General features: G+C 48.7%; 1 pseudogene; it reads left to right on the forward strand.

The window, feature by feature from the left end:
- Window positions 1-6,892: 6,892 nt before the first annotated feature.
- Window positions 6,893-60,341, forward strand: LOC144675667 (CD209 antigen-like protein 2; annotated as a pseudogene).
- The last annotated feature ends 2,814 nt before the right edge of the window (window positions 60,342-63,155 follow it).

Genomic DNA, 63,155 nt, shown 5'->3' on the forward strand with positions numbered 1-63,155 from the left:
CTGTAACACTCTGATATATCCCACAAACCTCACCTCGAGACGGGCTGTATGGGCCTCCTCCTGATTCTTTGTAACAGGGTTGAGAGGGGCTGAATGGCCCCTTCCTGTTGCTGTGTAACTGGATCAAGAGGGGCTGAACGACCTCCTCCTGTTCCTAATGTTTCGATGTATTTCCCTGAATTAAGTCTTTACAATTTTGCAGTCTCTCTGTCCGAGCGGTTGGAAAGTTCGTAATCATCATTGCTTTGAATTCTTAACAAAGAAAGTTAACTGGGACTCGGCAAACCTACAACGTGAATCCCAAAATTTACACCTCATCATCATAAATACAGAACAGGAACAGGTGAGAATGACAGACGCATCTGTCAGAATGAGATAGAGAGAAAATATCCCTCTGCACCGTCCCCATCAAACGCTCGCAGAACAGGTACAGCACGGGGTTAGATACAGAGTAAAGCTCCCTCTACACCGTCCCCATCAAACACTCCCAGGACAGGTACAGCACGGGGTTAGATACAGAGTAAAGCTCCCTCTACACCGTCCCCATCAAACACTCCCAGGACAGGTACAGCACGGGGTTAGATACAGAGTAAAGCTCCATCCACACCGTCCCCATCACACACTCCCAGGACAGGGAAAGCACGGGGTTAGATACAGAGTAAAGCTCCCTCTATACCGTCCCCATCACACACTCCCAGGACAGGGAAAGCACGGGGTTAGATACAGAGTAAAGCTCCCTCTCCACCGTCCCCATCCAACAATCCCAGGACAGGTACAGCACGGGGTTAAATACAGAGTAAAGCTCCCTCTCCACCGTCCCCATCCAACAATCCCAGGACAGGTACAGCACGGGGATAGATACAGAGTAAAGCTCCCTCTACAGCGTCCCCATCAAACACTCCCAGGACAGGGAAAGCACGGGGTTAGATACAGAGTAAAGCTCCCTCTACACCGTCCCCATCAAACACTCCCAGGACAGGTACAGAACGGGGTTAGATACAGAGTAAAGCTCCCTCTACACCGTCCCGATCAAAGACTCCCAGGACAGGTACAGCACGGGGTTAGACACAGAGTAAAGCTCCCTCTACACTGTCCCCATCAAACACTCCCAGGACAGGTACAGCACGGGGTTAGATACAGATTAAAGCTCCCTCTACACCGTCCCCATCAAACACTCCCAGGACAGGTACAGCACGGGGTTAGATACAGAGTAAAGCTCCCTCTACACTGTCCCCATCAAACACTCCCAGGACAGGTACAGCACGGGGTTAGATACAGAGTAAAGCTCCCTCTACACTACATGAACGAGGGTTCCAGCAGTCGATGAGCTGAGCCCGGGGTGGTTCTGGGTGATGTTACGGAGTTTGGAAGAGGCCGTCATGGTGACGATGTGGATATGAGGTGGGAATCCCATCTCCAGATTAAACATGACACCAGGGCTGTGAACAGTCTGGTTCAGACTCAGGGAGTTCCCAGGAAAGAGTCGGTAACTCGGGAATGGAGTTTGGAACAGAGACGGAAAACAAAGCTTCAGTCTTCCCGATATTTAATCAGAGGGAATGAGGGAGAATTTCCTGAGAAAAGAGTTTGAGGCATTTTGTGTATCAGTTGTGTGTGTCAGTGAGTGTGTGTGTCCCTGTGTGTGTGTGTGAGTGAGTGAGTGTGTCCGTGTGTGTTTGTGTGTGTGTTTTCTGTGTCACTGTGAATTAAGGCAATAAAACTAACTGTTCACACCAGATCATTATATCTGCTGCAGAATTTCATAAATAAATCTGTCGAGAACAATCTTGGGACTTACTGGATCGGACTAACAGATCGAGAGACTGAAGGAAACTGGAAATGGGTGGATGGGACCCCAGTGAGGTGAGTCCCAGCGTCGCATGGAGAGAGAGAGCAGGACAGGGGGATTAGATTGGGATTGATACAGGGCTATGGGGAGAGAGCGGGACAGTGGGATTAGTTTGGGGATTGATACAGGGCTATGGGGAGAGAGTGGGGCAGTGGGATTAATTTGGGGATTGATACAGGGCTATGGGGAGAGAGCAAGGCAGTGGGATTAGTTTGGGATTGATACAGGGCTATGGGGAGAGCAGGACAGTGAGATTAGTTTGGGATTGATACAGGGCTATGGGGAGAGAGTAAGGCAGTGGGATTAGTTTGGGATTGATACAGGGCTATGGGGAGAGAGCGGGACAGTGGGATTAGTTTGGGATTTATACAGGGCTATAGGGAGAGAGCGGGGCAGTGGGATTAGTTTGGGGATTGATACAGGGCTATGGGGAGAGAGTGAGGCAGTGGGATTAGTTTGGGATTGATACAGGGCTATGGGGAGAGAGCGGGACAGTGGGATTAGTTTGGGGATTGATACAGGGCTATGGGGAAAGAGCAGGACAGTGGGGTTAGTTTGGGATTGATACAGGGCTATGGGGAGAGAGCGGGACAGTGGGATTAGTTTGGGATTGATACAGGGCTATCGGGAGAGAGCGGGGCAGTGGGATTAGTTTGGGATTGATACAGGGCAATGGGGAGAGTGCGGGGCAGTGGGATTAGTTTGGGGATTGTTACAGGGCTATGGGGAGAGTGCGGGGCAGTGGGATTTGTTTGGGGATTGATACAGGGCTATGGGGAGAGAGTGGGGCTGTGGGATTAATTTGGGGATTGATACAGGGCTATGGGGAGAGAGTGGGGCTGTGGGATTAATTTGGGGATTGATACAGGGCTATGGGGAGAGAGTGGGGCTGTGGGATTAATTTGGGAATTGATACAGGGCTATGGGGAGAGAGTGGGGCTGTGGGATTAATTTGGGGATTGATACAGGGCTATGGGGAGAGGGTGGGGCTGTGGGATTAATTTGGGGATTGATACAGGGCTATGGGGAGACAGCGAGATAGTGGGATTAGTTTGGGGATTGATACAGGGCAATAGGCAGAGTGCGGGGACAGTGGGATTAGTTTGGGATTTGTACAGGGCTGTTGGAATCTTGTTGATTCTGTGCAGGAATGTGTTGGATTTTTATCGGTATTTTTTATTTCCCCATTTCCCAGTTTTACTCGATGGGATCAGGATGAACCGAATAATTGGAATGGTAATGAAAACTGCGCCATTATCAGAATAAACGGCTGGAATGATGCCAGTTGTACCGATCGCCTCCCTTTCATCTGTGAGAAAAGGGCACTGCCCTGCGTCGAGGCAGCTGATATTGAGAAATATTGTTCCTGAAGAGAGACTGGGACACAGAACGAGAGTGTCAGGATTGTCCAAAGATCCCCAGCCCCTCCTCCCTTCCCCACAATCCCCGGCTGCCCGAGGCCACGTCCGAAAGGTGAAAGTTCATCTGTTCCCCTTCTCCCCCAGGAGGAGCCTCCCGCAGCGCCACCAGTGGTGGGAGGGGGGAATGACAGCGTGAAGGTTGACATTGGAAAACCCCATTATAAATCCAGGCAGGAATCCGGCAAAATGTAACAGGACAGAAGCCCTGCATTTCTCTAGCACCTTTCACTAACTCAGGAGATCCCCAATGTACTTTTGCAGCCAATGAAGCAACTCCTTACAATGTTTTCATAGTTGTCATGTTAGAAATGAGGCATTCAATTTGCGTGCAGTAAGCTCTTTTCTTCTCAGACTCTGGAAATCATGTGAGCTCAATTTCATCTCTGTGGTTCTTGTACTGTTATTGTCCATAGTTGTAAAAGTTTCCTTTGTCTATCCTCCATTACTGTGCCTGTGTGTGAGTGTTTGTGTGTATCCGTGTGTGCGTATGTGTGTCTGTATATGTGTGTGTCTGTGTGTGTGTGTGTTTGCGTGTGTGTGCGTGGGGCAATGTTTTTTTGTGTGTGTCTGTATGTGTATGTATTTTTGTATGTGTATGTTTGTGTGTATATGTCTGTGTTTGTGTGTATGAGTGTTTGCTTGTGTGAGTGTCTGTATGTGTCCGCGTGTGAGTGTGGGTGTTTGTGTATATGTGGTGTGTGAGTTGTGTGTGTGTGTGAGTGTGAGTGTGACATTGTGAACATTCCTGCCCCGGGTTTTAAATGTAAATAAACTAACCCATGTTGATCATAATGTGAGTTTGCTGTGAGTGATTAGTAAAGTGGATCAGACACACTGAGGGTTTGGGAAAACACACCACAACACACTTCACAAAGAATTCAAAACACCTTCTGCGTACGAACAGTTGGTGAGAGAGAGAAGTGCAGTTTGCCTGTCCCTCTCCTGTCCGGAACAGTTCATTCTGAGGAACCTACCAACTCAGACACATGTACAAGATCTCCAACTTTGTAATACTGCTCCGAACTTCTCAATTCCTTCATACACCAGCCTACGCACTTTTGCTGTATCCAATCCCTTAGGTGTGTCCGGTGTCCTGATGTTTATCCAGGAAGTGACCACAATGAGCAGGAAAACACAATTGCTTCTTTTACCGATTAACTGAAATCTGTGTCCCTCTCGTCCTCGCTCCTTCCCCTAATGGGACAGTTTCTCCCTATCTATTCACGTTGCTGCTATCCCTTTCATCCCATGGGCTATAACTTTGCTCACAAGCCTGTTGTGTGGCACTGTATCGAATGCCTTCTGGAGGTCCATGTGCACCACATCTACAGTGATACCCTCATCGACCCTCTCTCTTCCCTCATCAATATAACTCCAGCAAGTTGTTTAAACAGTATTTTCCCTGAACAAATCCGTGCCAGATTTCCTTAATTCTCCTGCGTCTGTCCTTGTGATGATTTAATTTTCTCCTGGTTATTGTTTCCAGAAGCTTCCCCACCGTCGAGGTTAAACTGTCCGGCCTGTAGGTGCTGCGTTTATCTTTTCACCCTGTGTTGAGCAAGGGGGTAACGCTTGCAATTCTCAAGTCCTCTGGAAACACCCCAGAGTAATATTCTTTTAGAATTTGTGCCTATGTGTACATTGAAAAACACCAACAAATTCAACAACAACCTCAACATTGAAAAACACCAACAAATTCAACAACAACCTCAACAAATTCAATAACAACCTCAACACTGAAAAACACCAAATTCAACAACAAACCCAACATTGAGAAGCACCAACAAATTCAACAACAACCTCAACATTGAAAAACACCAACAAATTCAACAACAACCTCAGCATTGAAAAACACCAACAAGTTCAACAACAACCTCAACATTGAAAAACACCAACAAATTCAACAACAACCTCAACATTGAGAAGCACCAACAAATTCAACAACAACCTCAAAATTCAACAACAACCTCAACATTGAAAAACACCAACAAATTCAACAACAACCTCAGCATTGAGAAGCACCAACAAATTCAACAACAACCTCAACATTGAGAAACACCAACAAATTCAACAACAACCCCCACATTGAGAAGCACCAACAAGCTGGACTCGAGCTCTCGGGCGCTGCCCTCCTTGTATCACAGACGGGGTGAGGGGGGGTATTTGGGGGTAGGGAGAAGCCAACCCACAAACTGCAGGGACATACAGAGAGAGAAAGGGAGAGAGAGAGAGAGGGGGGGAGAGAGAGAGAGAGAGGGAGAGAGAGAGAGAGGGAGAGAGAGAGAGAGAGGGAGAGAGAGAGGGGGGGAGAGAGAGAGAGAGAGAGGTGGGGAGACAGGGAGGGAGAGAGAGAGAGAGAGAGGAAGAGAGAGGGAGAGATAGATGGTGGGAGAGATTGAGAGAGAGGGAGAGAGAGGGAGAGATGGTGAGAGAGATTGAGAGAGAGGGAGACAGAGAGAGAGATGGTGAGAGAGATTGAGAGAGAGGGAGACAGAGAGAGAGATGGTGAGAGAGATTGAGAGAGAGGAAGACAGAGAGAGAGATGGTGAGAGAGATTGAGAGAGAGGGAGACAGAGAGAGAGATGGTGAGAGAGAGGGAGACAGAGAGAGAGAGGGTGAGAGAGATTGAGAGAGAGGGAGACAGAGAGAGAGATGGTGAGAGAGATTGAGAGAGAGGGAGACAGAGAGAGAGATGGTGAGAGAGATTGAGAGAGAGGGAGACAGAGAGAGAGATGGTGAGAGAGATTGAGAGAGAGGGACTGCTGCCCCTGGAGTCAGTACAACCAGCCTCTCATTCTGATCTCCGGGGAAGTGTCATTGTGAAATGGAACGAAGAGGCAGAAACAGTTTTGAGGAAGTTTTTGCCCTGACATCGAGTCTGAGGAAAGACTGAGATACATCTGAGAGAGAGAAGGAGAAGCAGACAGGACAGGAACGGAGGAGAGAGACCCCCTCAGACACAAACCATGGAACAGGACACCAACTACATGAATATGAGACACATCAAAAACAACACAACAGCACCCAGTGAACGTAGGTTAAACTGTTCAATAGAGAGAGGGATAGAGAGAGAGGGAGAGCGAGAGGGAGAGAGAGCGAGAGGGAGAGAGTGAAAGAAAGAGGGAGACAGAGAGGGATAGAGAGAGACTGACGGGTCGGGGAACAGATGGAGGGTCAGTAAAAGAGGTCAATAGAGAAAGAGAGCCAGAAAGACAGAAAGAAAATGAAAATTATAGAGAAACTGAGAGACAAAGACAGAATAAAAAGGAATGGAAAAGAGAGACAGACTGTCAGACAGAGAGAGAGAGACAGGGAGAGAGAGAGATGATGAGAGAGATTGAGAGAGAGGGAGACAGAGAGAGAGATGGTGAGAGAGATTGAGAGAGAGGGAGACAGAGAGAGAGAGATGGTGATAGAGATTGAGACAGAGGGAGACAGAGAGAGAGATGGTGAGAGAGATTGAGAGAGAGGAACTGCTGCCCCTGGAGTCAGTACAACCAGCCTCTCATTCTGATCTCCGGGGAAGTGTCATTGTGAAATGGAACCAAGAGGCAGAAACATTTTTAAGGAAGTTTTCACCCTGACATTGAGTCTGAGGAAAGACTGAGACACATCTGAGAGAGATAGAGAAGCAGACAGGACAGGAACGGAGGAGAGAGACCCCTCAGACACAAACCATGGAGCAGGACACCGACTACATGAATGTGAGACACATCAAAAACAACACGACAGCCCCCAGTGAACGTAGGTTAAACTGTTCAATGGAGGGAGAGAGAGAGACGGAGCGGGAGAGAGAGAGGCAGAGATTCAGAAAGAGAGAGGCAGACAAATGGAGAGGTTGAGAGTGAGTGAGACAGAGAGATGGTGACAGAGATTGAGAGTGAGAGTGAGAGGGAGTGAGAGGGGGGAACATAGTGAGATTGAGAGAGAGGGGGAACTTTATGCAGTATCTAGCCCAATGCTGTACCTGTCCTGGGTGTGTTTGATGGGGACGTTGTAGAGGGAGCTTTACTCTGTAGCTAACCCCATGCTGTACCTGTCCTGGGAGTGTTTGATGGGGACAGTGTCGAGGGAGCTTTACTCTGTATCTAACCCCGTGCTATACCTGTCCTGGGAGTGTTTGATGGGGACGGTGTAGAGGGAGCTTTAGCTTTATCTAACCCAGTGCTGTACGTGTCCTGGGGGTGGTTGATGGGGGCAGTGTAGGGGGAGCTTTACTCTGTATCTAACCCTGTGCTGTACCTGTCCTGGGAGTGTTTGATGTGGACGGTGTAGAGGGAGCTTTACTCTGTATCTAACCCTGTGCTGTACCTGTCCTGGGACTGTTTGATGTGGACGGTGTAGAGGGAGCTTTACTCTGTATCTAACCCCGTGCTGTACCTGTCCTGGGAGTGTTTGATGTGGACGGTGTAGAGGGAGCTTTACTCTGTATCTAACCCCGTGCTGTACCTGTCCTGGGATTGTTTGATGGGGACGGTGTAGAGGGAGCTTTACTCTGTATCTAACCCTGTGCTGTACCTGTCCTGGGAGTGTTTGATGGGGACAGTGTAGAGGGAGCTTTACTCTGTATCTAACTCTCATCCATTGTATAGTTTCTGTTTCCGTTTTCCAGACGATCCGGAGATCTTGTATGCGGAGCTGAATCTTCTTCCTGCCTCCGGGACATCTGAGGTCCGTACAACAGGTTAGTTACAGATATCGTATGTCAGTCGTAAGATACTTATTTGTGTCAAACCTGCTGCACTTTAGTCGTTTCTCAATTGTGTTTTACATGATGCATTAGATAGCCCGATTCTTTCAGTTTCATCTTAAGTTACACCTGAGTCAATATCGTACCTGATCCATCTCCTCTCTGCCTGTTACACGTTAGTTACGTATCTGTTTGACCTTAGTTATGGGTCTGCTAATCTCTGTTTGGAAATCGAATACCCTCTGACTGTCACAACTGTGCGACGCCCCTCTTCCCTGTCATTTACATCTCAGTTCCGTTTCCATTGCATCGTAGTAACATCACAGTTAAGCATGAGTCCTGTCCCTGTTGTACTCCTGTAGTGTGTCACTTGCTTCTTAGTTGCATGTGTGTTACGTCTCAATTACACTTCGCTTACACGTCCATCACACATCCGTTGTATCTTAGCTGTTTTTCTGTTAGACCTCAGCCACGTGATGATCACACCGTATCTATGTGCCTGCTGTTCCTCGGTTTCCATGCCTGCTTGTTTTGTGTTACACTTGTTCTATTGGTGAATTAAGTCTTTGCTAAGTCGCATTTACGTGTCAACTGCCTGTAGCTGGTAAAGCAAGAATTCAAGAAGCACCTGGCTACGTTCTGGTTAGGTCTTGGCGTTCTCCAGATCTGAGTGATATGTCGGTGTGCGTGTTGTTGCTCTGTCGTTGTCCTCTGCTTCCCACCTACGTCACACGTACTGACCAAACTGTCCTCACGTACTTCATTGCTTCTCACTCCCTCGCTCCATCTCTCTCGGTTCCTGTTCACCCACGAGAGTCCAAGTTACGCCCAAGTCAACTTCACTCCGTGGAGTCCGCAGCAGAACCACGGCCCAGAGGTGACCCCGGGCAAAGGTCAGTCAACCTGGGAGTATGGGGTCAGAGGTCAAAATGGTTCAGGGTAGTCGAGGGGAGGGACGTGGTGAAGGGTGAAGGGATTCACCTCACCATCTCTGTAACCTCCTCCAGCCACTAAAACCCTCCCTAACTCTGTAACCTCCTCCAGCCCCTACAGCCCTCCCTATCTCTGTAACCTCCTCTAGCCCCTACATCCCTCCCTAGCTCTGTATTGTCCTCCAGCCCCTGCAATGCTCCCTATCTCTGTTACTTCCTCCAGCCCCTACACCCCTCCCTACCTCTGTATCCTCCTCCAGCCCCTACAACTCTCCGTATCTCTGTAACCTCCTCCAGCCCCTATACCCCTCCCTATCACTGTAACCCCCTCCAACCCCGACAACCTTCCCAAACTCTGTAACCTCCTCCATCCCTTTCAAACCACCCTATCTCTGTAACCTTCTCCAGACCCTACACCCATCCCTATCTCTGTAGCCCTCCTCCAGTACCTACAACCCTCCCTATCTCTGTAACCTCCTCCAGCCCCTTCAACCCTACCTATTTCTGTAACATCCTCCATTATCTACAACCCTCCCTATCTCTTTAACCTCCTCCAGACCCTACACCCCTCCCTATCTCTGTAACCTCCTCCAGCGCCTACAACCTACCCTATCTCTGTAACCTCCTCCAGCGCTTATAACGCACCCTATCTCTGTAACCTCCTCCATTACCTACAACCTTCCCTATCTCTGTAAACCCCTCCAGCCACGACACCCCTCCGTATCTCTGTAAACCTCCTCCAGTACCTACAACCCTCCCTATCTCTGCAACCTCCTCCAGACCCTACACCCCACCCTATCTCTGTAACTTGCCCCAGCCCATAAAACCCTCCCCATCTCTGGACCTCCTCCATTACCTACAAACCTCCCTATCTCTGTAACCTCTTGCAGCTCCTACACCCCTTCCTATCTCTGTAACCTCCTCCCGCCCCTACAACCCTCCCTATCTCTGTAACCTCCTCCAGCCACTACACCTCTCCCTATCTCTGTAACCGCCTCCAGCCACTACACCCCTCCCTATCTCTGCAACCACCTACAACCCCCTGAGTTCTTGGTGTTCCTCCAATTCCGGCCTCTCGTGCGTTCCCCGATTACCATCGCTCCGCCATTCGCAGCTGGGATTTCAGCTGCCTGGGGGCCTAAACTCTGAAATTGCTTCCCACAACCTCTCCGCCTCTCCCTCTCTGTCTCGATCACTGTCTCTGTCTCGCTCTCCCATCCTCTCTCTCTCTGCCTCACTCTCTGCTTCTTTCCCTCTCTCTCTCTCTGTCTCTCTGTCTCCTCCTTTAAGATGCTCCTTGTACTGATCTCTGTGTCTGAGCTTTTGGTTTCCTGTCCCTAATATCTCCCTGTGTGACTCGGTGTTCGATTCTCTTTGATAACCCTCCTGTACCCTGTGCTGGGATGTGAAACGAGGGATATAAACGAGTAACGTGGTTGTTGTTTCTCTCGATAAGGGGGGTAGATACGTCACCATTGTCTGTTCCGTGCAGTTACACAGGCTGCTCAACATGGGTCAATCTTTACTTCTCTATTCCAGGTAAAACTGGGCAGGAAACAGCTAGAGGAAAAAGATCAAAAAAATCCAGATGTCCCATCGTGGTCGGACTCATTGACTTAATCTGCAACTTCGCAATTATTACAGGTCTCTCAGTCCACGGTACGGGGAGGAACATCTCACTGTAACACCCTGATACATCCCACACCCCTCACTGTAACACCCTGATACATCCCACACCCCTCACTGTAACACTCTGATATATCCCACACCCCTCACTGTAACACTCCGATGTATCCCACACCCCTCACTGTAACACTCTGATATATCCCGCACCCCTCGCTGTAACACTCTGATGTATCCCGCACCCCTCGCTGTAGCACTCTGATATATCCCACACCCCTCACTGTAACACTCTGATATATCCCGCACCCCTCGCTGTAACACTCTGATGTATCCCGCACCCCTCGCTGTAGCACTCTGATATATCCCACACCCCTCGCTGTAGCACTCTGATATATCCCACACCCCTCACTGTAACACTCTGATATATCCCGCACCCCTCGCTGTAGCACTCTGATATATCCCACACTATCACTCACTCTGCCTCTGTCTCTCAATTCTACAGATGAACAAGGAGTGCGGTGGTGCTGACCCCCTGAACCGGACCTTGGCCATTGCCCTGCAGAACCTGACAAAGCTGGATGGAAAGTTCCAGAAATTGTCCGAGACAGCGCGATCGCTCTGCCCAATGCTCCAAAGCTGTTCAGGTGAGTGGGAGCTGCCGGCCGTACTCCTGCCCCCTCCTCCAACATCCCACGCTCTGCCCCTTTGGGGTTGCCACCACCTCCTGTCTCCCCGCCCCCACCCACTGTCTTCCCACCCCCAGCCCCTGTCTCCCCACCCCCACCCCCTGTCTCCCCATCCCCACCTCTTGTCTCCCCACCCCCACCCCCTGTCTCTCCATCCCCACCTCTTGTCTCCCCACCCCCACCCCCTGTCTCCCCATCCCCTCCTCTTGTCTCCCCACCCCCACCCCCTGTCTCCCCATCCCCTCCTCTTGTCTCCCCACCTCCACCCTCTGTCTCCCCACCCCCAGCCCCGACCTCCTGTCTCCCCACCCCCACCCCCTGTCTCCCCACCCCCACCCCCACCCCGTCTCCCCGCCCCCACCCCCGGACTCCCCGCCCCCGCCCCCACCCCCTGACTCCCCGCCCCCACCCCCTGACTCCCCGCCCCCACCCCCTGACTCCCCACCCCCATCCTCCCCATCCTTCAGTCAAGGCCTCAATCTCCAAGCGGAGGAAGGCCGCACTATCCCGGCCTCTGCCTCCCGGAGTTTGGGACAGGCGAGGGGATGAATCGATCGGGGGGGTGGGGTCTGTCTGACAGATTGAAGGGATTGGATAAGGTGCAGGTGGTCGATCCAAACTTGAAGCCTGAGGCCTACAGGTGAAACCACGGCGACCGGACCCGAGGCGTTGAAAGCAATAAAGAGATTCGATTGGGTCGATGGGGAGAAACTATTTCCTCTGATCCGGTGGGTTGTGGGGGGAGCCGGGGAGGGGGAGTCGAGAACAAGCGGGAAGGAGGTTAAAATTCGAGCCAGGACGTTCAGGGGGGACATCAGGAAACACCTCTTCACAGAAAGGGGAGCGGAAATCAGGAACTCTCCCCCCCAACCCCCGAAATAAACTGTGGGGGCCGGAGGTCAAAGGGAATCGTCAAAACTGAGATTGAGGGATTGTTGTTGGGGATGGAGGGACACGGAACCGAGGGAGTTAAGATACAGAACAGATCCAATAGAATGGTGTAAAATACCCGAGAGGGGCTGAATGGCCTCCTCCTGTTCCTGTGTAACAGGCTCGAGAGGGGCCGAATGGGCTCCTCCTGTTCCTGTGCAACAGGCTCGAGAGGGGCTGAATGGCCTCCTCCTGTTCCTAATGTTACGAGGTATTTCTCTGAATTAAGCCTTTATAATTTTGCAGAGTCTCCCTGTCCGAGCGGTTGGAAATTTCATAATCAACATTGCTATAGATTCTATAGATAAAAACAAAAAACTACTGCGGATGCTGGAAATCGAAAACAAAAACAGAATTACCTGGAAAAACTCAGCAGGTCTGGCAGCATCGGCGCAGAAGAAAAGAGTTGACGTTTCGAGTCCTCACGACCCTTCAAGTTCTGCTGAAGGGTCATGAGGACTCAAAACGTCAACTCTTTTCTTCTCCGCCGATGCTGTCAGACCTGCTGAGTTTTTCCAGGTAATTCTGTTTTTGTTTTGCTATAAATTCTCAACAGATGAAGTAAACTGGGACTCGGCAAAACGACTTTGTGAATCCAAAAATTCACACCTCATCATCATAAATACAGAACAGGAACAGATGAGAATGACAGACGCATCTGTGAGAATGAGATAGAGAGAAAATATCCCTCTGCACCGTCCCAATCAAACACTCCCAGGACAGGGACAGCACGGGGTTAGATACAGAGTAAAGCTCCCTCTACACCGTCCCCATCAAACTCTCCCAGGACAGGGACAGCACGGGGTTAGATACAGAGTAAAGCTCCCTCTACACCGTCCCCATCAAACTCTCCCAGGACAGGCACAGCACGGGGTTCGATACAGAGTAAAGCTCCCTCTACACCGTCCCCATCAAACTCTCCCAGGACAGGTACAGCACGGGGTTAGATACAGAGTAAAGCTCCCTCTACACCGTCCCCATCAAACACTCCCAGGACAGGTACAGCACGGGGTTAGATACAGAGTAAAGCTCCCTCTACACTGTCCCCATCAAACTCTCCCAGGACAGGTACAGCACGGGGTTAGATACAGAGTAAAGCTCCCTCTACACTACATGAACGAGGGTTCCAGCAGTCGATGAGCTGAGCCCGGGGTGGTTCTGGGCGATGTTACGGAGCTGGGAAGAGGCCGTCTTGGTGACGATGTGGATATGAGGTGGGAATCCCATCTCCAGATTAAACACAACTCAGAGAGTTCCCAGGATGGAGTCAGTAACTCGGGGATGGAGTTTGGAACAGAGACGGAAAACAACGGCTTCAGTCTTCCCGATATTTAATCAGAGGGAATGAGGGAGAATTTCCTGAGAAAGGGTTTGGGGCATTTTGTGTATCAGGTGTGCGTGTGTGTGAGAGAGTGTGTGTGAGAGAGAGTGTGTCTGTGTGAGGGCAAGTGTGTGAGTGTCTGTGTCTCTGTGTGTGTGAGCGTGTTTGTGTGTGTGTATATGTGTGTGTGTGTGTGTATATGAGTGTGTGTCCATGAGGATATGAATGACTGTGTGTGAATTAAGGCAGTAATACTAACTGGTGACACTATATCATTATATGTGCTACAGAATGTCATAAAGAAATCTATCAATCCTGAGACTTACTGGATCGGACTAACAGATCGAGAGACTGAAGGATACTGGAAATGGGTGGATGGGACCCCAGTGAGGTGAGTCCCAGCGTCGCATGGAGAGAGAGAGAGCAGGACAGTGGGATTAGTTTGGGATTTGTACTGGACTATGGGGTGAGAGCGGGACAGTGGGATTAGTTTGGGATTGATACAGGGCTGTGGGGAGAGAGCGGGACAGTGGGATTAGTTTGGGGATTGATACAGGGCTATGGGGAGAGAGCGGGGCAGTGGGATTAGTTTGGGATTTGTACAGAGCTATGGGGAGAGAGCGGGACAGTGGGATTAGTTTGGGATTGATACAGGGCTATGGGGAGAGAGCGGGGCAGTGGGATTAGTTTGGGATTTGTACAGGGCTATGGGGAGAGAGCGGGACAGTGGGATTAGTTTGGGGAGTGATACAGGGCTATGGGGAGACAGCGGGGCAATGGGATTAGTTTGGGATTTGTACAGGGCTATGGGGAGAGAGCGGGACAGTGGGATTAGTTTGGGATTGATACAGGGCTATGGGGAGAGAGCGGGACAGTGGGATTAGTTTGGGATTGATACAGGGCTATGGGGAGAGAGCGGGACAGTGGGATTAGTTTGGGATTGATACAGGGCTACGGGGAGAGAGCGGGACAGTGGGATTAGTTTGGGGATTTGTACAGGGCTATGGGGAGACAGCGGGACAGTGGGATTAGTTTGGGATTGATACAGGGCTATGGGGAGAGAGCGGGACAGTGGGATTAGTTGGGGATTGATACAGGGCTATGGGGAGGACAGCGGGACAGTGGGATTAGTTTGGGATTGATACAGGGCAGTGGGGAGAGAGCGGGACAGTGAGATTAGTTTGGGGATTTGTACAGGGCTATGGGGAGAGAGCGGGGCAGTGGGATTAGTTTGGGATTTGTACAGGGCTATGGGGAGAGAGCGGGATAGTGGGATTAGTTTGGGATTGATACAGGGCTATGGGGAGAGTGCGGGGCAGTGGGATTAGTTTGGGATTGATACAGGGCTATGGGGAGAGAGCAGGACAGTGGGATTAGTTTGGGATTGATACAGGGCTATAAGGAGAGAGCGGGGCAGTGGGATTAGTTGGGGATTGATACAGGGCTATGGGGAAAGAGCGGGACAGTGGGATTAGTTTGGGATTGATACAGGGCTATGGGGAGAGAGCGGGACAGTGCGATTCGTTGGGGATTTGTACAGGGCTATGGGGAGACAGCGGGATAGTGGGATTAGTTTGGGATTGATACAGGGCTATGGGGAGAGTGCGGGGCAGTGGGATTAGTTTGGGATTGATACAGGGCTATGGGGAGAGAGCAGGACAGTGGGATTAGTTTGGGATTGATACAGGGCTATGGGGAGAGTGGGACAGTGGGATTAGTTTGGGATTGATACAGGGCTATGGGGAGAGAGCGGGACAGTGCGATTCGTTGGGGATTTGTACAGGGCTATGGGGAGAGAGCAGGGACAGTGGGATTAGTTTGGGATTTGTACAGGGCTATAGGAATCTTGTTGATTCTGTGCAGGATTTTTATCGGTATTTTTTATTTCCCCAATTCCTAGTCTTACTCGATGGGGTCAGGGTGAACCGAATAATTGGAATGGTAATGAAAACTGCGCCATTATCAGAACCAGTGGATGGAATGATTACAGATGTTCCAATCCCTTCCGTTTCATCTGTGAGAAAAGGGCACTGCCCTGCGTCGAGGCAGCTGATATTGAGAAATATTGTTCCTGAAGAGAGACTGGGACACAGAACGAGAGTCCACATGACCCTTCAAAAGAACCTTCAGTTCTGTTGAAGGGTCGTGTGGACTCGAAACGTCAACTCTTTTCTTCTCCACCGATGCTGCCAGACCTGCTGAGTTTTTCCAGGTAATTCTGTTTTTGTTTTGGATTTCCAGCATCCGCAGTAGTTTTTTGTTTTTATCACAGAACGAGAGTGTCAGGATTGTCCAAAGATCCCCAGCCCCTCCTCCCTTCCCCACAATCCCCGACTGCCCGAGGCTACGTCCGTAAGGTGAAAGTTCATCTGTTCCCCTTCTCCCTCAGGAGGAGCCTACTGCAGCGCCACCAGTGTTGGGAGGCGGGAATGACAGCATGACAGTTGACATTGGAAAACCCCATTATAAATCCAGCGAAATGTAACAGGACAGATGTCCTGCATTTCTCTAGCAACTTTCACTAACTCAGGAGATCCCCAACCTGCTTTTGCAGCCAAAGAAGCAACTCCTTACAGTGTTTCCATAGTTGTCATATCAGAAACGAGGCATTCAATTTGCGTGCAGTAAGCTCCCACTGGACTCAGGATTAAACTCGGTCACATCGGAAATACCCTTTGGACTTTTTTCTTCTCAGACTCTGGAAACCATGTGAACTCATTTTTATCTCCGTGGTTCTTGTACTGTTACTATCCATAGTTGTAAATGTTTCCTTTTTCTATCCTCCATTACTGTGTCTGTGTGTGAGTGTATGTGTGTGTGCGTATGTGTGTCTGTGTATGTGTGCGTCTGTGTGTGTGCGAGTGCATGTGGGTGCATGTTTTTTTTGTGTGTTTGTTGTGTGTGTTTGTGTGTGTATGTTTGTGTGTTTCTTTGTGTGAGTATTTGTTTGTGTGAGTGTGTGTTTGTGTGTATCTCTGTGTGTGTGAGTGTATGTGTTGTGTATATATGTGGTGTGAGTTGCGTGAGTGTGTGTGATGTTGTGAACATTCCTGCCCCGGGTTTTAAATGTAAATAAACTAACCTGAGCTGATCATAATGTGAGTTTGCTGTGAGTGATTAGTAAAGTGGATCAGACACACTGAGGGTTTGGGAAAACACACCACAACACACTTCACAAAGAATTCAAAACACCTTCTGCGTACGGACAGTTGGTGAGAGACAGAAGTACAGTTTGCCTGTTTCTCTCCTGTCCGGAACAGTTCGTTCTGAGGAACCTACCAACTCAGACACGTGTACAAGATCTCCAACTTTGCAATACTGCTCCCAACTTCTCAATTCCTTCATACACTAACCTACGCACTATTGCTTTAACCATTCCTCTCCCGACGCTCTGTTATGACACAGCAGATGATGTGTGCCAGGCAGATCAAATCCACGAGGGAATCCTGATCATGCGGTCACAACTGTTTTGCAATTTGTATTTTATTTCGAGATGCCTGCCCTGAATTCAGTAACAATAAGTTCACCAAGACTTGAAAGATTTTTTACAAACCTTAATTAAACGTTCATTAACAAGTGAAATGATTGCAAGCACATACACAGGTCTACAAATTACTACTGTAATAACTCCAAAAAGCCCCTAATTAATCGAGCTTCCAGCTACACCCCCATTAAGGCAAGAGGAAAAACCAATTTGATTTTAAACAGATCCAGGCAAATCACCACATTACGCTGGACAGTAGAATCCAAAGTGGCTTTTCCCACCTTCAGTTTCTGTAGACAGCAGCTTAATGCTGGAGGCTTTTCACACTTCTGGGAGATCTTGCAATGCCTTTCTCTGTGACACACAGCTTCTTCTCCTTTATACATGTTTCTCCCTTTTATTGTAAATCCCATTGTTCCCATAAGTCATTGGATCTTTACCTTTCGCATAATATAAATCTCTTTATGGTGCTAATACTATCAGTAACCATTGGGAAAAATAAACACACTGCTTGGCCTCGCTTCTCTGGCAAGGCGTAAACATCCCACCGTCTCTTTGAAATTCAAACTACTCTGATTGATCTAAAAATGCCAATTCTCCTCACCGCACATTCTAAAACTTCAGCCATGTTTACCTATTTCAAACCGAGCTTCTTTTCATGAATCTTAGCCTCCAGACCAGCTGTCTCCAAGCCAATTGAACACAGAGAAACTATCCAAACCCCACGAAAACACTTAATTTTACAATAAATCACAATAATATTATGAGGAATGATTATACTTCCATAACAGCTCTTTGCCGGTGTCCATGAGATTTTATTTATTAGTTCATGGGCTGTGGACACCCCTGGCTTGGTCAGCATTTATTGCCCATCCCTTATTGCCCTTGCTCAGAGGACATTGAAGGGTCAACCCCATTGCTGTGGGTCTGGAGTCACGTGTAGGCCAGACCAGGTAAGGGTGGCATATATCCTTCCCTCAAGGGCATTAGTGAACCAGATGGGTTTCTTAGGACAATCGCCAATAGTTTCATGATCACTTAATCTCCAGATTTTTATTGAATTCAAATTCCACCCTCTGCCGTGTTGGGATTTGAAACTGCGTCTCCAGGGCATTATCCTGGGTCGCTGGATTAACAGTCCGGTGAAAATAGCACTACGCCACCACATCCCCTTCTAGTCCCACACGCTCGAAGGTCGATGTTCTCCAGTCTTCCCTCTGAGGTGAGTCTTCCCTTGCAGAGCCTTCATTGTCTTTGTCATGTTAAGGTGCTTGGGGTTGAAAGGGTTAACACGTGGGACGGGAGGGACAGTACCGCCCACCCCATGATGATGTAAGAGTCACATGACAAAGACCCGGCACATGACGGATAATGTGGGAAAGTGTGGAATTGTCCATTTTGGCAGGAAGTATAAAGGAGAAGCACATTATATATATGGTGAGAGATTGAAGAGCTCTGAGATGCAGAGGGATCCGGGAGTCCTAGTCCATGAATTGCAAAAGGTTAGTCTGCAAGTACAGCAGGTAATTAGGAAAGCTCATAGAACATTATCGTTTATTGTGAGGAGGAATTGAATACAAAAGTAGGGAGGTTATGCTTCAGTTGGACAGGGCACTGATGAGACCACATCTGGAGTATTGTGTACGGTATTGGTCTGCTTATTTAAGGGAAGATGTAAATGCATTGGGAGCAGTTCCATGAATGTTTACTGGGCTAATACCAGGAGTGGGTGGGTTGTCTTATGAGGAAAGGTTGGACTCGTATCCACTGGAGTTTAGAAGTGTGAGAGGTGACTTGATTGACACAAATAAGGTCCTGAGGTGTCTTGAGAGGGTGGATGTGGAGAGGATGTTTCCTCTTGGGGGAGAATCTAGAATTTGGGGTCACTGTTTAAAAATAAGGGGTTGCCCGATTCAGAGGGAGGGGAGGAGAATGGGTGGTGAAAGGTTATCGGGGGGTGGGCGGGAATGTGGGGCTGAGGTCACAGTCGGGTCAGCCACGATCGTATTGAATGGCGGAGCAGGCTGGAGGGGCTGAGTGGCCTGCTCCTGCCCCTAATTGGTAGATACGCCTGGTGAAGGGTGGGGGAGGGGAAACTCATGCCTTAGACTGGGGAAAGCCTGTTGCCTTGTGTGTCTGTCTGAAGTGACGTTCATAACCAGTGACTGTTCAGGCACATCTAAACCTCTGCGATTGTTCATTAGCCAGTGACAGCCAACAGACAGCCTGGGTCTCGGAGGTGGGATCCTACACCAGTCTCTTGCAGCTCGGACACCCCATGAGCTATACTCTGCTTCCAGGAATGGCTGCTGACGTGCTCTCCCATTCCACGAAGGATCATGTCCTGCCAGACGTGGGAGGAACACCCACACCTGCCTCCGAGACACCGTGCCTCAGGGCCCAGAATTCTGTGGGTGATTGAATCCCCCGGGGCTGTGACTTGTGGGGGAGAGGGGTGGGGGAGTGGTGTGGGTACAGGAGGGGCTGGATTTGGCTCAAACCTGTGGCTGTAAAAAGGGAGCCACAGAAACGCAATGTTGAGAGTTAAAGGCATAGGTTCATGTCGTCACTGAAAGTGGGTTAGTTGATTGGGGGAAGTGTAGTAAAATGGTTTAAGACGTGGGATATGCCAATGTATGATGTAGATGATGGCGTATCACTGACATCAGTCAGGTGTTCAACTAGAGACAGAGAGAGGCAGAGCGAGAGAGAGAAATTGAGACATAGAGACAGAGAGAGAGAGAGATGGTTAGAGAAATTGAGAGAGAGGGAGAGAGAGAGAGATGGTGAAAGAGATTGAAAGAGATTGAGAGAGAGGGAGAGAGAGAGAGAAAGATGGTGAGAGAAAATGAGAGAGGGAGAGAGAGAGCGAGAGAGAGATGGTGAGATATTGATAGAGAGAGAGAGAGACAGTGAGATTGAGAGAGAGAGACAGAGAGAGATGGTGAGGGAGATTGAGAGAGGGAGACAGAGAGAGAGATGGTGAGATATTGATAGAGAGAGAGAGAGACAGTGAGATTGAGAGAGAGAGACAGAGAGAGATGGTGAGGGAGATTGAGAGAGGGAGACAGAGAGAGAGATGGTGAGAGAGATTGAGAGAGAGGGAGACGGAGAGAGAGATAGTGAGAGAGAGAGAGAGACAGACAGAGAGAGAGGTAGACAGAGGGAGAGATGGTGAGAGAGATGGTGAGAAAGACATTGAGAGATTAAGAGAGAGGGAGAGAGGGCGAGAGAGATTGTGAGAGACAGACAGAGAGAGAGCTGGTGTGAATGATTGAGAGAGAGGGAGACGGAGAGACGGTGGGAGTCATGGTGAGAGAGAGAGAGACGGTGAGAGAGAGAGATGGTGAGAGAGAGAGACGGTGAGAGAGACGGTGAGAGAGACAGAGATGGTGAGAGAGATTGAGAGAGAGGGAGACAGAGGGAGAGATGGTGAGAGAGATTGAGAGACAGAGAGAGAGATGGTGAGAGAGATTGAGAGAGAGACAGAGAGAGAGATGGTGAGAGAGATTGAGAGAGAGAGAGACAGAGAGAGAGATGGTGAGAGAGATTGAGAGAGAGGGAGACAGAGAGAGAGATGGTGAGAGAGATTGAGAGAGAGGGAGACAGAGAGAGAGATGGTGCGAGAGATTGAGAGAGAGGGAGACAGAGAGAGAGATGGTGAGAGAGATTGAGAGAGACAGAGAGAGAGATGGTGAGAGAGATTGAGAGAGAGGGAGACAGAGAGAGAGATGGTGTGAGAGATTGAGAGAGAGGGAGACAGAGAGAGAGATGGTGAGAGAGATTGAGAGAGAGGGAGACAGAGAGAGAGATGGTGAGAGAGATTGAGAGAGAGGGAGACAGAGAGAGAGATGGTGAGAGAGATTGAGAGAGAGGGAGACAGAGAGAGAGATGGTGAGAGATTGACAGAGAGACAGAGAGAGAGATGGTGAGAGAGATTGAGAGAGAGGGAGACAGAGAGAGAGAGATGGTGCGAGAGATTGAGAGAGAGGGAGACAGAGAGAGAGATGGTGAGAGAGATTGAGAGAGACAGAGAGAGAGATGGTGAGAGAGATTGAGAGAGAGGGAGACAGAGAGAGAGATGGTGTGAGAGATTGAGAGAGAGGGAGACAGAGAGAGAGATGGTGAGAGAGATTGAGAGAGAGGGAGACAGAGAGAGAGATGGTGAGAGAGATTGAGAGAGAGGGAGACAGAGAGAGAGATGGTGAGAGAGATTGAGAGAGAGGGAGACAAAGAGAGAGATGGTGAGAGATTGAGAGAGAGAGAGACAGAGAGAGAGATGGTGAGAGAGATTGAGAGAGAGGGAGACAGAGAGAGAGATGGTGAGAGAGATTGAGAGAGAGGGAGACAGAGAGAGAGATGGTGAGAGAGATTGAGAGAGACAGAGAGAGAGATGGTGAGAGAGATTGAGAGAGAGGGAGACAGAGAGAGAGATGGTGCGAGAGATTGAGAGAGAGGGAGACAGAGAGAGAGATGGTGAGAGAGATTGAGAGAGAGGAAGACAGAGAGAGAGATGGTGAGAGAGATTGAGAGAGAGGGAGACAGAGAGAGAGATGGTGAGAGAGATTGAGAGAGAGGGAGACAGAGAGAGAGATGGTGAGAGATTGACAGAGAGAGAGACAGAGAGAGAGATGGTGAGAGAGATTGAGAGAGAGGGAGACAGAGAGAGAGATGGTGAGAGAGATTGAGAGGGAGACAGAGAGAGAGATGGTGAGAGAGATTGAGAGAGAGGGCGACAGAGAGAGAGATGGTGAGAGAGATTGAGAGAGAGAGACAGAGAGAGAGATGGTGAGAGAGATTGAGAGAGAGGGAGAGAGAGAGAGAGATGGTGAGAGAGATTGAGAGAGAGGGAGAGAGAGAGAGAGAGATGGTGAGAGAGATTGAGAGAGGGAGACAGAGAGAGAGATGGTGAGAGAGATTGAGAGAGAGGGAGACAGAGAGAGAGATGGTGAGAGAGATTGAGAGAGAGGAAGACAGAGAGAGAGATGGTGAGAGAGATTGAGAGAGAGGGAGACAGAGAGAGAGATGGTGAGAGAGATTGAGAGAGAGGGAGACAGAGAGAGAGATGGTGAGAGATTGACAAAGAGAGAGACAGAGAGAGAGATGGTGAGAGCGATTGAGAGAGAGGGAGACAGAGAGAGAGATGTTGAGAGAGATTGAGAGGGAGACAGAGAGAGAGATGGTGAGAGAGATTGAGAGAGAGGGCGACAGAGAGAGAGATGGTGAGAGAGATTGAGAGAGAGAGACAGAGAGAGAGATGGTGAGAGAGATTGAGAGAGAGGGAGAGAGAGAGAGAGATGGTGAGAGAGATTGAGAGAGAGGGAGAGAGAGAGAGAGAGATGGTGAGAGAGATTGAGAGAGGGAGACAGAGAGAGAGATGTTGAGAGAGATTGAGAGAGAGGGAGAGAGAGAGAGAGATGGTGAGAGAGATTGAGAGAGGGAGACAGAGAGAGAGATGGTGAGAGAGATTGTGAGAGAGGGAGACAGAGAGAGAGATGGTGAGAGAGATTGAGAGAGAGGGAGACAGAGAGAGAGATGGTGAGAGAGATTGAGAGAGAGGGAGACAGAGAGAGAGATGGTGAGAGAGATTGAGAGAGAGGGAGACAGAGAGAGAGATGGTGAGAGAGATTGAGAGAGAGGGAGACAGAGAGAGAGATGGTGAGAGAGATTGAGAGAGAGGGAGACAGAGAGAGAGATGGTGAGAGAGTTTGAGAGAGGGGGAGACAGAGAGAGAGATGGTGAGAGAGATTGAGAGAGACGGAGAGAGAGATGGTGAGAGAGATTGTGAGAGAGGGAGACAGAGAGAGAGATGGTGAGAGAGATTGAGAGAGAGGGAGACAGAGAGAGAGATGGTGAGAGAGATTGAGAGAGAGGGAGACAGAGAGAGAGATGGTGAGAGAGATTGTGAGAGAGGGAGACAGAGAGAGAGATGGTGAGAGAGATTGAGAGAGAGGGAGACAGAGAGAGAGATGGTGACAGAGATGGTGAGGGAGAGGAACTGCTGCCCCTGGAGTCAGTACAACCAGCCTCTCATTCTGATCTCAGGGGAAGTGTCTTTGTGAAATGGAACCAAGAGGCAGAAACAGTTTTGAGGAAGTTTTCGCCCTGACATCGAGTCTGAGGAAAGACTGAGACACATCTGAGAGAGAGAGAGAAGCAGACAGGACAGGAACGGAGGAGAGAGACCCCCTCAGACACAAACCATGGAGCCTGTGGTGTGACCACCTCTCTATACGTCCCTATCCACGATACTCTCCACCTCGCGGATGCTCCACCGTGTCCCCAGCCGCCGCTCCAGCTCCAAATCCCCGGCTTCCAGGAGCTGCAGCTGGAGACACTTCCCGCACACAGGCTGGTCCCGGGCACTGGAAACGTGCCCGGCTTCCCACATAGAGCAGGATGAGCACACCACGGCTTTGAGCTCTCGTGCCATGACTGACCCCTTTAAATTAAATTAAACCTTTTGGAAGATACTTAATATCAAATAATATCAATTACTCTCGGGCCCTTCTTCCCTGCTCCTCGCTGTTACAGAATATAGTCCCTTACAAACGATGAACCACAAAATAAGACATTAAAAACGATCAGTAATAAGTGTAGTAAATGCTGCCCCGGCCGCACTCACAGGATCACCTCGTTCCCGCCTCACCGACTCCCTCAGTCACCCCTCTTCACCCGGCTCCTCTCGCGCTTCCCTTCAACTGCCGGCTCCTCTCGAGCGCACAAGGGGCGGGGTCACATGGTGATGGCAGGGGGCTGGGTTCTACAGGGCGGGCAGGGGGCGGGGTCACACAGAGTGCGCCGGGGGCGGGGTCACACAGAGCGCGCAGGGGGCGGGGTCACAAAGAGCGCGCAGGGGGCGGGGTCACAAAGAGCGCGCAGGGGGCGGGGTCACACAGAGCGCACAGGGGGCGGGGTCACACAGAGCGCGCAGGGGGCGGGGTGACACAGACAGCACAGGAGGCGGGGTGTGGATCCTCCTGATCTCCAGAGGGCGGTGTGCACACAGTGTGCAGTGCCTCCTCCGGACCTCCAGAGGGCGGTGTCCCTGCAGACTCTGGTTCCTCCTCTAGAGGGCGAAGGCCAATGATTGTGTGAATATTGAGCCGGCGCTGCCGCATCCCGGCTGTACGTCCTGCCACCTGTGGTCTGTGTTGGGAGTGCAAAGACCGGGAGAAGGCGACAGTGAATTTTAACAGCAACAACAACCTGACTCCAGCTGGGAGAGAAATATATACAGGGGGAAACTCACCCAGCAAAACAACCAGCCCCGTAGAGAGAGAGAGAGACTCACCCAGCAAAACACTCAACAACCTGGAGCTTCACTCAGTATAAAATTCCCACCCATTGTAAAGATTCTGTTTCCATCTCGGAGCTGAATCTGGGACCACTATTGTCCGCATAGCAAGTCACTTACGGATATCGTATGTCAGTCGTAAGATACTGATTTGTGTCAAACCTGCTGCACTTTAGTTGTTTCTCAATTGCGTTGTACATGATGCATCAGGTAGGACTTGATTCTTTCAGTTTCATCTTGCTGATTCTGTGCAGGAATGCGTCGGATTTTTATCGGTAGTTTTTTATTTCCCCATTTCCCAGTTTTACTCGATGGGATCAGACGGAACGGAATAATGCAAATGGTCATGAGAACTGTGTCATTATCAGAACAGCCGACTGGAAGGATTCCAGTTGTACCCATCACCTCCCTTTCATCTGTGAGAAAAGGGCACTGCCCAGCGTCGAGGCAGCTGATGTTGAGAAATATTGTTCCTGAAGAGAGACTGGGACACAGAACGAGAGTGTCAGGATTGTCCAAAGATCCATAGTGGCAAAAGTTTCCTTTTTCTATCCTCCATCACTGTGTGTGCGCGTCTCTGTGTGTGTGTGTGTGTGTGTACGTGGGTGTGTGTTTTTTTGTGTTTGTTCGTGTGCGTGTGTGAGTGTGAGTGTGACATTGTGAACATTCCTGCCCCGGGTTTTAAATGTAAATAAACTAACCCGAGTTGATCACAATGTGAGTTTGCTGTGAGTGATTAGTAAAGTGGATCAGACACACTGAGGGTTTGGGAAAACACACCACAACACACTTCACAAAGAATTCAAAACACCTTCTGCGTTCGGACAGCTGGTGAGAGACAGAAGTACAGTTTGCCTGTCTCTCTCCTGTCCGGAACAGTTCATTCTGAGGAACCTCCCAACTCAGACACGTGTACAAGATCTCCAACTTTGTAATACTGCTCCCAATTTCTCGACTTTTGCTGTAACCAATCCCTCAGGCGTGTTCGGTGTCCTTATGTTTTCCTCGGAAGTGACCACAACGAGCACAAAAACACAATTGCTTCTTTTACCAATTAACTGAATTCTGTGTCCCTCTCTTCCTCGCTCCTTCCCCCAATGGGACAGTTTCTCCCTATCTATCCACGTTGCTGCTATCCCTTTCATCCCGTGAGCTTTAACTTTGCTCACAAGCCTCTTGTGTGGCACTGTATCAAATGCCTTCTGGAAGTCTGTGTACACCACATCTACAGCCATACTCTCATCGATCCTCTCTGCTCTGTCATCAATAAAACTCCATCAAGTTCATTAAACAGGATTTTCCCTGAACAAATCTGTGCTGGTTTTGCTTAATTCACCCGCGTTTGTCCATGTGACAATTAATTTTCTCCTGGATTATTGTGTCCAGAAGATTCCCCACCATCGCGGTTAAACTGACTGGCCTGTAGTTGCTGGGATTATCTTTTCACCCTGTGTTGAGCAAGGGTGCAATGTTTGCAAATCTCCAGCCCTCTGGAACCACCCCTGAATAACTTTTTTAAGAGATTGTGCCCATGTAGTCCATTCTGGAGCATAAAGGCTTAACAGGTGGGATATGTTAATGTATTACATAGGTGATGATATATCAATAACATCAATCACTCATGAGTTGGACTCTTGAGAGAGGTTGGAATCATGCCTAGGTGTAACGTGCCTATTCTGTAACCTTTTTACAAGTCGTACTAGTAAACAAGTGTTGAGCAGATACCAAAGGATACCTGCAGGGTACCCAATAGCAAAGTCCCATGCCTAGAGGCCAAAATGGAAGGACCATTATATAACATGGTGGCAGCCATGGAGACATTGATGCATGAAACACATGGTTGTTCTCGAAGGAACCACAGGGTGACAGCAGCTAGATAGCAGCTCGTAACACATGGATGGAAGAAGGAAGCACACTGGAGGGAGGTAAGGATGACCATCCCTGGTCTGCAGTGCCTGCCCCTACCCAGTCCATTTGACTGCCTCGAGTGCCTGCAGAGAGGCCAGCAGTGGGAGTTATGGAAACACCATTGTCTCCAGTATTGAGCAGCAACAGGCCTTCATGAGAAAACGCAGAAGCTTCAGGTCAGGGCCTTTCTGCATGCAGTAGGTCCAGTGGCAGACGGCGATGTCAAAGGGAAAAGAGTCAACCGCTGGTTTCAGCCCATTCTTAATGCCTTTGACACTCAATTATGCCGCAAACAAGACTTAGTAACTCACTGAACACATTCTGGCCAGCCCTCGCAGTAACCTGGGGAATCGATTGGATTATTCCAAACTGACCGATACAGTCGGGTGAGTCCTTGCAGATACAGGGGGCTGATTGATGAGCGAATCCATAATCACAGAATCGTGGGTGTCCGGGATGAAAATCCCTCCAACATTCTGCAGAAGAAAGATGATCATATTTCAGATCAAGCATTCCAGTGTACGAGGTGAGATTGTATAACATCAAGATGGCAAAACAACAATGACTTCAACAACAACCTCAACCTTGAAAAACACCAACAAATTCACCAACAACCCTAACATTGAAAAACACCAACGAATTCAATAACAACCTCAACATTGAAAAGCACCAAAAATTCGACAACAACCCCAACATTGAAAAACACCAACAAATTCAACAACAACCCCAACATTGAAAAACACCAACAAATTCAACAACAATGTCAACATTGAAAAGCACCAACAAATTCAACAACAACCTCAACCTTGAGAAACACCAAAAATTTCAACAACAATCTCAGCATTCAAAAACACCAACAAATTCAACAACCCTAACATTGAGAAACACCAACAAATTCAACAACCGCCCCAACATTGAGAAGAACCAATGAATACAACAACAATCGTAACATTGCAAAACACCAACAACTTCAACAACCTCAACATTGAAAAACACCAACAATTTCAAGAACAACCTCAACATTGAAAAACACCAACAAATTCAACAACAACCTCAACATTGAAAAACACCAACAAATTCAACAACAACCTCAACATTGAAAAACACCAACAAATTCAACAACAACCTCAACATTGAAAAACACCAACAAATTCAACAACAACCTCAACATTGAAAAACACCAACAAATTCAACAACAACCTCAAAATAGAAAAACACCAACAAGTTCAGCAACAAACTCAAAATAGAAAAACACCAACAATCCCAACAACAACCCCCACATTGACAAACACCAACAAATTCAACAACAACCTGAACATTGAAAAGCACCAACAAATTCAACAACCTCAACATTGAGAAGCAGCAACAAGCTGGACTCGAGCTCTTGGTCGCTGCCCTCCTTGTATCACAGATGGGGGGAGGGGAGGGGGGGTTTGGGGGTCAGGAGCTTCAGTCAGGCTGTCAATGTGGACGGAAGGAGGAGGCTCCACGTCCCAGGCCGGAACGGTCGCTCTTCCTGACACAGATTGTCAGCCCAAACTCCCGGCAGGACCGGGAGAAGCCAGTCCACAAACTGCAGAGACAGAGAGAGGGAGAGAGGGAGGGAGGGGAGAGAGAGAGAGAGAGAGGGAGGAGAGAGAGAGAGAGAGGGGGAGAGAGAGAAACAGAGAGGAGGGAGAGAGGGGGAGACAGAGAGAGGAGAGAGGGAGGGAGAGAGAGAGAGAGGGAGGAGAGAGAGAGAGAGAGAGAGAGGGAGAGAGAAGAGGAGGGAGAGAGAGAGAGAGAGAGAGAGAGGAGAGAGAGAGAGAGAGAAGGAGAGGGAGGGAGAGAGAGAAGAGAGAGGGAGGGGAGAGAGAGGGAGAGAGAGAGGAGGGAGAGAACAGAGAGAGGGAGAGAGAGGGAGAGAGAGAGAGAGCGAGAGAGAGAGAGAGAGAGGGAGAGAGGGAGAGAGAGAGAGAGGGAGGGAGGGAGAGAGGGAGAGAGAAAGGGAGGGAGAGAGGGAGAAAGGGAAGGAAAGAGAGGGAGAGGGATAGACAGAGAGAGGGAGGGAGAGAGGGAGAGGGAGAGAGACAGAGAGAGGGAGAGAGAGAGGGAGGCAGAGAGAGAGGGAGAGATGCTGAGTGAGATTGCAAGTGAGAGAGACAGAGAGAGATGGTGAGAGAGACTGGGAGTGAGACAGAGAGAGAGAGACAGAGAGAGAGACATAGTGTGAGATGGTGACAGACATTGAAGCTGAGAGACAGAGAGAGGGATGGTGAATGAGATTGAGAGAGAGGGAGACAGGGAGAGAGTTGGTGAGAGAGATTGAGAGAGAGAGAGAGAGCGATGGTGAGAGAGAGACTGAGGGTTTGGGGGACCATTGGTGGGACAGAGTGAGGGCGAGAGAGAGAGAGAGAGAGACAGAAAGAGAATGAAAATTACACAGAAACCGAGAGACAGAGAGAGACAAAAGGAATGAAAAAGAGAGAGACAGTCAGACAGAGAAAGAGATGGGGAGATAGAGATGGTGAAAGAGATTAATAAAGAGAGATGCAGAGATCTGGAGAGTGTAAGATAAAGAGAGAGAGAGGTGGTGAGATAGATTGAGAGAGAGACAGAGAGAGAGAAGGTGACAGAGAGATTGAGAGAGAGGGAGACAGAGAGAAAGATGTGAGAGAGACAGAGAGAGGGAGACAGAGAGAGAGGTGGTGAGAGAGATTGAGAGAGAGGGAGACAGAGGCAGTGATGGTGAGAGACATTGAGAGAGGGAGACAGAGAGCGAGATGATGAGAGAGATTGAGAGAGAGGGAGACAGAGAGAGAGATGGTGAGAGAGATTGAGAGAGAGGGAGACAGAGAGAGAGATGGTGAGAGAGATTGAGAGAGAGGGAGACAGAGAGAGAGATGGTGAGAGAGATTGAGAGAGAGGGAGACAGAGAGAGAGATGGTGAGAGAGATTGAGAGAGAGGGAGACAGAGAGAGAGATGGTGAGAGAGATTGAGAGAGAGGGAGACAGAGAGAGAGATGGTGAGAGAGATTGAGAGAGGGGGAGTCAGAGAGAGAGATGGTGAGAGAGATTGAGAGAGAGGGAGATAGAGAGAGAGATGGTGAGAGAGATTGTGAGAGAGGGACTGCTGCTCCTGGAGTCAGTACAACCAGCCTCTCATTCTGATCTCAGGGGAAGTGTCATTGTGAAATGGAACCAAGAGGCAGAAACAGTTTTGAGGAAGTTTTCGCCCTGACATCGAGTCTGAGGAAAGACTGAGACACATCTGAGAGAGAGAGAGAAGCAGACAGGACAGGAACGGAGGAGAGAGACCCCCTCAGACACAAACCATGGACCCTACGGTGTGACCACCTCTCTATACGTCCCTATCCACGATACTCTCCACCTCGCGGATGCTCCACCGTGTCCCCAGCCGCCGCTCCAGCTCCAAATCCCCGGCTTCCAGGAGCTGCAGCTGGAGACACTTCCCGCACACAGGCTGGTCCCGGGCACTGGAAACGTGCCCGGCTTCCCACATAGAGCAGGATGAGCACACCACGGCTTTGAGCTCTCCTGCCATGACTGACCCCTTTAAATTAAATTAAACCTTTTGGAAGATACTTAATATCAAATAATATCAATTACTCTCGGGCCCTTCTTCCCTGCTCCTCGCTGTTACAGAATATAGTCCCTTACAAACGATGAATCACAAAATAAGACATTAAAAACGATCAGTAATAAGAGTAGTAAATGCTGCCCCGGCCGCACTCACAGGATCACCTCGTTCCCGCCTCACCGACTCCCTCAGTCACCCCTGTTCACCCGGCTCCTCTCGCGCTTCCCTTCAACTGCCGGCTCCGCTCGAGCGCACAGTGGGCGGGGTCACACAGAGCGCGCAGGGGGCGGGGTCACACAGAGCGCACAGGGGGCGGGGTCACACAGAGCGCGCAGGGGGCGGGGTGACACAGACAGCACAGAGGCGGGGTGTGGATCCTCCTGATCTCCAGAGGGCGGTGTGCACAAAGTGTGCAGTTCCTCCTCCGGACCTCCAGAGGGCGGTGTCCCTGCAGACTCTGGTTCCTCCTCTAGAGGGCGAAGGCCAATGATTGTGTGAATATTGAGCCGGCACTGCTGCCTTCCGGCCGTACGTCCTGCCACCTGTGGTCTGTGTTGGGAGTGCAAAGACCGGGAGAAGGCGACAGTGAATATTAACAGCAACAACAACCTGACTCCAGCTGGGAGAGAAATATATACAGGGGGAAACTCACCCAGCAAAACAACCAGCCCCGTAGAGAGAGAGAGAGACTCACCCAGCAAAACACTCAACAACCTGGAGCTTCACTCAGTATAAAATTCCCACCCATTGTAAAGATTCTGTTTCCATCTCGGAGCTGAATCTGGGACCACTATTGTCCGCATAGCAGGTCACTTACGGATATCGTATGTCAGTCGTAAGATACTGATTTGTGTCAAACCTGCTGCACTTTAGTCGTTTCTCAATTGCGTTGTACATGATGCATCAGGTAGGACTTGATTCTTTCAGTTTCATCTTGCTGATTCTGTGCAGGAATGCGTCGGATTTTTATCGGTAGTTTTTTATTTCCCCATTTCCCAGTTTTACTCGATGGGATCAGACGGAACGGAATAATGCAAATGGTCATGAAAACTGTGTCATTATCAGAACAGCCGACTGGAAGGATTCCAGTTGTACCCATCACCTCCCTTTCATCTGTGAGAAAAGGGCACTGCCCAGCGTCGAGGCAGCTGATATTGAGAAATATTGTTCCTGAAGAGAGACTGGGACACAGAACGAGAGTGTCAGGATTGTCCAAAGATCCATAGTGGCAAAAGTTTCCTTTTTCTATCCTCCATCACTGTGTGTGCGCGTCTCTGTGTGTGTGTGTGTGTGTGTACGTGGGTGTGTGTTTTTTTGTGTTTGTTCGTGTGTGTGTGTGAGTGTGAGTGTGACATTGTGAACATTCCTGCCCCGGGTTTTAAATGTAAATAAACTAACCCGAGTTGATCATAATGTGAGTTTGTTGTGAGTGATTAGTATAGTGGATCAGACACACTGAGGGTTTGGGAAAACACACCACAACACACTTCACAAAGAATTCAAAACACCTTCTGCGTTCGGACAGCTGGTGAGAGACAGAAGTACAGTTTGCCTGTCTCTCTCCTGTCCGGAACAGTTCATTCTGAGGAACCTCCCAACTCAGACACGTGTACAAGATCTCCAACTTTGTAATACTGCTCCCAATTTCTCGACTTTTGCTGTAACCAATCCCTCAGGCGTGTTCGGTGTCCTTATGTTTTCCTCGGAAGTGACCACAACGAGCACAAAAACACAATTGCTTCTTTTACCAATTAACTGAATTCTGTGTCCCTCTCTTCCTCGCTCCTTCCCCCAATGGGACAGTTTCTCCCTATCTATCCACGTTGCTGCTATCCCTTTCATCCCGTGAGCTTTAACTTTGCTCACAAGCCTCTTGTGTGGCACTGTATCAAATGCCTTCTGGAAGTCTGTGTACACCACATCTACAGCCATACTCTCATCGATCCTCTCTGCTCTGTCATCAATAAAACTCCATCAAGTTCATTAAACAGGATTTTCCCTGAACAAATCTGTGCTGGTTTTGCTTAATTCACCCGCGTTTGTCCATGTGACAATTAATTTTCTCCTGGATTATTGTGTCCAGAAGATTCCCCACCATCGCAGTTAAACGGACTGGCCTGTAGTTGCTGGGATTATCTTTTCACCCTGTGTTGAGCAAGGGTGCAATGTTTGCAATTCTCCAGCCCTCTGGAACCACCCCTGAATAACTTTTTTAAGAGATTGTGCCCATGTAGTCCATTCTGGAGCATAAAGGGTTAACAGGTGGGATATGTTAATGTATGACATAGGTGACGATATATCAATAACATCAATCACTCATGAGTTGGACTCTTGAGAGAGGTTGGAATCATGCCTAGGTGTAACGTGCCTATTCTGTAACCTTTTTACAAGTCGTACTAGTAAACAAGTGTTGAGCAGATACCAAAGGATACCTGCAGGGTACCCAATAGCAAAGTCCCATGCCTAGAGGCCAAAATGGAAGGACCATTATATAACATGGTGGCAGCCATGGAGACATTGATGCATGAAACACATGGTTGTTCTCGAAGGAACCACAGGGTGACAGCAGCTAGATAGCAGCTCGTAACACATGGATGGAAGAAGGAAGCACACTGGAGGGAGGTAAGGATGACCATCCCTGGGCTGCAGTGCCTGCCCCTACCCAGTCCATTTGACTGCCTCGAGTGCCTGCAGAGAGGCCAGCAGTGGGAGTTATGGAAACAGCATTGTCTCCAGTATTGAGCAGCAACAGGCCTTCATGAGAAAACGCAGAAGCTTCAGGTCAGGGCCTTTCTGCATGCAGTAGGTCCAGTGGCAGACGGCGATGTCAAAGGGAAAAGAGTCAACCGCTGGTTTCAGCCCATTCTTAATGCCTTTGACACTCAATTATGCCACAAACAAGACTTAGTAACTCACTGAACACATTCTGGCCAGCCCTCGCAGTAACCTGGGGAATCGATTGGATTATTCCAAACTGACCGATACAGTCGGGTGAGTCCTTGCAGATACAGGGGGCTGATTGATGAGCGAATCCATAATCACAGAGTCGTGGGTGTCCGGGATGAAAATCCCACCAACATTCTGCAGAAGAAAGATGATCATATTTCAGATCAAGCATTCCAGTGTACGAGGTGAGATTGTATAACATCAAGATGGCAAAACAACAATGACTTCAACAACAACCTCAACCTTGAAAAACACCAACAAATTCACCAACAACCCTAACATTGAAAAACACCAACGAATTCAATAACAACCTCAACATTGAAAAGCACCAAAAATTCGACAACAACCCCAACATTGAAAAACACCAACAAATTCAACAACAACCCCAACATTGAAAAACACCAACAAATTCAACAACAATGTCAACATTGAAAAGCACCAACAAATTCAACAACAACCTCAACCTTGAGAAACACCAAAAATTTCAACAACAATCTCAGCATTCAAAAACACCAACAAATTCAACAACCCTAACATTGAGAAACACCAACAAATTCAACAACCGCCCCAACATTGAGAAGAACCAATGAATACAACAACAATCGTAACATTGCAAAACACCAACAACTTCAACAACCTCAACATTGAAAAACACCAACAATTTCAAGAACAACCTCAACATTGAAAAACACCAACAAATTCAACAACAACCTCAACATTGAAAAACACCAACAATTTCAAGAACAACCTCAACATTGACAAACACCAACAAATTCAACAACAACCTCAACATTGAAAAACACCAACAAATTCAACAACAACCTCAAAATAGAAAAACACCAACAAGTTCAGCAACAAACTCAAAATAGAAAAACACCAACAATCCCAACAACAACCCCCACATTGACAAACACCAACAAATTCAACAACAACCTGAACATTGAAAAGCACCAACAAATTCAACAACCTCAACGTTGAGAAGCAGCAACAAGCTGGACTCGAGCTCTTGGTCGCTGCCCTCCTTGTATCACAGATGGGGGGAGGGGAGGGGGGGTTTGGGGGTCAGGAGCTTCAGTCAGGCTGTCAATGTGGACGGAAGGAGGAGGCTCCACGTCCCAGGCCGGAACGGTCGCTCTTCCTGACACAGATTGTCAGCCCAAACTCCCGGCAGGACCGGGAGAAGCCAGTCCACAAACTGCAGAGACAGAGAGAGGGAGAGAGGGAGGGAGGGAGAGAGAGAGAGAGAGAGGGAGGGAGAGAGAGAGAGAGAGGGGGAGAGAGAGAAACAGAGAGAGGGAGAGAGAGAGAGCGAGAGAGAGAGAGATGGTGAGAGAGATTGAGAGAGAGGGAGACAGAGAGAGAGATGGTGAGAGAGATTGAGAGAGAGGGAGACAGAGAGAGAGATGGTGAGAGAGATTGAGAGAGAGGGAGACAGAGAGAGAGATGGTGAGAGAGATTGAGAGAGAGGGAGACAGAGAGAGAGATGGTGAGAGAGATTGAGAGAGAGGGAGACAGAGAGAGAGATGGTGAGAGAGATTGAGAGAGAGGGAGACAGAGAGAGAGATGGTGAGAGAGATTGAGAGAGAGGGAGACAGAGAGAGAGATGGTGAGAGAGATTGAGAGAGAGGGAGACAGAGAGAGAGATGGTGAGAGAGATTGAGAGAGAGGGAGACAGAGAGAGAGATGGTGAGAGAGATTGAGAGAGAGGGAGACAGAGAGAGAGATGCTGAGAGAGATTGAGAGAGAGGGAGATAGAGAGAGAGATGGTGAGAGAGATTGAGAGAGAGGGAGACAGAGAGAGAGATGGTGAGAGAGATTGAGAGAGAGGGAGACAGAGAGAGAGATGGTGAGAGAGATTGAGAGAGAGGGAGACAGAGAGAGAGATGGTGAGAGAGATTGAGAGAGAGGGAGACAGAGAGAGAGATGGTGAGAGAGATTGAGAGAGAGGGAGACAGAGAGAGAGATGCTGAGAGAGATTGAGAGAGAGGGAGATAGAGAGAGAGATGGTGAGAGAGATTGAGAGAGAGGGAGACAGAGAGAGAGATGGTGAGAGAGATTGAGAGAGAGGGAGACAGAGAGAGAGATGGTGAGAGAGATTGAGAGAGAGGGAGACAGAGAGAGAGATGGTGAGAGAGATTGAGAGAGAGGGACTGCTGCCCCTGGAGTCAGTACAACCAGCCTCTCATTCTGATCTCAGGGGAAGTGACATTGTGAAATGGAACCAAGAGGCAGAAACAGTTTTGAGGAAGTTTTCGCCCTGACATCGAGTCTGAGGAAAGACTGAGACACATCTGGGAGAGAGAGAGAAGCAGACAGGACAGGAACGGAGGAGAGAGACCCCCTCAGACACAAACCATGGAGCCTGCGGTGTGACCACCTCTCTATACGTCCCTATGCACGATACTGTCCACCTGGCGGATGCTCCACCGTGTCCCCAGCCGCCGCTCCAGCTCCAAATCCCCGGCTTCCAGGAGCTGCAGCTGGAGACACTTCCCGCACACAGGCTGGTCCCGGGCACTGGAAACGTGCCCGGCTTCCCACATAGAGCAGGATGAGCACACCACGGCTTTGAGCTCTCCTGCCATGACTGACCCCTTTAAATTAAATTAAACCTTTTGGAAGATACTTAATATCAAATAATATCAATTACTCTCGGGCCCTTCATCCCTGCTCCTCGCTGTTACAGAATATAGTCCCTTACAAACGATGAACCACAAAATAAGACCTTAAAAACGATCAGTAATAAGAGTAGTAAACGCTGCCCCGGCCGCACTCACAGGATCACCTCGTTCCCGCCTCACCGACTCCCTCAGTCACCCCTGTTCACCCGGCTCCTCTCGCGCTTCCCTTCAACTGCCGGCTCCTCTCGAGCGCGCAGGGGGCGGGGCCACCCAGAGAGCGCAGGGGGCGGGGTCACACGGAGAGCGCAGGGGGCGGGGCCACCCAGAGAGCGCAGGGGGCGGGGCCACCCAGAGAGCGCAGGGGGCGGGGCCACCCAGAGCGCACAGGGGGCGGGGTGACACAAAGCGCGGAGGGGGCGGGGTCACACAGAGCGGGCAGGGGGTTGTTGAATTTGTTGGTGTTTTCTATGTTGAGGTTGTTATTGAATTTGGTGTTTTCAATATTGAGGTTATTGAGGTTGTTGGTGTTTCTCAATGTTGAGGTTGTTGTTGAATTTGTTGGTGTTTCTCAATGTTGAGGTTGTTGTTGAATTTGTTGGTGTTTTTCAATGTTGAGGTTGTTGTTGAATCTGTTGGTGTTTCTCAATGTTGAGGTTGTTGTTGAATTTGTTGGTGTTTTTCAATGTTGAGGTTGTTGTTGAATTTGTTGGTGTTTCTCAATGTTGAGGTTGTTGTTGAATTTGTTGGTGTTTCTCAATGTTGAGGTTGTTGTTGAATTTGTTGGTGTTTCTCAATGTTGAGGTTGTTGTTGAATTTGTTGGTGTTTCTCAATGTTGAGGTTGTTGTTGAATTTGTTGGTGTTTCTCAATACTGGTGTTGTTGTTGAATTTGTTGGTGTTTTACAATGTTGATGTTGAATTTGTTGGTGCTTCTCAATGTTGGGGTTGTTGTTGAAATTGTGGGTCCTTTCCAATGTTGGGGTTGTTGAATTTGAAAAGCACCAACGATGATGGGGTTGTTGTTGAATTTGTTGCTGTTTTTCAAGGTTGAAGTTGTTGTTGAAGTTATCGTTGTTTTGTGATCTTGATGTTTTACAACCTCGCCTCGCACACTGGAAAGGTTGATCTGAAATAAGATCATCTTTCTTCTGCAGAATGTTGGAGAGTTTTTCATCCTGGACACCCAGGACTCTGTGATCACGGATTCGCTCACCAATCCCTGTTTCTGCAAGGACTCACCTGACTGTATAGGTCGGCTTGGAATTATCCAAACGATTCCCCAGGTTGCTACGAGGGCTGGTTAGAATGTGTTCATTGAATTACTAAGTTTCGCTTCGGGCTTAAGTGAGTGTCAAAGGTGTTAGAAATGGGCTCAAACCCGCTGTCGACTCCTCTGCCCTTTGACAACGCCATCTGCCACTGGACCTACTGCATCCAGAAGGGTCCTGACCTGAAGCTTCTGCTCTTTCACGTGAAGGCCTGACGCTGCTCAATACTGGAGACAATGGTGTTTCCATAACTCCCACTGCTGGCCTCTCTGCAGGCACTCGGGGCGGTTAAATGGACCAGGTAGGGGCAGGGACTGCTAACCAGGGATGGTCATCCTCCAGTGTTCTTCCGTCTTCCATCAATGTGTTACAAACTGCTATCTAGCTGTTGTCACCCTGAGGTTCCTTCGAGGGCAACCATGTGTTTTACGCATCAATGTCTCCACGGCTGCCACCATGTTATATAATGGTCCTTCCATCTTGGCCTCTAGGCATGGGACTTGGCTATTGGGCACCCTGTAGATTCGCTTTGGTATCTGCTCAACAGTTGTTTACTATTGCGACTTGTGAACAGGTTACAGAGTAGGCACATTACACCTAGGCATGTTTCCAATCCCTCTCTCTCTTTCAAGAGTCTAACTCATGACTGATTGAGGTTGTTGATATATCATCATCTATGTCATATATGAGCATATCACACCTGTTAACCATTTAAGCTCCAGAGCAGACTACATGGGCACAATCTCTAAAAATATTACTTTGGGGTTGTTCCAGAGGACTGGAGAATTGCGTTACCACCTTGCTCAACACAGGGTGAAAAGATAAACCCAGCAACTACAAGCCAGTTAGTTTAAGCTTGACGGTGAGGAAGCTTCTGGAAACAATAATCCAGGAGAAAATTAAATTGTCACAAGGACAAATGCAGGTGAATTAAGGAAAACCAGCACGGATGTGTTCTGGGAAAATACTGTTTAATGAACTTGCTGGAGTTTTATTGATGAGGGAAGAGAGAGGGTCGATGAGGGTACCACTGTAGATGTAGTGTACATGGACTTCCAGAAGGCATTCGATACAGTGCCACACAACAGGCTTGTGAGCAAAGTTATAGCTCACGGGATGAAAGGGATAGCAACAACGTGAATAGAGAGGGAGAAACTGTCCCACTGGGGGAAGGAGCGAGGAAGAGAGGGACACAGATTTCAGTTAATCGGTAAAAGAAGCAATTGTGTTTTCCAGCTCGTTGTGGGCACTTTCTGGGTAAATGTCAGGACACCGAACACACCTAAGGGATTGGTCACAGCAAAAGTGCATAGGTTGGTGTATGAAGGAATTGAGAAGTTAGGAGCAGTATTACAAAGTTGGAGATCTTGTACACATGTCTGAGTTGGTAGGTTCCTCAGAATGAACTATTCCAGACAGGAAAGGGAAAGGCAAACTGTACTTCTGTCTCTCACCAACTGTGCGTATGCAGAAGGTGTTTTGAATTCTTTGTGAAGTATGTTGTGGTGTGTTTTCCCAAACCCTCAGTGTGTCTGATCCGCTTTACTAATCACTCACAGCAAACTCAGATTATGATCCACTCGGGCTCGTTTATTTACATTTAAAACCCGGGGCGGGAATGTTCACAATGTCACACTCTCACTTGCACTCACACAACTCACACACCACATGTACACAACACATACACTCACACACAGACACACACAACATATACACAGGCATTCACACAAACACCCACACACACACTCACACGTGGACACATACAGACACTCACACACTTACACAAGCAAACACTCACACACACAAACACACAGACACACAGACATACACACACAAACATATACATACAAAAATACATACACATACAAACACACAAAAAAAAGCACCCACATACACTCTCTCTCACACACACACACACACACACAGATGCACACATACACAGACACACATACGCATACACACACACACACTCTCACACCGATACAGTAATGGAAGATAGACAAAGGAAAATTTTACAACTATGGATAGTAACAGTACAAGAACCACGGAGATGAAAATGAGTTCACATGATTTCCAGAGTCTGAGAAGAAAAAGTCCAAAGGGTATTTCCGATGTGACCGGGTTCAGTCCCGAGTACAGTGAGAGCTTACTGCACGCAAATTGAATGCCTCTTTTCTGACATGACAACTATGAAAACATTCTAAGGAGTTGCTTCATTGGCTGCAAAAGTACATTGGGGATCTCCTGAATTAGTGAAAGGTGCTAGTGAAATGCAGCGCTTCTCTCCTGTAACATTTCGTCGGATTCCAGCCTGCATTTATAATGGGGTTTTCCAATGTCAACCGTCACACTGTCATTCCCGCCATAGCCCTGTACAAATCCCCAACTAATCCCACTGTCCCGCTCTTTCCCCAAAGCCCTGTATCAATCCCCAAACTAATCCCATTGCCCCGCGCTCTCCCCATAGCCCTGTATCAATCCCAAACTAATCCCCCTGTCCTGCTCTCTCTCTCCATGCGACGCTGGGACTCACCTCACTGGGGTCCCATCCACCCGTTTCCAGTTTCCTTCACTCTCTCGATCTGTTAGTCCGATCCGGTAATCCCCATGAGTGTTCTCGACAGATTTCTTTATGAAATTCTGCAGCGGATACAATGATGGGGTGTGAGCAGTTAGTTTTACGTCCTTAATTCACACTGACACAGACAGACACACACACACACGGACACACTCACTCACTCTCACACACACACACAACTGATACACAAAATGCCCCAAACTCAGGAAATTCTCCCTCATTCCCTCTGATTAAATATCAGGAAGATTGAAGCCGTTGTTTTCCGTCTCTGTTCCAAACTCCATTCCCAAGTTACCGACTCCATCCTGGGAACTCTTTGAGTCTGAACCAGACAGTTCACAACCCTGGGGTTGTGTTTAATCTGGAGATGCGATTCCCACCCCATATCCGCATCATCACCAAGACGGCCTCTTCCCAACTCCGTAACATCGCCGAGAACCACCCCGGTCTCAGCTCATCGACTGTGGAAACCATCGTTCATGTAGTGTAGAGGGAGCTTTACTCTGTACCTAACCCCGTGCTGTATTTGTCCTGGGAGTGTTTGATGGGGACAGTGTAGAGGGAGCTTTACTCTGTATCTAACCCCGTGCTGTACCTGTCCTGGGAGTGTTTGATGGGGACTGTGTAGAGGGAGCTTTGCTCTGTATCTAAACCCGTGCTGTACCTGTCCTGGGAGTGTTTGATGGGGACAGTATAGAGGGAGATTTACTCTGTATCTAACCCCGTGCTGTACTTGTCCTGGGAGTATTTGATGGGGACAGTGTAGAGGGAGCATTACTCTGTATCTAACCCTGTGCTGTACCTGTCCTAGGAGTGTTTGATGGAGACAGTGTAGAGGGAGCTTTATTCTGTATCTAACCCCGTGCTGTCCCTGTCCTGGGAGTGTTTGATGGGGACGGTGTAGAGGGAGCTTTACTCTGTATCTAACCCTGTGCTGTCCCTGTCCTGGGAGTGTTTGATGGGGACAGTGTAGAGGGAGCTTTACTCTGTATCTAACCCCGTGCTGCATCTGTCCTGGGAGTGTTTGATGGGGACGGTGTAGAGGGAAATTTACTCTGTATCTAACCCCATGCTGTACCTGTCCTGGGAGTGTTTGATGGGGACGGTGTAGGGGGAGCTTTATTCTGTATCTAACCCCGTGCTGTCCCTGTCCTGGGAGTGTTTGATGGGGACGGTGTAGGGGGAGCTTTACTCTGTATCTAACCCCGTGCTGTCCCTGTCCTGGGAGTGTTTGATGGGGACGGTGTAGAGGGAGCTTTACTCTGTATCTAACCATGTGCTGTCCCTGTCCTGGGAGTGTTTGATGGGGACAGTGTAGAGGGAGCTTTACTCTGTATCTAACCCCGTGCTGTACCTGTCCTGGAAGTGTTTGATGGGGACGGTGTAGAGGGAGCTTTACTCTGTATCTAACCCCGTGCTGTATCTGTCCTGGGAGTGTTTGATGTGGACGGTGTAGAGGGAGCTTTACTCTGTATCTAACTCTCATCCATTGTATAGTTTCTCTTCCCTTTTCCAGACGATCTGGAGATCTTGTACGTGGAGCTGAATCTTCTTCCTGCCTCAGGGACAACTAAGGTCCGTACAACAGGTCAGTTACAGATATCGTATGTCAGTCGTAAGATACTGATTTGTGCCCAACCTGCTGCACTTTAGTTGTTTCTCAGGTGTGTTGTACATGAGGCATTAGGTAGACCTTGATTCTTTTAGTTTCATCTTAAGTTACACCTGAGTCAATATCGTACCTGATCCAACTCCTCTCTGTTTGTTACACCTTAGTTATGTATCTGTTAGACCTTAATTATGGATCTGCTAATCTCTGTTTGAAAATCGAATACCCTCTTCCTAACACAACTGAGCGACACGTCTCTTCCCTGTCATTTACATCTGAGTTACGTTTCCATTGCATCGTAGTTACGTCACAGTTAAGCATGAGTCCTGTCCCTGTTGTACTGTAGTGTGTCACGTGCTGCTTAGTTCCGTGTGTGTTACATCTCAATTGCAGTTAGCTTGCACCACAATCGCACGTCCGTTGCATTTTAGCTGCATTTCTGTTGGACCTCAGCCACGTGACGATCGCACCGTATCTATGTGCCTGTTGTTCCTCGGTTTCCATGCCTGCTCGTTTTGTGTTGCACTTGTTGGAGGAGTAAGTTACATGTCATCTGCCTGGAGCTGGTGAAGGAAGCATTTGAGATGCACCTGGCTATGTTCTAGTTAATCTTGGCGTTCTCCAGAGCTGATTGACATGTCGGTGTGTGTGTTGTTGCCCTGTCGTTGTCCTCTGCTTCCCACCTACGTCACACGTACTGACCAAACTGTTCTCACGTTCATCATCCCTTCTCACTCCCTCTTTCCGTCTCTCTCCGACACTTGTAGGTGAACGGGAACCAAGTTACGCCCAAGTCAACTTCACTCCACGGAGTCCACAGCAGAACCAAGGTGACCCTGGATAAAGGTCAGGTATCCTGGGAGTGTGGGGTCAGAGGTCACAATGGTTCAGGGTAGTCGAGGGGAGGGACGTGGTGAAGTGATTCACCTCCCTATCCCTGCAACCTCCTCCAGCCCCTACAACCCTCCCTAACTCTGTAACCTCCTCCAGCCCCTACACCCCTCCCTAACTCTGCAACCTCCTCCAGCCCCTACAACCCTCCCTAACTCTGTAACCTCCTCCAGCCCCTACAACCCTCCCTATCTCTGTAACCTCCTCCAGTGCCTACACCCCTCCCTATCTGTGTAACCTCCTCCAGCCCCTACACTCCTCCCTATCTCTGTAACCTCCTCCAGAGCCGACAACCCTCCCTATCTCTGTAACCGCCTCCAGCCCCTACAACACTCTCTATCTCTGTAACCTCCTCCAGCCCCTACAACACTCCCTATCTCTGTAACCTCCTCCAGTGCCTACACCCCTCCCTATCTCTGTAACCTCCTCCAGTGCCTACACCCCTCCCTATCTCTGTAACCTCCTTCAGCCCCCTACACCTCTCCCTATCTTTGTAACCACCTCCAGCCCCTACAACACTCCCTATCTCTGTAACCTCCTCCAGTGCCTACACCCCTTCCTATCTCTGTAATCTCCTCCAGACCCGACACTCCTCCCTATCTCTGTAACCTCCTCCAGCTCCTACAACCCTCCCTATCTCTGTAACCACCTCCAGCCTCTACACCCCTCCCAATCTCTGTAACCTCCTCCAGCCCCTACACCCCTCCCTATCTCTGTAACCTCCTGCAGCCCCTATAATGCTCCCTATCCCTGTAACCGCCTCCAGCCCCTACAACACTCGCTCTCTGCCTCGGTCCCGCTCTCTGCCTCGGTCCCGCTCTCTGCCTCGGTCCCGCTCTCTGTCTGTCTCTCCATTTTTCTGTCCCTCTCTCCACTCCTTTAAGACGCTCCTTATACCAATCTCTGTGACTGACCTTTTGGTTACCTGTCCCTAATATCTCCCTGTGTGACTCGGTGTTCGATTCTCTTTGACAACTGTCCTGTACCATGCGCTGGGATGTGAAACGAGGGATATAAATGAGTAACGTGGTTGTTGATAAAAACAAAAAACTGCGGATGCTGGAAATCCAAAACAACAACATAAATACCTGAAAAAACTCAGCAGGTCTTGCAGCATCGGCGGAGAAGAGCAAAGTTGACGTTTCGAGTCGTCATGACCCTTCATCAGAACTTAGTAGAAATAGGATAGGGGTGAAATATAAGCTGGTTTAAGGGTCGGTGGAGGGGGGCGTGGGGAAGAAGGGGGGGTGGGGAGGGGGTTGTTGGGACAAGCAAGCAGTGAAAGGAGGAGATAACCAAAAGATGTCACAGACAAAAGGAAAATGTGGTGCAAAATGTGGTTGTTGTTTCTCTCGATAAGGGAGGTAGATACGTCACCATTGTCTGTTCCATGCAGTTACACAGGCTGCTCAACATGGGTCAATCTTCACTTCTCAATTCCAGATAAAACTGGACTGGAAACACCTGGAGGAAGAAGCTCAAAAAAATCTAGACGTCTCATCGTGGTCGGCCTCATTGTCTTAATCTGCAACTTCACAATTATTACAGGTCTCACAGTCCACGGTACGGGGAGGAACATCTCACTGTAACACCACGATACATCCCACACCCCTCACTGTAACACTCTGATACATCCCACACCCCTCACTGTAACACTCTGATATATCCCACACCCCTCACTGTAACACTCTGATATATCCCACACCCCTCACTGTAACACCCTGATACATCCCACACCCCTCACTGTAACACTCTGATATATCCCACACCCCTCACTGTAACACTCTGATATATCCCACACCCCTCACTGTAACACTCTGATATATCCCACACACCCCTCACTGTAACACCCTGATACATCCCACACCCCTCACTGTAACACTCTGATATATCCCACAACCCTCACTGTAACACTCTGATACATCCCACACCCCTCAATGTAACACTCTGATATAACCCACACCCCTCACTGTAACACCCTGATATATCCCACACCCCTCACTGAAACACTGATACATCCCACACCCCTCACTGTAACACTCGGATATATCCCACACCCCTCACTGTAAAACTCCGATATATCTCAAACCCCTCACTGTAACACTCCAATATATCCCACACCCCTCACTGTAACACTCCGATTTTTCCCACACCCCTCACTGTAACACTCTGATATATCCCACACCCCTCACTCTAACATTCTGATATATACCACACCCCTCACTGTAACACTCTGATAGATCCCACACCCCTCACTGTAACACTCAGATATATCCCACACCACTCACTGTAACACTCTGAAACATCCCACACCCCTCAATGTAACACTCTGATATAACCAACACCCCTCACTGTAACACCCTGATACATCACACACCCCTCACTGAAACACTGATACATCCCACACCCCTCACTGTAACACTCAGATATATCCCACACCCCTCACTGTAACACTCCGATGTATCCCAAACCCCTCACTGTAACACTCCGATATATCCCACACCCCTCACTGTAACACTCCGATTTTTCCCACACCCCTCACTGTAACACTCTGATACATCCCACACCCCTCACTCTAACACTCTGATATATCCCACACCCCTCACTGTAACACTCTGATATATCCCACACCCTTCACTGTAACACTCCGAAATACCCCACACCCCTCACTGAAACACTCTGATATATCCCACACCCCTCACTGTAACAGTCTGATATACCCCACACCCCTCACTGAAACACTCTGATATATCTCACACCCCTCACTGTAACACTCTGATATATCTCACACCCCTCACTGTAACACTCTGATATATCCCACACCCCTCACTGTAACACCCTGATATATCTCACACCCCTCACTGTAACACTCTGATATATCCCAAACCCCTCACTGTAACACCCTGATATATCCCACACCCCTCACTGTAACACTCTGATATATCCCACACCTCTCACTGTAACACCCTGAAACATCCCACACCCCTCACTGTACCACCCTGATATATCCCACACCCCTCACTGTAACACTCTGATATATCCCACACCTCTCACTGTAACACTCCGATATAACCCACACCCCTCACTGTAACACTGTTATATCCCACACCCCTCACTGTAACACTCCGATAAAACCCACACCCCTCACTGTAACACTGTAACACCCTGATATATCCCTCACTGTAACACTCTGATATACCCCACGCTCCTCACTGTTGCACTCTGATATACCCCACACCCCTCGCTGTAGCACTCTGATATACCCCACACCCCTCACTGTAGCACTCTGATATACCGCACACCCCTCACTGTAACACTCTGATATATCCCACACCCCTCACTGTAACACTCTGATATATGCCACACCCCTCGCTGTAGCACTCTGATATATCCCACACTATCTCTCACCCTGACTCTGTCTCTCAGTTCTACAGATGAACAAGGAGTGCGGTGATGCTGACCGCCTGAACCGGACCTTGGCTGTTGCCCCATGGAACGTTACAGAGCTGAATGGAACGTTCCAGAAATTGTCCGAGACAGCGCGATTGCTCTGCCCAATGCTCCGAATCTGTTCAGGTGAGTGGGAGCTGCCGGCCGTACTCCTGCCCCCTCCCGCAACATCCCACGCTCTGCCCCATTGGGACCACCCCCACCCCTTCTCTCCCCTGCCCCCCACCCGCTGTCTCCCCACCCCCACCCCCACCCCCAACCCCACCCCCACCCCCTGTCTCCACACCCCCACCCCCTGTCTCCCCACCCCCACACCCTGTCTCCCCACCCCCACGCCCACCCCCTGTCTCCCCACCCCCGCCCTCCCCATCCTTCAGTCAAGGCCTTAATCTCCAAGTGGTGGAAGTCCGCACTATCCTGGCCTCTGCCTCCTGGAGTTTGGGACAGGCGAGGGGATGAATCGATCGGGGGGGTGGGGTCTGTCCGACAGATTGAAGGGATTGGATAAGGTGCAGGCGGGCCATCCAAGCTCGAAGCCTGAGTCCTACAGGTGAAACCACGGCGACCGGACCCGAGGCGTTGAAAGCAATAAAGAGATTCGATTGGGTCGATGGAGAGAAACTATTTCCTCTGGTCCGGTGGGTTGTCGGGGGAGCCGGGGAGGGGGAGTCGAGAACAACGGGGAAGGTGGTTAAAATTCGAGCCAGGACGTTCAGGGGGGACATCAGGAAACACCACTTTACACAAAGGGGAGCGGAAATCAGGAACTCTACCCCCGCCTCCGAAATAAACTGTGGGGGCTGGAGGTCAAAGGGAATCGTCAAAACTGAGATTGAGGGATCGTTGTTGGGGATGGTGGGACACGGAACCGAGGGAGTTAAGGTACAGAGCAGATCCAAAAGAATGGTGTAAAATGCTCGAGAGGGGCTGAATGGCCTCCTCCTGTTCCTGTGTAACAGGGTCGAGAAGGGCTGAATGGCCTCCTCCTGTACCTGTGTTCCAGGCTCGAGAGGGGCTGAATGGCCTCCTCCTGTTCCTGTGTAACAGGCTCGAGAGGGGCTGAATGGCCTCCTCCTGTTCCTGTGTAACAGGCTCGAGAGGGGCTGAATGGCCTCCTCCTGTTCCTTATGCCCCGATATATTTCTCTGAATTAAGTCTGTATAATTTTGCAGAGTCTCTCTGTACGAGCGGCTGGAAAGTTCATAATCATCATTGCTATAGATTCTCAACGAAGAGCAAGGAGTGGAACTCGGCAAAAGTACATTGTGAATCCCTAAGTTCACACCTCATCGTCATAAATACAGAACAGGAACAGGTGAGAATGACAGACGCATCTGTCAGAATGAGATAGAGAGAGAATATCCCTCTGCACCGTCCCCATCAAACACCCCCAGGACAGGTACAGCACGGGGTTAGATACAGAGTAAAGCTCCCTCTACACCGTCCCCATCAAACACTCCCAGGACAGGTACAGCACAGGGTTAGATACAGAGTAAAGCTCCCTCTACACCGTCCCCATCAAACACTCCCAGGACAGGTACAGCACGGGGTTAGATACAGAGTAAAGCTCCCTCTACACCGTCCCCATCAAACACTCCCAGGACAGGTACAGCACGGTGTTAGATACAGAGTAAAGCTCCCTCTACACAGTCCCCAGCAAACACTCCCTGGACAGGTACAGCACAGGGTTAGATACAGAGTAAAGCTCCCTCTACACCGTCCCCATCAAACACTCCCAGGACAGGTACAGCACGGGGTTAGATACAGAGTAAAGCTCCCTCCACACTGTCCCCATCAAACACTCCCAGGACAGGTATAGCACGGGGTTAGATAAAGAGTAATGCTCCCTCTACACTACATGAACGAGGGTTTCAGCAGTCGATGAGCTGAGACCGGGGTGGTTCTGGGTGATGTTACGGAGTTGGGAAGAGGCCGTCATGGTGACGATGTGGATATGAGGTGGGAATCCCATCTCCAGATTAAACACAACCCCAGGGTTGTGAACAGTCTGGTTCAGACTCAGGGAGTTCCCAGGATGGAGTCGGTAACTCAGGAATGGAGTTTGGAACAGAGACGGAAAACAACAGCTTCAGTCTTCCCGATATTTAATCAGAGGGAATGAGGGAGAATTTCCTGAGGAAGGGTTTGGTGTATTTTGGTTATCAGTTGTGTGTGCGCGTTTGTGTGAGTTAAGGCAGTCATACTAACTGATCACATTCCATCATTGTATCTGCTGCAGAATTTCATAAAGAAATCTATCGAGAACAATCCTGGGGATCACTGGATCGGACTAACAGATCGAGAGAGTGAAGGAAATTGGACATGGGTGGATGGGAGCCCAGTGAGGTGAGTCCCAGCGTCGCATGGAGAGAGAGAGCGGGACAGGGGGATTAGTTTGGGATTGATACAGGGCTATGGGGAGAGAGCGGGACAGTGGGATTAGTTTGGGATTGATACAGGGCTATGGGGAGAGAGCAGGGCAGTGGGATTAGTTTGGGATTGATACAGGGCTATGGGGAGAGAGCGGGACGGTGGGATTAGTTTGGGATTGATACATGGCTATGGGGAGAGAGCGAGACAGTGGGATTAGTTTTGGATTGATACAGGGCAATGGGGAGAGAGCGGGAAAGTGGGATTAGTTTGGGATTTGTACAGGGCTGCTGGCAACTTGTTGAGTCTGTACAGGAATGTGTTGGATTTTTATCGGTATTTTTTATTTCCTCATTTCCCAGTTTTACCCGATGGGAGCAGGGTCAAGCGAATAATCTATTATTATGAAGACTGCGCTATTTTCAGAACCAGTGACTGGAATGATGTCCGTTGCACCCGTTACTTCCCTTTCATCTGTGAGAAAAGGGCACTGCCCTGCGTCGAGGCAGCTGATATTGAGAAATATTGTTCCTGAAGAGAGACTGGGACACAGAACGAGAGTGTCAGGATTGTCCAAAGATCCCCAGCCCCTCCTCCCTTCCCCACAGTCCCTGACTGCCCGAGGCCACGTCCGTAAGGTGAAAGTTCATCTGTTCCCCTTCTCCCCCAGGAGGAGCCTCCCGCAGCGCCACCAGTGGTGGGAGGGGGGAATGACAGCGTGAAGGTTGACATTGGAAAACCCCATTATAAGTCCAGACAGTAATCCGGTGAAATGTTACAGGCCGGAAGTCCTGCATTTCTCTAGCACCTTTCACGAACTCAGGAGATCCCCAATGTGCTTTTGCAGCCAATGAACTTTGCAGCCAAAAACTTTGTTTTCATAGTTGTCATGTCCAAAACGAGGCACTGAAATTGCGTGCAGTAAGCTCCCACTGGACTCAGGATTGAACTCGTTCACATCGGAAATAACCTTTGGACTTTTTCTTCTCCGACTTTGGAAATCATGTGAACTAATTTTCATCTCCGTGGTTCTTGTACTGTTACTATCCATAGTTGTAAAAGTTTCCTTTTTCTGTCCTCCATTACTCTGTGTTTGAGTGTGTGTGTGTGTGTGTGTATGTGTGTGTGTGCATGCACGCACGGGGGGTGGGGGTGTGTGTATGTGCATCTGTGTGTGTGTATGTCTGTGCATGTACATCTGTGTTTCTTTGTCTCTGTGTGTGCGCATTTGTGCTTTTGGGCATGTGTGTGTGCAAGTGTGTGTGCATGTGTTTGTGTGTGTGCATGTGTTTGTGTGTGTGAATGTGTGTGTGTGTGAATGTGTGTGTGTGTATGCGTGTGAGTTTGTGAGTGTTTGTGTGTGTGAGAGAGAGCTTTAGAGTGTGTGTGTGGCCCAGAGTGTGACATTATGAACACTCCTTCCCCGGGTTTTAAATGTAAATAAACTAACCCGAGTTGATCACAATGTGAGTTTGCTGTGAGTGATTAGTAAAGTGGATCAGACACACTGAGGGTTTGGGAAAACACACCACAACACACTTCACAAAGAATTCAAAACACCTTCTGCGTACGAACAGTTGGTGAGAGACAGAAGTACAGTGTGCCTGTCCCTCGCCTGTCCAGAACAGTTCGTTCTGAGGAACCTACCAACTCAGACACATGTACAAGATCTCCAACTTTGTAATACTGCTCCTAAATTCTCAATTCCTTCATACACCAGCCTACGTACTTTTGCTGTAACCATTCCTCTCCCGACGCTCTGTTATGATGCAGCAGATGATGTGTGCCAGGCGGATCAAATCTACGAGGGAATCCTGATCATGTGGTCACAACTGTTTTGCAATTTATATTTTAATTCGAGATGCCTGCCCTGAATTCAGTAATAATAAGTCCACCAAGACTCTAGAGATTTTTTTACTAACCTAAATTAAACATTCATTAACAAAAGAAATGATTGTAAGCACATACACGGGTCGACAAATTACTACTGTAATAACTCCAAAAAGCCCCTAATTAATCGAGCTTCCAGCTACACCCCCATTAAGGCAACAGGAAAAATCAATTAGACTTTCAAACAGATCCAGGCAAATCATGACAATACGCTGGACAGTAGAATCCAAAGTGTGTTTTTCCCAGCTTCAGTTTCTGTAGACAGCAGCTTAATGCTGGAGGCTTTCACACTTCTGGGAGATCTTGCAATGCCTTTCCCTCTGACACACAGCTTCTTCTCCTTTTCCACGTTTATCCCTTTTAATGTAAATCCCATTGTTCCCAAAAGTCTTTGGATCTTTACCTTTCTCATAATATAAATCTCTTTATGGTGCTAATACTATCAGTAACCATTGGGAAAAATAAACACACTGCTTGGCCTCGCTTCTCTGGCAAAGGCGTGCACATCTCTTTGAAATTCAAACTACTCTTATTTATCTAAAAATGCAAATTCTCCTCACCGCACATTCTAAAACTTCAGCCATGTTTACTTATTGAGCATTTCAAACTGAGCTTCTTTTCATGAATCTCAGCCTCCAGACCAGCTGTCTCCAAGCCGATTAAACACAGAGAAACTGTCCAAACCCCACTATTCACCTACTTTTACAATAAATCACAATAACATTCTGAAAATGATTATATTGCCATAACAGCTCTTTGCCGGTGTCTCCGAGTTTTTATTTATTGGTTCATGGGTTGTGGACACCCCTGGTTTGGCGCATTTATGCCCATCCCTAATCGCACTTGCTCAGAGGGCATTTAAGGGTCTACCCCATTGCTCTGGGTTTGATGGGGGTGGTCTGCATCTCGAAACTTACAAATTACAAAAATGGGTTGTAACAGTTGTTTCAAGTTTCCGTCTGGGATTTGAATTTGAAGCCCTCGGCCTTTACCCTTGGCTGTGACATAATAAGGTTACATTCAGATCGGACATGGTCTTACTGAATGGTGGGGCAGGTACAACGGGCTGAATGGCCTCCTGCTGCTCCTGGTTCCTATGTTCACATGTTCGTATGGACATACCTACACTCACTGCCTGGTCAGTGAAGGCAAGGCCTGACCTCAATGCTCACCGGGAGGACCAATGGGAAGAAAAACCTTCCACTTTGGAATAAAATGACAAGTGATATTTGCTGCCAGGTTATTGGTTAGTGTTTCCAGGAGGGTTCAGAGGATCATTCAGTCTGTGTGTGTGTCAGTGTCTGTGTGTGTGAGTGTGTGTCTGTGTGTGTGTCAGTGTCTGAGTGTGTGTCAGTGTCTGAGTGTGTGTGTCTGAGTGTGTGTCAGTGTGAGTGTCAGTGTGTGTGTGTGAGTGTCTGTGTGTGTGTCAGTGTGAGTGTGTATCAGTGTGTGTGTGTGTGTCAGTGTGTGTGTGAATGTGTGGGTGTGTGAGTGTGTGTCAGTGTCTGTGTGTGTGAGTGTCTGAGTGTGTGTCAGTTTGTGCGTGTGTCAGTGTGTGCGTGTGAGTGTTTGTGTGTCTGAGTGTGTGAGTGTGAGTGTGTGTCAGTGTCTGAGTGTGTGTGTGTGTGCGTGTGTGTGTGTCAGTGTCTGAGTGTGTCTGTGTGTGTGTCAGTGTCTGTGTGTGTGAGTGTGTGTCAGTGTGTGTTGGTGTGTGCGCGTGTGAGTGTGTGTCAGTGTCTGTGTGTGTGTGTGTGTGAGTGTATGAGTGTGAGTGTGTGTCAGTGTGTGTGGGTGTGTGTGAGTGTGTGTCAGTGTCTGTGTGTATGAGTGTGAGTGTGTGGGTGTGTGTGTATGTGTGGGTGTGTGCGCATGTGAGTGTGTGTCAGTGTCTGTGTGTGTTGGTGTGTGAGTGTATAGACCTTTTCCAGTTACAACAAGCAGTCTAGAGGCTTGTGAAATGATTTTGAATTCTGCTGATGTTCCCTGAAGCCATGTTGGCTCTTCCTGTGCTTGGCAAAAATGTAAAGCCTTCGGCAGCTGCTGTACATGGTTAACTGAACCACTTTGTCACACAGGTCTAAGGGGAAGTGGCATTACAAAAATGAAGAAAATAGAAACAGTTTTGAGGAAGTTTACGCCCTGACATCGAGTCTGAGGAAAGATCGAGACACATCTGAGAGAGAGAGAGAATCAGACAGGACAGGAACGGAGGAGAGAGACCCCCTCAGACACAAACCATGGAGCAGGACACCGACTACATGAATATAAGACACATCAAAAACAACACGACAGCCCCCAGTGAACGTAGGTTAAACTGTTCAATGGAGAGAGAGAGAGAATTAAAAAGAGGGACAGCGAGATAGAGAGAGACAGAGAGAGGTGGAGATGGAGAAACAGAAAGAGAAAAAGAGCAAGAATGAGAGAGAGGTCAACAAGAATGAGAGAGAGATTGAAAGAGAGAGTGAGAGAGACACATGCATAGAGAGAGAGAGGGAAAAACAGAAAGAGAGAATAAGAGAGACAGAGAGTCAGAAAGTGAGATAGAGTGTTTGGTAAAGATAGTACATGGGAAGCTTTACTCTGTATCTAACCCCGTGCTGTACCTGTCCTGGGAGTGTTTGATGGGGACGGTGTAGAGGGAGCTTTACTCTGTATCTAACCCCGTGCTGTACCTGTCCTGGGAGTGTTTGTTGGGAACGGTGCAGAGGGAGCTTTACGCTGTATCTAACCCCGTGCTGTACCTGTCCTGGGGGTGTTTGATGGGGACAGTGTAGAGGGAGCTTTACTCTGTATCTAACCCCGTGCTGTACCTGTCCTGGGAGTGTTTGATGGGGACAGTGCAGAGGGAGCTTTACGCTGTATCTAACCCCGTGCTGTACCTGTCCTGGGAGTGTTTGATGGGGACAGTGTAGAGGGAGCTTTACGCTGTAGCTAACCCCGTGCTGTACCTGTCCTGGGGGTGTTTGATGGGGACAGTGTAGAGGGAGCTTTACTCTGTATCTAACCCCGTGCTGTACCTGTCCTGGGAGTGTTTGATGGGGACAGTGTAGAGGGAGCTTTACGCTGTATCTAACCCCGTGCTGTACCTGTCCTGGGGGTGTTTGATGGGGACAGTGTAGAGGGAGATTTACTCTGTATCTAACCCCGTGCTGTACCTGTCCTGGGAGTGTTTGATGGGGACGGTGTAGAGGGAGCTTTACTCTGTATCTAACCCCGTGCTGTACCTGTCCTGGGAGTGTTTGATGGGGACGGTGTAGAGGGAGCTTTACTCTGTATCTAACCCCGTGCTGTACCTGTCCTGGGTGTGTTTGGTGGGGACAGTGTAGAGGGAGCTTTACTCTGTATCTAACCCCATGCTGTACCTATGCTGGGAGTGTTTGATGGGGACGGTGTAGAGGGAGCTTTACTCTGCATCTAACCCCGTGCTGTACCTGTCCTGGGAGTGTTTGATGGGGCAGTGTAGAGGGAGCTTTACATTGTATCTAACCCCAGGCTGTACCTGTCCTGGGAGTGGTTGATGGGGTTGGTGTAGAGGGAGCTTTACTCTATATCTAACCCTAGGCTGTACCTGTCCTGGGAGTGTTTGATGGGGACAGTGTAGAGGGAGCTTTACTCTGTATCTATGTTTATCCCCAGAAGCCTTGAGCTGCCTGGGCCCTGTGATGCAGAGAACTCTCGCTAAACCTCTCCTCCTATATATCTGACTCTCACTCTCTGTCTCTCGCCATTTCTCTCCCTCTTTATCCGGCTCTCTCTCTCTCTGTCTGTCTCTCTCTCTCTCTACCCTCCTTAAGACGCTCCTTGTACCGATCTCTATGTCTGTGCTTTTGGTTTCCTGTCCCTAATATCTCCCTGTGTGACTCGGTGTTCGATTCTCTTTGATAAGCCTCCTGTACCGTGCGCTGGGATGTGAAACGAGGGATATAAACGAGTAACGTGGTTGTTGTTTCTCTCAATAAGGGAGGTAGATACGTCACCATTGTCTGTTCCGTGCAGTTACACAGGCTGCTCAACGTGGGTCAATCTTTACTTCTCTATTCCAGGTAAAACTGGGCAGGAAACAGCTGGAGGAAGAAGATCAATAACTTCAACAAATCTTGGCATCGCCTGCCTCACTGTCTTAATCATCAGTTTGGCTATTGCAATAGGGCTGGGAGTCCAAGGTAGGAAGCTGAACCTCACATTGAAACTGTTACAGAGAGTGAACGGAGGCAATACTGAACTCCTTTATTTTCTCACCCTCTGTCCGTAAGCAGGGGTGTTTTCATGTTGGAAATAGGCTGTGGTGTGTTTACCCAAACCCTCAGTTTGTGAGGTCAGATTTTAAGGGAGAAGCAGCAACATCTCTCTAGGTTTAAATCAGCAGCGTAGTTTATTCATACATTCAAACCCGGGGGGGTCATCACAACTTCATACACACACATAAGCACATAACAGGAGCATAGGAAAAAGCTTTTTTACAGCTTTCAATAACTTAATCGAAGTTGTTTGGTTGAAGAAGGGCCACTTTTCAAATAAAGCAAAAGCAAAAGTTTACGATCCCTTTCAAACATGACACAGCCAATGATATATCCTACACCCCTCACTGTAACACTCTGATATATCCCACACCCCTCACTGTAACACTCTGATATATCCCGCATACCTCACTGTAAATCTCTGATATATCCCACATCCCACAATGTCACACTCTGCTATATCCCACACCCCTCACTGTAACACATTAATATATACCACACGCCCCACTGTAACACACTGATATATCCCACACTCCTCGCTGTAACATTTCGAAATATCCCACACCCCTGACTGTAACACTCTGATATATCCCACACTCCTCACAGCAACACTGTGATATACCCCACACCCCTCACGGTAACACTGTGATGTACCCCACACCCCTCACTGTAACACTCTGATATATCCCACACCCCTCACTGTAACACTCTGATATATCCCACACCCCTCACTGTAACACTCTGATATATCCCGCATACCTCACTGTAAATCTCTGATATATCCCACACCCCACATTGTAACACTCTGATATATCCCACACCCCTCACTGTAATACTCTGATATATCCCACACCCCTCACTGAAACACTCTGATATATCCCACACCCCTCACTGTAACACTGATGTTTCCCACACCCTCACTGTAACACTCTGATAGATCCCACACCCCTCACTGTAACACTCTGATATAACCCACACCCCTCACTGTAACACTCTGATATATCCCACACCCCTCACTGTAACACTCTGATATATTCCACACCCCTCACTGTAACACTCTGATATATCCCGCATACCTCACTGTAAATCTCTGATATATCCCACATCCCACAATGTCACACTCTGATATATCCCACACCCCTCACTGTAACACATTAATATATACCACCCGCCCCACTGTAACACACTGATATATCCCACACCCCTCGCTGTAACATTTTGAAATAACCCACACCCCTCACTGTAACACTCTGATATATCCCTCAACCCTCACTGTAACACACTGATATATCCCGCATACCTCACTGTTACACTCTGATATATCCCGCATACCTCACTGTAAATCTCTGATATATCCCACATCCCACAATGTCACACTCTGATATATCCCACACCCCTCACTGTAACACATTAATATATACCACCCGCCCCACTGTAACACACTGATATATCCCACACCCCTCGCTGTAACATTTTGAAATATCCCACACCCCTGACTGTAACACTCTGATATATCCCACACACCTCACTATTACATGCAGATATAACCCCCACCCCTCTCTGTAACACACTGATATATCCCACACTCCTCACTGCAACACTCTGATATATCCCATATCCCTCACTGTAAGTCTCTGATATATCCCACACCCCTCGCTGCAACACTCTGATATATCCCACACCCCTCACGGCAACACTGTGATATACCCCACATCCCTCACGGTAACACTGTGATGTACCCCACACCCCTCACTGTAACACTCTGATATATCCCACACCCCTGACTGTAACACTCTGATATATCCCACACCCCTCACGGTTACAGTCTGGTATATAACCCACACCTCACTGTAACACCCTGATATATCCCACACCCCTCGCTGCAACACTCTGATATACCTCACACGCCCACTGTAGCTTTGTGGTATATCACAGATCACTCACTTTAACATTGCAATATATCCCACCCGCCTCTCAGTAACATTGTGATATATCCCATACCCAAGACTTTACCTCTGTGATATATCACACACTCCTCACTGTAACACTCTGATATGTCCCATTCCCCTCACTGCAACACTCTGGTATATCCCACACCCCTCACAGTTACAGTCTGGTATATAACCCACACCTCACTGTAACACCCTGATATATCCCACACCCCTCGCTGCAACACTCTGATATACCTCACACACCCACTGTAGCTTTGTGGTATATCACAGATCACTCACTTTAACATTGCAATATATCCCACCCGCCTGTCTGTAACATTGTGATATATCCCATACCCATGACTTTACCTCTGTGAGAAATCACACACTCCTCATTGTAACATTCAGATATATCGCAGACACCTCACTGTAACACCCTGATATATCCCACAACCCTCACTGTAACACCCTGATATATCCCACACCCCTCACAGTTGCAGTCTGGTATATAACCCACAACACACTGTAACACCCTGATGTATCCCACACTCCTCACGGTAACACCCTGATGTATCCCACACCCCTCACGGTAACACCCTGATGTATCCCACACCCCTCACGGTAACAACCTGATGTACCCGACACCCCTCACGGTAACACCCTGATGTACCCCACACCCCTCACGGTAACACCCTGATGTACCCCACACCCCTCACGGTAACACCCTGATGTACCCCACACCCCTCACGGTAACACCCTGATGTACCCCACACCCCTCACGGTAACACCCTGATGTACCCCACACCCCTCACGGTAACACCCTGATGTACCCCACACCCCTCACGGTAACACCCTGATGTACCCCACACCCCTCACGGTAACACCCTGATGTACCCCACACCCCTCACGGTAACACCCTGATGTACCCCACACCCCTCACGGTAACACCCTGATGTACCCCACACCCCTCACGGTAACACCCTGATGTACCCCACACCCCTCACGGTAACACCCTGATGTACCCCACACCCCTCACGGTAACACCCTGATGTACCCCACACCCCTCACGGTAACACCCTGATGTACCCCACACCCCTCACGGTAACACCCTGATGTACCCCACACCCCTCACGGTAACACCCTGATGTACCCCACACCCCTCACGGTAACAGCCTGATGTACCCCACACCCCTCACTGTAACACCCTGATGTACCCCACACCCCTCACGGTAACACCCTGATGTATCCCACACCCGTCACTGTAACACTCCGATGTATCCCACACCCCTCACTGTAACACTCCGATGTATCCCACACCCCTCACTGTAACACTCCGATGTATCCCACACCCCTCACTGTAACACTCCGATGTATCCCACACCCCTCACTGTAACACTCCGATATATCCCACACCCCTCACTGTAACACTCCGATATATCCCACACCCCTCACTGTAACACTCCGATATATCCCACACCCCTCACTGTAACACTCCGATATATCCCACACCCCTCACTGTAACACTCTGATATATCCCACACCCCTCACTGTAACAGTCCGATATATCCCACACCCCTCACTGTAACACTCTGATATATCCCATACCCCTCACTGTAACACTCTGATATATCGCACACCCCTCACTGTAACACTCTGATGTATCCCACACCCCTCACTGTAACACTCTGATATATCCCACACCCCTCACTGTAACACTCTGATATATCCCACACCCCTCACTGTAACACTCTGATATATCCCACACCCCTCACTGTAACACTCTGATATATCCCACACCCATCACTGTAACACACTGATATATCCCACACCCCTCACTGTAACACTCTGATATATCCCACACCCATCACTGTAACACACTGATATGTCCCACACCCATCACTGTAACACACTGATATATCCCACACCCCTCACTGTAACACTCTGATATATCGCACACCCCTCACTGTAACACTCTGATATATCCCGCACCCCTTACTGTAACACTCTGATATATCCCACACCCCTCACTGTAACACCCTGATATATCCCACACCCCTCACTGTAACACTCTGATATAACCCACACCCCTCACTGTAACACTCTGATATATCCCACACCCCTCACTGTAACACTCTGATATATCCCACACCCCTCACTGTTACACTCTGATATATCCCACACCCCTCACTGTAACACCCTGATATATCTCACATCCACATCACTCACTCCAGCTCTGTTGTGACATAGACAGGTGTAGGAGTGGTCAGGTAGGGGATTGACAACGTTTGACACAGAGAAGTGTGAAGTGATTGATTTTGGCTGGAAGAATATGTAGAGTCAGGTTCAATCGAGGCATTCAAGGGCGCATTGGATATTTATTTGAACAGATATAATGTGCAGGGGTACAGGGGGGAAAAGGCAGGGCGATGGCACTGGGTCCTAACGCTCATTCGGAGAGCCAGTGCGGACAAATGGCCTCCTTCTGTGCGGTTCAGACCCTGTGGTCCTTTAATCCTGTGAGTTCTGTGACCCTGTGATTCTCTCAGTCCTACAGATGGACAAGAACATGACGGGGCTCAACGGAAAGATCCAGAACATGTCCGAGACCCTTGAAAAGATGCTCCGGAACCTCAGATCCCTCTGCACCGTTCTCCGAAACTGCTCGGGTGAGTTGGCGCTGAATGGGCCTCCACCTGCTCCCATGTAACAGGCTCGAGAGGTGCTGAATGGCCTCATCCTGTTCCTGTGTAACAAGCTTGAGAGGGGCTGAATGGCCTCCTCCTGTTCCTGTGTAACAGGCTCGAGAGGTGCTGAATAGCCTCATCCTTTTCCTGTGTAATAGGCTCGAGAGGCGCTGAATGGGCCTCCTCCTGTTCCTGTGTAACAAGCTCGAGAGGGGCTGAATGGCCTCCTCCTGTTCCTAATGTCCTGATGTATTTCTCTGAACTAAGTCTTCATAAATTTGCAGAGTCTCTCTGTCCTAGCGGCTGGAAAGTTCATAATCATCATTGCTATAGATTGTCAACGAAGAGCAAGGAATGGGACTCGGCAAAACTACAATGTGAATCCCGAACTTCACACCTCATCATCATAAATACAGAACAGGAACAGGTGAGAATGACAGACGCATCTGTCAGAATGAGATAGAGAGAGAATATCCCTCTGCACCGTCCCCATCAAACACTCCCAGGACAGGTACAGCACAGGGTTAGATACAGAGTAAAGCTCCCTATACACCGTCCCCATCAAACACTCCCAGGACAGGTACAGCACAGGGTTAGATACAGAGTAAAGCTCCCTCTACACCGTCCCCATCAAACACTCCCAGGACAGGTACAGTGCGGGGTTAGACACAGAGTAAAGCTCCCTATACACTGTCCCCATCAAACACTCCCAGGACAGGTACAGCACGGGGTTAGATACAGACTAATGCTCCCTCTACACTGTCCCCATCAAACAATCCCAGGACAGGTACAGCACGGGGTTAGATGCAGAGTAAAACTCCATCTACACCATCTCCATCAAACACTCCCAGGACAGGTACAGCCTGGGGTTACAGATTATAGCTCCCTCTACACTGTCCACATCAAACACTCCCAGGACAAGAATAGAACAGGGTTAGATACAGATTGAAGCTCCCTCTACACTGTCCCCATCAAACACTCCCAGGACAGGTACAGCACGGGGTTAGATACAGAGTAAAGCTCCCTCTACACTGTCCCCATCAAACACTCCCAGGACAGGTACAGCACGGGGTTAGATACAGAGTAAAGCTCTCTCTACACTACATGGACGAGGGTTTCAGCAGTCGATGAGCTGAGCCCGGGGTGGTTCTGGGCGATGTTACGGAGTTGGGAAGAGGCCGTCTTGGTGACAATGAGGATATGAGGTGGGAATCCCATCTCCAGGTTAAACACGACCCCGGTTTGTGAACAGTCTGGTTCAGACTCAGAGAGTTCCCAGGATGGAGTCGGTAACTCGGGAATGGAGTTTGGAACAGAGACGGAAAACAACAGCTTCAGTCTTCCCGATATTTAATCAGAGGGAATGAGGGAGAATTTCCTTAGAAAGGATTTGGTGTATTTTGGGTATCAGTAGTGTGTGTGAGTGAGTCAGTGTATCCCTGTGTGTGTGTGTGTGTGTGTGTGTCTGTGTCACTGTGAATTAAGGCCGTAAAACCAACTGCTCACACCCCATCATTGTATCCACTGCAGAATTTCAGAGAGAAATCTATCGAGAACAATCCTCGGGATTACTGGATCGGACTAACAGGTCGAGAGAGTGAAGGAAACTGGAAATGGGTGGATGGGACCCCAGTGAGGTGAGTCCCAGCGTCGCATGGAGAGAGCGGGACAGTGGGATTAGATTGGGATTGATACAGGGATATGGGGTGAGAGCGGGACAGTGGGATTAGTTTGGGGATTGATACAGGGCTATGGGGATAGAGTGGGGCAGTGGGATTAGTTTGGGATTTGTACAGGGCTATGGGGAGAGAGCGGGACAGTGGGATTAGTTTGGGATTTGTACAGGGCTATGGGGAGAGAGCGGGACAGTGGGATTAGTTTGGGATTTGTACCAGGCTGTAGGAATCTTGTTGATTCTGTGCAGAATGTGGTGGATTTTTATCGGTATTTTATATTTCCCCAATTCCCAGTTTTACTCGATGGGAGCAGGGTGAACCGAATAATGGGAGTGGTAATGAAAACTGTGCCATCATCAGAATAAACGGCTGGAATGATGTCAGTTGTACCGATTGCCTCCCTTTCATCTGTGAGAAAAGGGCACTGTCCTGCATCGAGGCAGCTGATATTGAGAAATATTGTTCCTGAAGAGAGACTGGGACACAGAACGAGAGTGTCAGGATTGTCCAAAGATCCCCAGCCCCTCCTCCCTTCCCCACAATCCCCGACTGCCCGAGGCCACGTCCGTAAGGTGAAAGTTCATCTGTTCCCCTTCTCCCCCAGGAGAAGCCTCCTGCAGCGCCACCAGTGGTAGGAGGGGTGGAATGACAGTGTGACGGTTGACATTGGAAAACCCCATTATAAATCCAGGCAGGAATCCGACAAAATGTTACAGGACAGAAGCCCTGCATTTCTCTAGCACCTTTCACTAACTCAGGAGATCCCCAATGTACTTTTGCAGCCAATGAAGTAACTCCTTACAATGTTTTCATTGTTGTTAAGTCAGAAACGAGACATTCAATTTGCGTGCAGTAACCTCTCACTGGACTTGGGACTAAACTCCGTCACATCGGAAATAGCCTTTGGACTTTTTCTTCTCATACTCTGGAAATCATGTGAACTCATTTTCATCTCCGTGGTTCTTGTACTGTTACTATCCATAGTTGTAAAAATTTCCTTTGTCTATCCTCCATTTCTGTGTGTGTGTGTGTGTGTGTATGCGTATGTGTGTCTGTGTATGTGTGCGCCTGTGTGTATGTGGGTGCATTTTTTTTTGTGTGTGTTTGCATGTGTATGTATTTTGGTATGTATATGTTTGTGTGTGTATGTCTGTGTGTCTGTGTGTGAGTGTTTGCTTGTGTGAGTGTGTGTGTGTCTTTATGTGTCCGTGTGTGAGTGAATGTGTGGGTGTGTGTGTGAACGTGTGTGTATATGTTGTGTGTGTCTGTGTGTGAGTGTTATGTGTTGTGTATATGTGGTGTGTGTGTGTGGGTGTGTGAGTGTGTGTGTGTGTGTGTGAATGTGGAGGTTGACATTGTGAACATTTCTGCCCCGGGTTTTAAATGCAAATAAACTAACTCGAGTTGATCATAATGTGAGTTTGCTGTGAGTGATTAGTAAAGTGGATCAGACACACTGAGGGTTTGGGAAAACACACCACAACACACTTCACAAAGAATTCAAAACACCTTCTGCGTACGGACAGTTGGTGAGAGACACAAGTACAATTTGAACAGAACAGTTCATTCTGAGGAACCTACCAACTCAGACACATGTACAAGATCTCCAACTTTGTAATACTGCACCTAACTTCTCAATTCCTTCATACACCAACCTACGCACTTTTGCTTTAACCAATCTCTTAGGTGTGTTCGGTGTCCTGATGTTTACCCAGGAAGTGATCACAATGAGCTGGAAAACACAATTGCTTCTTTTAACGATTAACTGAAATCTGTGTCCCTCTCGTCCTCGCTCCTTTCCCCAACGTGGCAACTTCTCCCTATCTATTCATGTTGCTGCTATCCCTTTCATCCCATGAGCTATAACTTTCCTCACAAGCCTGTTGTGCGGCACTGTATCGAATGCCTTCTGGAAGTCCATATACACTACATCTACAGTGGTACCCTCATCGACCCTCTCTGTTCCCTCATCAAAAAAACTCCAGCAAGTTCATTAAACAGTATTTTCCCAGAACAAATCTGTGCTGGTTTTCCTTAATTCACCTGCATTTGTCCTTGTGATGATTTAATTTACTCCTGGATTATTGTTTCCAGAAGCTTCCCCACTGTCGAGGTAAAATTGACCGGCCTGTAGTTGCTGGGTTTATCTTTTCACCCTGTGTTGAGCAAGGGTGTAATGCTTGCAATTCTCCAGTCCTCTGGAACAACTCCAGAGTAATGTTTTTAGAGACTGTGCCCATGTAGTCTGTTCTGGAGCATAAAGAGTTAACAGGTGTGATATGCTCATATATGACATAGATGATGATATATCAATAACCTCAATCAGTCATGAGTTAGACTCTTGAAAGAGAGAGAGGAGTTGGAAACAGGCCTAGGTGTAATGTGCCTACTCTGTAACCCGTTCACAAGTCGTACTAGTAAACAACTGTTGATCAGATACCAAAGAGAATCTACAGGGTGCCCAATAGCCAAGTCCCATGCCTAGAGGCCAAGATGGAAGGACCATTATATAACATGGTGGCAGCCATGGAGACATTGATGCGTAAAACACAAGGTTGTTCTCGAAGGAACCACAGGGTGACAGCAGCTCGATAGCAGCTTGTAACACATTGATGGAAGAAGGAAGAACACTGGAGGGAGGAAAGGATGACCATCCCTGGTTAGCAGTCCCTGCCCCTACCTGGTCCATTTATCCACCCCGAGTGCCTGCGGAGAGGCCAGCAGTGGGAGTTATGGAAACACCATTGTCTCCAGTATGGAGCAGCATCAGGCCTTCACGTGAAAGAGCAGAAGCTTCAGGTCAGGACCTTTCTGTATGCAGTAGGTCCAGTGGCAGATGGCATTGTCATAGGACAGGGGAGTCGACAGCGAATTTTAAGCTCACATTAAACACCTTTGACACTCACTTAAGCCTGAAGCAAGACTTCGTAATTCAACAAACACATTCTAACCAGCCCTCGTAGCAACCTGGGGAATCTATTGGATTATTCCTAACCGACCTATACATTCAGGTGAGTCCTTGCAGAAACAGGGGGCTGACTGATGAGCGAATCCATGATCACAGGGTCATGGTGTCCAGGATGAAAAACCCTCCAACATTCTGCAGAAGAAAAATGATCTTATTTCAGATCAAGCATTCCAGTGTGCGAGGTGAGGTTGTAAAACATCAAGATCGCAAAACAACGATAACTTCAACAACAACCTCAACCTTGAAAAACACCAACAAATTCAACAACAACCTCAACAAATTCAACAACAATATAATATAAAAATATAAAAACAA

Source organism: Cetorhinus maximus, unplaced genomic scaffold, assembly GCF_964194155.1.
Source record: "Cetorhinus maximus unplaced genomic scaffold, sCetMax3.hap1.1 HAP1_SCAFFOLD_1088, whole genome shotgun sequence".
Lineage (NCBI taxonomy): Eukaryota > Metazoa > Chordata > Chondrichthyes > Lamniformes > Cetorhinidae > Cetorhinus > Cetorhinus maximus.